General features: G+C 45.9%; 4 protein-coding genes across 5 annotated transcripts; all 4 read right to left on the bottom strand.

The window, feature by feature from the left end:
* Nucleotides 1-12,530: 12,530 nt before the first annotated feature.
* LOC121586176 (gastrula zinc finger protein XlCGF57.1) lies at nt 12,531-17,198 on the bottom strand. 2 transcript variants are annotated; one of them, XM_041902692.1, is made up of 4 exons: nt 17,121-17,198; nt 14,803-15,183; nt 14,616-14,691; nt 12,531-14,377 (listed from the first exon to the last, which is right to left on the bottom strand). In XM_041902692.1, the coding sequence occupies exons 2-4, from the start codon at nt 15,148-15,150 to the stop codon at nt 12,993-12,995; spliced, it is 1,809 nt and encodes a 602-aa protein (XP_041758626.1). In that variant the 5' UTR covers nt 15,151-15,183; nt 17,121-17,198; the 3' UTR covers nt 12,531-12,992. The 2 variants fall into 2 exon arrangements, with proteins under 2 accessions (XP_041758626.1, XP_041758627.1); XM_041902693.2 differs by lacking the exon at nt 17,121-17,198 and adding an exon at nt 16,672-16,807.
* Nucleotides 17,199-20,552: 3,354 nt separating this feature from the next.
* On the bottom strand, nt 20,553-26,498 carry LOC121586177 (gastrula zinc finger protein XlCGF57.1-like). The gene is made up of 4 exons (XM_041902695.2): nt 26,410-26,498; nt 25,612-25,904; nt 25,417-25,504; nt 20,553-22,183 (listed from the first exon to the last, which is right to left on the bottom strand). Exons 2-4 carry the CDS (start codon nt 25,855-25,857, stop codon nt 20,751-20,753), a joined length of 1,767 nt encoding a protein of 588 aa, XP_041758629.1. The 5' UTR covers nt 25,858-25,904; nt 26,410-26,498; the 3' UTR covers nt 20,553-20,750.
* Nucleotides 26,499-29,891: 3,393 nt separating this feature from the next.
* On the bottom strand, nt 29,892-31,437 carry LOC121585362 (gastrula zinc finger protein XlCGF57.1-like). The gene is made up of 2 exons (XM_041901734.1): nt 31,434-31,437; nt 29,892-31,336 (listed from the first exon to the last, which is right to left on the bottom strand). Exons 1-2 carry the CDS (start codon nt 31,435-31,437, stop codon nt 29,892-29,894), a joined length of 1,449 nt encoding a protein of 482 aa, XP_041757668.1.
* Nucleotides 31,438-38,486: 7,049 nt separating this feature from the next.
* LOC121585363 (multiple epidermal growth factor-like domains protein 8) lies at nt 38,487-66,271 on the bottom strand. The gene is made up of 43 exons (XM_045225986.1): nt 65,819-66,271; nt 64,528-64,708; nt 64,172-64,335; nt 63,711-63,920; nt 63,159-63,339; nt 62,642-62,730; nt 61,465-61,678; nt 55,773-55,956; nt 55,336-55,481; nt 55,068-55,235; nt 54,824-54,975; nt 54,249-54,350; nt 53,920-54,067; nt 53,626-53,789; nt 52,494-52,697; nt 52,166-52,369; nt 51,772-52,017; nt 51,539-51,657; nt 51,306-51,437; nt 50,916-51,113; nt 50,436-50,675; nt 50,075-50,259; nt 49,732-49,939; nt 49,321-49,564; nt 49,061-49,193; nt 48,649-48,899; nt 48,391-48,501; nt 48,189-48,307; nt 47,751-47,988; nt 47,399-47,570; nt 46,935-47,098; nt 46,625-46,760; nt 46,289-46,520; nt 45,988-46,114; nt 45,660-45,876; nt 45,322-45,536; nt 44,939-45,134; nt 44,586-44,754; nt 43,285-43,477; nt 41,411-41,581; nt 41,061-41,191; nt 40,686-40,818; nt 38,487-40,492 (listed from the first exon to the last, which is right to left on the bottom strand). Exons 1-43 carry the CDS (start codon nt 65,840-65,842, stop codon nt 38,993-38,995), a joined length of 8,715 nt encoding a protein of 2,904 aa, XP_045081921.1. The 5' UTR covers nt 65,843-66,271; the 3' UTR covers nt 38,487-38,992.
* Nucleotides 66,272-71,240: the final 4,969 nt, after the last annotated feature.

Here is a 71,240-nt window from a genome sequence, read left to right as displayed (position 1 = left end):
TGCCGCCCGATGAAGGGCAGGAGACCTGACCCCTCCCTGGCGGTTTATGTGAGCCACTGTGGTTCGGTTGTCTGACCAGACCAACACATCGCGACCCCGAAGGGTAGACGCGAAGTGGGTCAAGACCAGTCGCACCGTTTCCAACTCTAGGAGGTTGATGTGACGACCTGATTGAGGCCATGCACCTCCTATCGCTTGAGACTGACATGTCCCTCCCCATCCAGTCAGAGAGGCATCTGTAAACACTGGAATGTAGGATGACACCTTGCCCATCGGGACTCCGTGCGTGAGAACGCACGGGTTCCGCCAATAGTCCAGGTCTGCTCTTAGCGAGAGAGGAACCACCACCAACCGATGACGTTGACGCACTGGGTCTAGTCTTAGTTGGGCGAACCACCGCTGTGATCTGCGCATGTGCAGAAGCCCTAGCGGTACCACAGAGTGGGCTGCCGACATGAGACCCAAAAGTGACATGATCGATTCGGACGACACTTCCTCAGGGCTAGTAATAATGCTGCCCTTCGAGGGTCCGAAATTCGCGCCCTCATCATTACAGTGTCTAGCTGTAGCCCCAGGTAGACAATCTGATGACTGGGCCAGAGTGCGCTCTTTTTCCAATTCACAGCAAACCCCAGACGCGTGAGATGAATCACTGTCTGTGTTGTGTGTGTGAACGCCAGCTCTGCTGACGGGGCGAGAACCAGCAGGTCGTCTAGGTAGGCTAATATCCTTATCCCTTGACGACGCAGCGGTTCCAATGCCGCCTCCACACATTTGGAAAATGTTCGAGGTGCCAGGGCGTACCCAGACGGCATCCTCGTGAACTCGTACGCCACCCCTTGAAAGGCGAACCGCAGAAACTTTCTGTGGCGTGATTGTATCGGCACATGAAAGTACGCGTCCTTTAGGTCTATGCTTGTACAAAAATCTCCCTTCTGAACACATTCCAGTAGGCGTTTTGTTGTCAGCATTCGGAATGGCCGTTTGGTTATGCTCTCGTTGAGAGTGCGTAAATCCAAAATCGGCCTCACTCCCCCCGTCTTTTTGGGCACTAGGAAATAGGGCGAGTACAGCCCCTTGTTCCCTTGCTCTCGGGGCACTACTGTGACCGCCTCCTTCGCCAAAAGTTCCGTAATCTCTGACTTCAGAGCGGCCACTTTGTCTGGCGTTTTCATCACCGTCTCCACTACTCCCCTGAAAGGGGGTGGAGGCCGATGGAATTGGAGGGCATAACCCTTCTCTAATGTCTGTTCTAGCCAGCGTGAGAGGGTACAGCTTCGACGCCACTGCCAGCAATGCAGAGAAAGCGGGCGCGCACAAAGCTGTGGTGCGTCTAGTAGGAAAGACCTGTATTCCTCTATGGCCCTCGCCGCCGCTATTCCCCAGCACTGGGTTGGTGGAATAGCCCAAGGCGGGCCCCCCTTGAAAGGGAGAGGAAACATCAGCTCGTTCTGGGTGAATCGGGGGCCTTGATACGTTAGTTATAACCGTAACTCCAGTAATCTTGCCCTCCGTGAACGCAGCACGGGTCTGAACAGCGCTGGCTGAGGTACTGGCCTGAGACAGAGCGCTCTCTCCGGAAAGCGATTGCGTCATCATGTCATTGTCTGACTGAGACTGCTGCTTGCCATGAGACCCATCCATTGCAGTACTCAACAGAGTCTGAAAAGTGTGATCTCTGACTGGTACCACAAGATGGTGCCACAATACCTCCTCACTGGTCTCATGCGGCTGCTCAACAGCACACTCTTGTGTGGTGAGCTACACTCAGAGCCATGGGCATTGTTACGTTCTGAATACACTGGGGGCGTCCATACATTGGTTACACCTGTAACTCTAGTATTCTCGCCCTCCTTGAACGTCGCATGGGTCTGATCTGCGCTGGCTGAGGCATTAGCCTGCAGCAAGGCGTCATTCCCAGCTAGCGGCTGCGTCCTCATGTCACATTGGGACAGAGACTGCTGCCTGTTGTGTGAAACCTTTACTACAGAGCTCCTAGGAGTCTGTAGTAAAAAGTCCTTATCAGGTGAGCTAAGGCTGCGCCTTGCTACCTTTTTCCCTTTCCTCTCCTGTGTATGCTCAGTTACACACCTCTGGTGAGTCGAGCTACATACAGAGTGGTGAGAATCAATACGTTCTGTGAGAACAGGGGGCGCCGATACGTTGGTTACACCCGTAACTCTAGTATTCCGGCCCTCCTTGAACGTAGCACGGTTCTGAGCCGCCCTGACTAAGGCACTAGCCTGAGACAGGGCGCGTCCCCATATATAGGTCGCGTCATCATGCCATTCTCTGGCTGAGACTGCAGCCTGCTGTGTGAGACGCTCACTACAGCACTCCTAGAAGTCTGTGACGTGAGGTCTCTATGAGGTAACACAAAGGCGGCGCCTTGATACCCTTTTTTCTTCACCTCCTGTGTGTGCTCAGCTCTGCACTCCTGGTGGGCTGAGCCACACTCAGTGTGGTTATTATCAGCGCGTTCTGAGAGAAACGGGGTCGCTGATACGTTGGTTACGCCCGTAACCGTAGTAATCAGGCCCTCCGTGAACGTAGCACGGGTCTGAACTGTACTGACTGAGGCGTTAGCCTGAGACAGAGCGCCGTCCCGAATAGCGGTCGCGTCATCATGCCATTATCTGGCTGAGACTGCAGCCTGCTATGTGAGACACTCACTACAGCACTCCTAGGAGTCTGTAAAGTGAGGTCTTTAAGGTACACTTAATACCTTTTATATACCTGCCTTATGTGTGCGTTCAGCAACGCACCATGGTGGGCTGAGCTGCACTCATAGTGGTAAGAGAGAGAGCGAGAGTGAGGAAGGTCGAACGCTCTCGGATGTATTATGGAAAAGGGGCTCTTTTTTGACAGTGTCAAGTAGAGCCAACTCTTTATTACACACATCAACAAAAAACATTCTCCTCCATACACTCAACGGTAGAGTGGGGGGGGACAGTGGGCTCGGTCACAGCAGGCGCTGTGCCGTCTTCCGTTCTCTCCCCCTCGCCTGTCATAAACGGCGTCTCTTCTGGCCGCCCTTCGGGTGATGCCAGGATGACGCTTTAATGACCTCTCTCGCCGGCACCTCTGGCGCTGCAGGGGGGGGGCGAGGCCCGCTCCCTTGCTGCTGGAGAACGCCGTCTGACGCCAAGCTGTAGCGAGAGTAACGGCCGCCCTTCATCATATCCACTTCCGGGTTGGAGGGAATGGGGGCAGCTTAATCTCCCACTGTTTAGCAGCCCACTCAATGAGATCTGAAAATTCAGAGCACAGAGAGGCTGTGGCGTCATCATCCAGGGATGTAATGACCTCACAATTTCCTGAAGGAAAAGGGGTGTTAAACATCTGGGTCAGTGTAATGAATTGTTCCAATAGAATATTCATTTCTTCCCCAATAGCCCTGTCATCTCCTGAGTCAGCGCCTTCAGATGATGCCTCAGAGCTGAGACTAACATTGATAGCACATCCTCAAGAGGAATATCCTCCCTAAAAATGCCCAACGCTGCTTCCACTCCTTCAAAAAAGGAGGGCGCAGCTGGCGCATAGTGGGGGATTAATGAGGCCGTCCCTGGCATGCTGTGTCCCTCAACCCACGAAACATATGTCGGGGGGGGTGACAGCCGCCAAGGGGAACAGCGACATTGAGCTCTGAAAAGAGCTTTTGTTAAATACTTACCCTATGGGTAAGCTTGGTGTGCTCATTGTAGGAAGACGTTGATGGCTGGATATCAACGACGAGATCTTCCTGAGTCTTCTATGGCTTCTTCAATTCTAGTCCAGTCGCTGAAGATAATGGGAGGCAGATTGAGGGAACGGGGTTCCTTATATAGGGACACCTGTACTCCTATTGGCTGTAGGTGTGTGCATAATTTTGCTTCAGGCTGTTCTGCCCTAGGGCAGAGGGTAAACCACTAGGAGCAGAGCTCCCCTATGGGGCGGAGCTCCACGATATAGAACTGAACTAGCAGATAGCCGTGCCTCCATATTCTATGATAACACTCAATACATGTTTCTACATGCTGACACTGTCAGCCAGGAGACATGCCACAGAATATGCTCTTCATCCAAAGCGGACCTGATAGAGACCTGTCTATCGTCCTGCTTCTCTCTCCTCTATCTCATGATCTCACTTCAGCCACGCTGAGTACAGACTGAGCCAAAGAGTTAGAAGACATATCCAACAGATAGAAACGGATAAAAGGAGACGGTGTCGACCATGACGCCGCTCTACAAATATCCTCTACCTCTGTTCCTCTGAAGAGGGCAGTAGAGGCTGCAACTCCACGAGTGGAGTGCGCTCTAATACCCTGAGGCGGTTGTTGCCCCGCCGCCTCGTACGCCGTCTCAATGCCTTCACAAAGCCAATGAGACAATCGCTGTTTTGAAAGTGGTCTACCCAATGCAGCTGCACCGTGACACACAAACAGCTGAGGTGATGACCTAACCGCCGCTGTGCGCCTCACGTAACACTCCAGAGCGCGTACTGGGCACAAACAATGAAGCTTTTCCTCACTCCTCTCCCCATGGGGAGGGGGATGAAAAGCCCACAATTCCACGATCTGTGATCTATATGCACTGTTAATAACCTTCGGCACAAATGCCGGGTTAGGACGTAACACCGCTCTGCTCAGATCGCCATTAATGGCAAGGCAGTCGGGTCTCGTTGACAGTGCACACAAATCACTGACTCGTTTAGCGGTAGTCAAGGCGAGCAACAGCGCCGTCTTGATAGACAGCACCTTGAGGGGTATTTGATTCAATGGCTCGAACGGCGACTTACATAGCGCTTCGAGAACCAGTGCCAAATCCCATTTGGGCAGCGTAGCTCTAGGCCTTGGCCTAAGCCGTTGCGTTCCCAAAAGGAAACGTTTCACTAATGGGTGACTGAACACACTTTTCCCGTTAAACCCTTCATGACCAGCTGAAATTGCCACTACAAACACTCGAATGGTGGAGGGCGATTTCTGCTTATCAAACATAGACTGTAGGAATGAGAGCACACTCTCTACCTGACAACTCATGGGGTCTACGTCCTGTGTATTACACCATCGTGAGAAAACGTTCCATCTGCTGGTATATACCCTAGAAGTGGAACCGGCTCTTGCGCCCTGTATTGTTCTGATCACTGCATCAGACAACCCACGGCGCTTCAACCTGTCCCATTCAGGAACCAAGCCTTCAGTGGTTGGCCGATTACGGGCCATTGCCCTATCGAGCCTCCTGCCTGAGTCAACGCGTCTCGTCGATGTGGAATTGGCCAGGGTGGCGCAATCAACATCTGACTCCTTTCTGCAAACCACGGAGCCCCCGGGCGATCGGGCGCTATCAGTATCACTGACAGCTCCTCTGACCTCACCCTGGCTAACAGTGGGAGAATGCAAGACAGCGGAGGGAATGCATACAGGAGAACTTTCGGCCACGGGTAGTGCGCGAATGCGTCTCTTCCCAATGGCGGTTCGTCCTGGTTTCTCAGAGAGAACCATAGGGGACACTGCGCGTTCACACGTGACGCGAACAGGTCCACCTCGGCTCTCCCGAATTGTTCCCAAATCTGTAGAACAATGTCCGGGTGCAGACACCACTCGTCGTCTCGAGGACCCCCTCTTGACATGAGGTCTGCCCCTACGTTCAAGTAGCCCGGGATGTGAGCTGCTCTCAACGAGCGAAGGTGCTTGTGAGCCCACAGCCACAATTCCATTGCCGCCCGATGAAGGGCAGGAGACCTGACCCCTCCCTGGCGGTTTATGTGAGCCACTGTGGTTCGGTTGTCTGACCAGACCAACACATCGCGACCCCGAAGGGTAGACGCGAAGTGGGTCAAGACCAGTCGCACCGTTTCCAACTCTAGGAGGTTGATGTGACGACCTGATTGAGGCCATGCACCTCCTATCGCTTGAGACTGACATGTCCCTCCCCATCCAGTCAGAGAGGCATCTGTAAACACTGGAATGTAGGATGACACCTTGCCCATCGGGACTCCGTGCGTGAGAACGCACGGGTTCCGCCAATAGTCCAGGTCTGCTCTTAGCGAGAGAGGAACCACCACCAACCGATGACGTTGACGCACTGGGTCTAGTCTTAGTTGGGCGAACCACCGCTGTGCTCTGCGCATGTGCAGAAGCCCTAGCGGGACCACAGAGTGGGCTGCCGACATGAGACCCAAAAGTGACATGATCGATAGCGCCGTTACTGTGTGACTCGGACGACACTTCCTCAGGGCTAGTAACAATGTTGCCCTTCGAGGGTCCGAAATTCGCGCCCTCATCATTACAGTGTCTAGCTGTATTCCCAGGTAGACAATCTGATGACTGGGCCAGGGTGCGCTCTTTTTCCAATTCACAGCAAACCCCAGACGCGTGAGATGATTCACTGTCTGTGTCGTGTGTGTGAACGCCAGCTCTGCTGACGGGGCGAGAATCAGCAGGTCGTCTAGGTAGGCTAATAGCCTTATTCCTTGATGACGCAGCGGTTCCAATGCCGCCTCCACACATTTGGAAAACGTTCGAGGTGCCAGGGCGTACCCAAACGGCATCCTCGTGAACTCGTACGCCACCCCTTGAAAGGCGAACCGCAGAAACTTTCTGTGGCGCGATTGTATCGGCACATGAAAGTACGCGTCCCTTAGGTCTATGCTTGTACAAAAATCTCCCTTCTGAACACATTCCAGTAGGCGTTTTGTCGTTAGCATTCGGAAGGGCCGTTTGGTTATGCTCTCGTTGAGAATGCGTAAATCCAAAATCGGCCTCACTCCCCCCGTCCTTTTTGGCACTAGGAAATAGGGCGAGTATAGCCCCTTGTTCCTTTGCTCTCGGGGAACTACTGTGACCGCCTCCTTCGCCAAAAGTTCCGTAATCTCTGATCTCAGAGCGGCTACTTTGTCTGGCGTTTTCATCACCGTTTCCACCACTCCCCTGAACGGGGGTGGGGTCCGATGGAATTGGAGGGCATAACCCTTCTCTAGCGTCCGTTCTAGCCAGCGTGAGAGGGTACAGCTTCGACGCCACTGCCAGCAATGCAGAGAAAGCGGGTGCGCGCGAAGCTGTGGTGCGTCCAGTAGGAAGGACCTGTATTCCTCTATGGCCCTCGCCGCCGCTATTCCCCAGCACTGGGTTGGTGGAATAGCCCAAGGCGGGCCCCCCTTGAAAGGGAGAGGACACATCAGCTCGTTCTGGGTGAATCGGGGGCTTTGATACGTTGGTTACGACCGTAACTCCAGTAATCTTGCCCTCCGTGAACGCAGCACGGGTCTGAACTGCACTGTCTGAGGTACTGGCCTGAGACAGAGCGCTCTTCCCGAAAGCGATTGCGTCATCATGTCATTGTCTGACTGAGACTGCCGCTTAGCATGAGACTTATCCTTTACAGAACTCAGCAGAATCTGAAAGGTGTGATCTCTGACTGACACCACACGGTGGTGCCACAATGCCTCTTTACTGGTCTTAAGCGGCTGTTCAACGACACACTCAATGTGTGGTGAGCTGCGCTCAGAGCCATGGGCATTGACACGTTCAGAATAATTCGGAGGCTTCCATACCTTGGTGGTATCCCTGCTCTCCGTGAACGTCGCACGGGTCTGATCTGCGCTGACTGAGGCATCGGCCTGCAGTAAGGCGTCATTCCCGGCTAGCGGCTGCGCCTTCATGTCACATTGGGACAGAGGCAACTGCCTGCTATGTGAGACTTTTACTACAGAGCTCCTAGGAGTCTGTAGTAAGAGATCTTTATTAGGTGAGCTAAGGCTGCGCCTCGCTACCCTTACCCTTTTCCTCTCTTGAGCGCGCTCAGCTACACACTCTAAGTGGGTTGAGCTACACTCAAGATGGTGAGGGAGAGACATAGAACGTGAAGTGTTCTGTACCTTATGGAATAAATGTCCTTCTTTGACAATGTCAATGAGAACCAGCTCTTTATTCACACAATGTAAAAAACAACCCTCCACGCCCTGAACAGTGGGGTGGGGGGGAACAGTAGGCCCTTCTGCGTAACTCGCCGGGCCGTCCTCCGTTCTCTCCCCCTCGCCTCGTCAGAGGTGCTTGCGCTTCTGGGAGGCCTTCTGGTGCTGCCAGGCTGGCCTCGTGACGTCCTCCCTCGCCGGTGGGACCGTCGCTGCCACCGTCGCTGCTGGAGGGGCCGAGCCCGCTCTCCTGCTGTCTGTGGTGTGCGCCTGTCGCCTGGCCCGTCGCCTCCCTGTAGCTCTGCTGGGGGCGTTGGAGGTGGACGGGTTGGCTGGGGCTTTGCTGGTCCTCATTGCCAACGGCAAATGCTTCGCCAGGTGCCTCCTCTCCTCGTCCAGCTTGGCAATGCGTTCGGTCGCGTCCTTCACTGCGAGACCAAATAGGCCCTCGCTGGAGACGGGGGCGTTGAGCAAAGATGCCCTGTCGGTCTCCTTCATGGCTGTCATAGATAGCCAGAGGTGCCGTTCTGTGACCACCGAGGTGGCCATGGTCCTGCCCGCACATATGGCAACCGCCTGCGTCAGGTGAAGGATGGCTCCAGAAATTCTGGAGGCCTCCTCCACTTCCTCACTGGTCATCTCAGACCTGCCCGTTGTGAGACGGGACAGGGAGGCCGCGAGGAGGGCGATATTATTCGCCGCTGCTACGCTCTGGGCTCCCAGCGTAAAGGATTTCTCAGCCAACTGGGCTGTGAACCTGTCCTTCTGGGCTGGCAGAGTGGCCTTCTTGGAGGCTGCCCAGGGACTCGAACCCGGCACTAGGGATTGTCCCACTGGGATATCCGTCTCGGCGCCTTCCTTGTCATCCTCCGACTCCGCACTGTCCTCTGATGCCTCTGAAGCAGAGGCGAGTGTGGACATTACGTCATCCAGAGGGACGTCCTCCTTAAAAAACGCCCAACGCTGCTTCCTCTCCTTCATAGTAAGGAGGGCGCAGGAGGCGCAATTAGGAGGGTTGTCGAGACCATCCTCGGCGTGCTGCGGTCCCAAACACACGAAGCAAAGGTCGTGGGGGTCCGAGGTAGCCATGGTGGTACACCGACACAGGGCCCTTAAAAGGGCCTTTGGGGGTGGGAAAATCCCTGGTGTGCTCATGGCAGAAGACGTTGACGGCTGGCAGTCAACGGCGAAATTCTTCTTAGAGTCTTCGTTATGGCTTCTTCACTAGTCCAGTCGCTGAAGATAATGGGAGGCAGATTGAGGGAACAGGGTTCCTTATATAGGGACACCTGTACTCCTATTGGCTGTAGGTGTGTGCATAATTTTTGCTTCAGGCTGTTCTGCCCTAGGGCAGAGGGTAAACCACTAGGAGCATAGCTCCCCTATGGGGCGGAGCTCCACGATATAGAACGTGTGTTAACATTGCCAAAGCAAGGGAAGTAGATAGTAAACAAAAGTGAAATAAACAATAAATATTAACAGTAAACATTACACTCAGAAGTTTCAAAAGAATAACGACATTTCAAATGTCATATTATGTATATATACAGTGTTGTAACAATGTGCAAATAGCCAAAGTACAAATGGGAAAACAAACAAACATAAATATGGGTTGTATTTACAATGGTGTTTGTTCTTCACTGGTTGCCCTTTTCTTGTGGCAACAGGTCACAAATCTTGCAGCTGTGATGGCACACTGTGGTTTTTCACCCAGTAGATAAGGGAGTTTATCAAAATTGGGTTTGTTTTCGAATTCTTTGTGGATCGCTGTGATCTGAGGGAAATATGTGTCTCTAATATGGTCATACATTTGGCAGGAGGTTAGGAAGTGCAGCTCAGTTTCCACCTCATTTTGTGGGCAGTGTGCACATAGCCTGTCTTCTCTTGAGAGCCAGGTCTGCCTACGGCGGCCTTTCTCAATAGCAAGGCTATGCTCACTGAGTCTGTACATAGTCAAAGCTTTCCTTAAGTTTGGGTCAGTCACAGTGGTCAGGTATTCTGCCACTGTGTACTCTCTGTTTAGGGCCAAATAGCATTCTAGTTTGCTCTGTTTTTTTGTTTGTTCTTTCCAATGTGTCAAGTAATTCTCTTTTGTTTTCTCATGATTTGGTTGGGTCTAATTGTGTTGTTGTTGTTGTTGTTGTCCTGGGGCTGTGTGGGGTCTGTTTGTGTTTGTGAACATAGGCCCAGGACAAGCTTACTTAGGGACTCTTCTCCAAGTTCATCTCTCTGTAGGTGATGGCTTTGTTATGGAAGGTTTGGGAATCGCTTCCTTTTAAGTGGTTATAGAATTTAACGGCTCTTTTCTGGATTTTGATAATTAGCGGGTATTGGCCTAATTCTGCTCTGCATGCATTATTTGGTGTTTTACGTTGTACACGGAGGATGTTTTTGCAGAATTCTGCATGCAGAGTCTCAATTTGGTGTTTGTCCCATTTTGTGAATTCTTGGTTGGTGAGCGGACCCCAGACCTCAGAATTCTCTTCCTCTTTGTTAAACCTCGGTGGTCTCACGCCCGGGAGGCAGGCCGGTTCCAAATCGAATGCAGTCAACTTTCAGCAGGTGAAAAACACACCTACACGGGCAAGATTAATCAAACCCCCTCATTGAAAACGACACAAATTAACTATTTTGGGTTAGTTATAAATGGGCGCATTCGACATTGCAGGTCGAGACTGACTGATCTACATAGCACCTTGCACCATTAACCCTTTAACTGGCACACCAATAAATAAATACATATTTTATTGCAGTCTAATGCACTGATGGCACATTGTGTCAGCTTCTTCAACTACAAGACCTACAACCCACAGCCATACACTAACAATATTGCCCTAGGTCTGGGATTTCTGAGACTAGCGGGACGTTCTTATTTGGGAAAAAGACTGTCCTCTCTGTGACCCGGAAACCGATAAGTGATCGAGTGTCAATTAGGTGGTAGGAGAACTGAGGAGTGTCCTCGCCTCCTCACGCAGAGGAAGCTCAAGTTTATCCTACCTGAGTCCTTTGCTGAAGGGTTTCGAGTTCCGCCACACCCCCTTTGAATCAACTGTTGTTTACTCAGAGGAGAAAAGCAGGCACATATTTTAAAACGACATGCTACTTATCCTTTTATTTATAAAACTAAATTACTTTTTACTACTTTACACATTTAATTTGGGCTTGAAGGAGTCATTTCATACAAGCGCATTTGTTTCCACATTTCCTCTCCTCGCCTCCTCTCCTTGATTACCTTTGACATTTTTGAATAGGAGGCAAGGAGAGGACGGAAGAGTTAGCAAAGCCAATTCAAATCAAATTGTATTTGTCACATACATGTGTTTAGCAGATGTTATAGCGGGTGTAGCGAAATGCTTGTGCTTCTAGCTCCGACAGTGCAGTAATATCTAACAATTTCACAACATACACACAAAACTCACGTCACCCCGCTCCTCCGCACACTCCACTGGCTTCCAGTTGAAACTCGCATCTGCTACAAGACCATGGTGCTTGCCTACGGAGCTGTGAGGGGAACGGCACCTCCGTACCTTCAGGCTCTGATCAGTCCCTACACCCAAACGAGGGCATTGCGTTCATCCACCTCTGGCCTGCTGGCCCCCCTACCTCTGCGGAAGCACAGTTCCCGCTCAGCCCAGTCAAAACTGTTCACTGCTCTGGCACCCCAATGGTGGAACAAGCTCCCTCACAACGCCAGGACAGCGGAGTCACTCACCACCTTCCGGAGACACTTGAAACCCCACCTCTTTAAGGAATACCTGGGATAGGATAATGTAATCCTTCTACCCCCTTTACCCCCCCCCCCAAAAAAATAATAATAATAATAATACATATTGTAAAGTGGTTATCCCACTGGCTATAAGGTGAATGCACCAATTTGTAAGTCGCTCTGGATAAGAGCGTCTGCTAAGTGACGTAAATGTAAAAACTAGTAAGGAATGGGATTTAAGAATATATACATATATGGACAAGCAATGACAGAGCGGCATCGACTAAAATACAGTAGAATATTATAGAATGCAGTATATACATATGAGATGAGTAGTGCAAGATATGTAAACATTATTAAAGTGACCAGTGATTTCAACAGGCAGCAGCAACCTCTAATGTAATAGTGGAGGCGATTGAGAATCTCCCTAGGTCCTCATGTGACTGTCAAAATGTGGGAATGATAGTGTAGCCTAAAAACCCATTTATGCTTGATCTGGATTGTGGTTGGAGGCTTTGTATGGAGGGTGTGACACAATTGTGAAGCAGAGGCCAAATCAAGCTCCGTACGGCATCGCCGTGCACTTCTCAAATTTTGTAACAATGCTGAGGGCTCCGTATAGCTCCGCATTGACATGATTGGTTGACGGTAGGTGGGGGCAGGATGTCCTGTATAAACACAAACTCACTTCCTTGACAACTTCCTTCACAACAGCTATGCTCCGCGAAGCACAAAAACTATGTTTGCTCTGACTACTGCGGAGGCCACATCTCAGTAAATGCTATATGGCCACTGCAGATGGTGGATTGACCATGTAGAGCCTTTAAGAACTTGAATCAAGCCTCTTCAATAGCTTGCGTATTGTAATATGCAGAGACATGCTGCAATATCAAAACCAGCCAGTGCAGGCCAATGAATACTGGGAGACTGAAAGAAGAGCATACCCTTTTATTTACTGTCCTGATTCTCCCTAGGCAGGCAGGTTAACTCCCACACTAACAATGTTGCCCTTGGTCTGGGATTTCAGATACAAATAACCTAAGTTCTTGAATCAATCCTCTTCTATAGCTTGCGTATTGTAATATGAAACGTACGACATGCTGTAATATCAAAACCAGCCAGTGCAGGCCAATAGAATACTGGGAGACTGAAATGTATGTGATATGACTCTCTTATTTCAGCTCAAAGAAAGAACAACATACACAAAAAACACCAGAACCACACAACAGGTGTGCCATCTTTACAGACTATAGAGGCCTTTATTGTCATTACCATTTATTGGCATTACCAGTTCAGAGTCGGGCACAAAACCATATTCTGTACATCACTGTTCCCTTGTTAAATAACTACAACAAGAGTAAAATAGTTTATTTATATACAGTGTAATTTCATAATTCAGCGACATCTAGGCAGGTGACCGGAGAGGTGGTGGGTGCGAGCGAAGGTGCGATGGCAGCGGTGGCAGGAGTATGGTCTCTCCCCAGTGTGGGTCCTCATGTGAATTTTAAGGTGGTTGGCCAAGCGGAAGCTCTTGTCACACTCCTGGCAGGGATATGGCCGTGAGTTATTGTGGATCCTCATGTGTCTGGTCAGATCAGCAGAACAGATAAACCGTCGGTGGCATTCAGAACATTCAAATGGCCTCTCCCCAGTGTGGATGCGCTTGTGTTTGGTCAGATCTCCAGACTGAGTGAAGCTTTTACCGCACTCTGTACAGGTGTATGGTTTCTCACCTGTGTGAGTGCGCTGGTGGTTCTTCAGGTGTTCATGTCGGAAAAATGTCTTGTCACACACCGTGCAATGGAAAGGCCTCTCCCCAGTGTGTGTGCGCTGGTGGGTTTTCAACGCTGCACTGTTTATGAACTTCAGCCCACAAACCCCACAATGGTAGTTCCTTTCATTGTTGTGAATCTTCAGATGCAACTTCAGATAATTTCTGTAAGCAAAGTCTTTACCACACACAGTACATTTGAAAGGTCTCTCCCCTGAGTGTGTGCGCAGGTGAAGCTTCAGACAGTCCTTGTATGCAAACCGCTTGTCGCATTTGGAGCAGGAGAAGGACTTCTCGCCAGAGTGAATGGTCATGTGAACTCTGAGGCGCCCCATCCGGGCAAAATCCTTTCCACAATCCTGGCATTTGAATGGCTTGACCCCCGAGTGTATCATCATGTGTTTACGGTAACTGCTGTCTTCTGAGAAGCTCTTGCCACACTCCTTGCAGACGTAAGGCTTCTCGCCGGTGTGTGTGCGCATGTGAATGCGCAGATTCCGAGGACTAGAGCAGCTTTTGCCACACTCTGAGCATGGCATACCGATGTTCAGACAGACCGGGCCATCCTCAGGCTTAATGTCCTCAGGCTTGTGACACCGGTGAGGCCCCAGTCCCCAGCAATTCTTGAAGCTCTTTCCACAGTCAGCGCAACTGAGGTATCCATCAGTGAAAGCAACAGCCATTTTGTGCCAAACCTTGCAGTGAGTATGCAGTCTGGCTATGTACTGGAAGCTGCGGGCACAATACGGGCAGGGGTGGAGTTTCCTTAGCGGGGTAGAGGGGTGGGCCTGACGGGTGTGGATGTGTAGCTGCCGTGGGGTATGGAACATGCAGCTACAGTGGGGACAGCTGTGTGTGGGGGTGTACACGGTTTTACTCTTTGAGACGTGGGTCTTCAGCATGGCCAGGTACTGCTTTGGGTGTTTGGTCTTGATGTGATTCTCCAGGAAGTAACAGTCAGTGAAGGAGATGGTGCAGTGTGGACAAGGAAAGAACTGAGAAGTAGAGACTGAGGGAGAGGGACAGAGCAGTGGAAGGACGGTAGAAAGAGTGAGAAGAAAGAGATGGGAGGAGAGAGAGGGAACAGAACATTTCCTCATTCAACAATAAAACGCTTGAGTAAATATCTTTGCTAAATATCAATTTCAAAGTTTGCTAAATTAATGTTCAAGTGATGTTCAAGTAATCCCATCATCCATTTCAAATGCAGTGTTGAGGGTGGACTGGATGTATGAACTATGCCCTACCTCCATCTGTCTCATCTGGGTTTTCCTCCTTCACCAAACACACTTTAGTGTCTCGCAGAAGAGTCTTAACCACCACCTTATGGATTACAAAGATGAAGATACCACATTATGCATTAACCAAAAGTCTAAATACTATTGTCTAGTTACTAACTGTCACATGTTTGGAAAGACCACTAACTCTTCTTACATTAGACAATCTTGTTAGCATCACCATAGGACTCCTTGATATCTGGCTACACCGGGTCATAGGATTGGATGTATTTTTATGTTTGATATGCTTCTTCTGGAAGGAAGGATCAGAACGGTTATGTTCCTCGCCCATTCCCTGCCATTCAAAGTCTGTTGGTTCCTCTTTGATTAAGATGGAGCTGATACAAACCCCTTTAGTGATGTAGGGTGCTTGGCTAACGTCTAGTTCTTCTCTATTGCAGTCAACATCATCTGACTGTGTTCCACACTCTGTTTTGATGGGGTCTCGATGGTGTTTAGTCCTCTTGGTTTTGTTGTGTTGCTTTTTCCCAGGTTTGCTCTTCATCTTGTTGACTAGAGTGCTTCTTCATTTGAAATTCTGTGGGGAAAAGATTGATTGATCATCACCCTTAGAGAGCTATACCAGGCAGGGATCATACTAATAAACCATCCAACACTATAAGTAAGACCAATTATGAAGAATGAAGAAACCACAAGTCTGCATTAACAATCAATCTAACTGCATACGTTTCTAACAGTCATGCTGGAAACTCGTTAACCTACCAGCAATAGACCTAGCATTCATCATTATTTATTGCTAGTATCAACCCCGCCAGACATAAGCAGAGCCTCGTTGTAGGATTATATTACAGGCAGCAAACTCTACTTACTGTTGCAGCCAACTAACTAGCTAATGTCTTGAGCTGCTAGTATTAGTACTTTAGTATTTTATTAGGATCCCCATTAGCTACTGCTAAAGCAGCAGCTACTCTTACTGGGGTCCACACAAAATATGACATATTACATAACATTAATAGATCAGTACAGCACAAGGACAGAACTAGATATATTTTAAATTAGAATACACACTTTTATACATTTATGCCTTAGCATCCCATGCATAATGTGGTCATTATAACGGCAATACTGCAGCCATCAATTTCCCATATATTGCCATCCTTTGCTCTACCGTTAAAATTGCTTTGTCTAAAAGCCGATTTATGCTTGATCTGGGAATGTGGACGGAGGCTCCGTATGGATGGTGTGACGCAATTGCGGCTCCTATGGAGGCATGCAGAGGCCAAATTGAGCTCCATACCGCACCACCGTGCGTCTCCCAAATGTTGTAACAATGTGGAGGGCTCGGTATAGCTCCTCAGCATTGACATGATTGGGTGACGGTAGGTGGGGACGGGAGGTCCTGTATAAACACCAACTCACTTCCTTGACAACAGCTCTGCGCTGCAAAGCGCAAGAAGTATAAATGCCCTGACTTCTGCCGAGGCGTATCACCGTAAATGCTGCACGGCTAATGCCAACATCAGATTGACCATGTAGCGCCTTTAAACTGGTCCTGATATCCTAATCTCGCAGCATCCTTGAATCCTGATATAATAATCTCACAGCAGCAGTTGTTTTGTAAAAACCAGAGAGAATCTCAGAACATCAGGGGTGTAATCATTAGTCCAACCACGAGTTTCTATTGGACAAATTCAGATAGGTCCCTCCCCGTTTCGTTCAGTTTAAGAAACGTTTTGCAACAGAATCGGCGTAATGAATAACCCCATGAACCATCCTGTCCTTGTTTCTTCCGTTTGACGTCAATCCTATGTAATCATGTGATTCATAGATGCTACTGAATGCAAGTGCAACCAGATAGGAAGAGGTGAAGCGAGAGGGTTTACTCTGCCCAAAATCTGTCCACGTTCAGCAGATCATTAATAATGTGAGGGGTTTTTGTATGGGGTGGGGGCAATGAGTGTCGAATTTAATCAAGATACAAAGGAAATGCTATTTTAATACGTGAGGCTTATTTATATAATAGAGAAAAAGAAAAAAAGAAAGAAAAAAGTTTGGTAATGCTTACGCTAGGTTGTTACGAGTGTACTGATATAAGTGTGATGCACTGACATCCCGGCAACTTTGAGAAAAAACACTGTATCAGAGTTGTCCCTGTTGAAATTCAAAACGTCTACAGGCGGTGGACGTCAACAACCCTCATATAATATTTAAAGACAAGTAAAATAACGAGATGTATCCACCAATCTAAAGAAAATAATAGGGGGGGCCCGCCGTTCTGCTCTGTGGACAACGAATCCCCATTGTTAGGGTGGAGACACAAAGCATCTCGTCATTATATCCAGTATCTCTTCTGCAACACACGAAAACGAAAATGCAATAATCATATGGAGTTTCACTGAAGTCGTTAACGAGTAGTCTTGTCTTTGTTGATGAGAACAATACAGCAAAGGCTAACACATTATTTTAAATCTCGTAAATGCTCAACGATAGAAGGGCAAACACAGCCTCGCCTACCTTTGTCGACGCCAAAAAAACGCTGCACTTCCTGGTTTATGTCCTTACGGTGCCTACTGAACGTGGCCTTGACAAATCAGGTAATGGCTTCTCGATATGCAACGATTTGGAGGCGGTTTATTGGTGTGGATTCTTAAAGCAACATTCATCAAAATAAATGATACTGGAAATGTGTTGTATGTTTATGATAATACAAAATGTTATTTTATTGCAATAATAATAGACAGCATTAAGGCCTCTTCTGCTGTCAAAATGTGGGAACAATACTGTACAGCATTGGTTCCCAACCCTTTTCGGTTACTGTACCACCAACAAAATGTTGCTTTTCCCGGAGTACCCCTGAAGTACCCCCATCAAGTGCATTTTACCAGTAGGCCTATAGTCTCATGAGTTTTCTCAAGTACCCCCAGGGGTCCTAGGCTAGTACCCACAGTTGAGAACCAATGCTGTACAGGACAAAGTAATATCAACACCACTGCAGGCCAATGATGGTTCTTAGCCTATGGACTGGTAAAAATCAGTTAATGACAGGATGGGTGGTTCTCTGTTCAAGTGGTAACCCTGTTAACCCAACTTAATTTAATTGACATTACTCTGGGAGTGATGTGGGTTCATGGGGATTTACGTTAAAGGTAGACTCAGTGATATGACGTAGATGCACAAAGTAAACATAGTGGGTCAATTTCCGCAATAACTAAGTGCGTTGAAGTGCGAGGCTACATTTCTCTGCTGTTTTGGTCCCGGTGCTATCACGCTGTAATAGCATAAAGTGACTCATGCACATAGCATAGATCAGAGGAGCTATTGGAGGACGGAATCATTGTAATGGCTGGAATGGAATAAATGGGACAGTATAAAACACAAAAACACATGGAAACTACGTGTGACTCGGTTCCATTCCAGACATTACAATGAGCCCGTCCTCCTATAGCTCCTCCCACCAGCCTCCACTGGCGCAGATACTGTGTGAGAGCAAAGTCTTGCATCTCGCTCATCACAATATCTGTGGTGCTGCTCGTGGCAACGTCATTTCGCTGAGTCTACCTTTAAGCACAAAACACACAACAGACATGACATCTTTCACAGACTGTCACCTTTCTTGTCAGTCATCACCAGGAGTCTGCATACAAATCATCTTGTGTACATCATTTAAAAAGCGCTGAAATGAAGAAAAAAAATATGAAAAAAGTACAAAAACTTAGTTCATTAAACAATGTAACTATAATCTACTAATGATGTTCCAATGTATTCCATGATTATAACGTTGTAATTTCACTGTGGCGGAGTCATCTCTACGTGATACCTATGAATACAATGAGTTTCATTATAAAGGTGTTATATAAAAAATGGCAAATCATGATCATTTACAACATCTGAGCTGGAAAAGCAAGAGGGGCAGGGGTACGTTCTCTCCGCTGTGTGTGTCTTCATGTGGCATCAAACTTGTTCCTGTTCATAGAAGCTCTTCCCACATTCTAGGCTTCATAGGTTTGCTATTGCAATATTACAACCAGTGCAGGTCAATGATGGCTTATGGACTGAAACAAATGTGTTCCAACTGTTCAAGTGGTCTCTATGTAATTACTTTTAATTAATCTAATGTCATGTTTATAACAATACTAGGAGAGTGACCTTTCCATAAATGGTCCTCTTGTTCCAAATCAAGGAATACACTGCAAACACAAAGGAAAATAAACATCCAATCATCTTTTCGAAACATTATCACCTACTCATCACTAGGACAATCAGTCATCAAACAATCTTCTGTATATCACTGTTCCTTTTTTGTTTTGTTTTTGTTGAGAAAATAAAACAAGTTTTAAAAACAACTACAAGACAACAAAAACGTAACTAACAATCTAATGTACAGTACCAGTCAAAAGTTTGGACACAACTACTCAATCAAGGGGTTTTCTTTATTTTTTACTATTTACTACATTGTAGAATAATAGTGAAGACATCAAAACTATGAAATAACACATATGGAATCATGTAGTAACCAAAAAAAGTGTTAAAACAAATCAATATATATCTTAGATTCTTCAAAGTAGCCACCCTTCGCCTTGATGACAGATTTGCACACTCTTGGCATTCTCTCAACTAGCTTCACCTGGAATGCTTTTCCAACTGTCTTGAAGGAGTTCACACATATGCTGAGCACTTATTGGCTGCTTTTCCTTCACTCTGCAGTCCAACTCTTCCCAAACCATCTCAATTGGGTTGAGGTCGGGTGATTGTGGAGGTCATCTGATGCAGCACTCCATCACTCTCCTTCTTGGTCAAATAGCCCTTACACAGCCTGGAGGTGTGTTGGGTCATTGTCCTGTTGAAAAACAAATGATAGTCCCACTAAGCGCAAACCAGATGGGATGGCGTATTGCTGCAGAATGCTGTGGTAGCCATGCTGGTTAAATAAATCACAGTGTCACCAGCAAAGCACCCCCACACCATCACACCTCCTTCTCCATGCTTCACGGTGGGAACCACACATGCGGAGATCATCCATTCACCTACTCTGCGTCTCACAAAGACACGGCAGTTGGAACCAAAAATCTCAAATTTGGACTCATCAGACCAAAAGGACAGATTTCCACCGGTCTAATGTCCATTGCTCGTGTTTCTTGGCCCAAGCAAATATTTTCTTCTTATTTGTGTCCTTTAGTAGTGGTTTCTTTGCAGCAATTTGACCATGAAGGCCTGATTCACGCAGTCTCCTCTGATCAGTTGATGTTGAGATGTCTCTGTTACTTGAACTCTGTGAATAATTTATTTGGGCAGCAATTTCTGAGGCTGGTAACTCTAATGAACTTATCCTCTGCAGCAGAGGTAACTCCTTTTCTGTGGCCAGCCTCATGAGAGCCAGTTTCATCATTGCGCTTTATGGTTTTTCCACTGCACTTGAAGTTCTTGAAATTTTCCGGATTGACTGACCTTCATGCCTTAAAGTAATGATGGACTGTGGTTTCTCTTTGCTTATTTGAGCAGTTCTTGCCATTATATGGACTTTGTCTTTTACCAAATAGTGCTATCTTCTGTAAATCACCCCTACCTTGTCACAACACAACTAATTGGCTCAAATGCATTAAGGAAATAAATTTCACAAATTAACAAGGCACACCTGTTAATTTAAATGCATTCCAGGTGACTACCTCATGAAGCTAGTTGTGAGAATGCCAAGAGGGTGCAAAGCTGTCATCAAGGCAAAGGGTTGCTACTTTGAAGAATCTCAAATATTACATTTTAGTCATTTAACAGACGCTCTTATCCAGAGCGACTTACAGTTAGTGAGTGCATACATTTTTCCCCCAATATATTTTGATTTGTTAAACACTTTGTTGGTTACTACATGTTTCCATATGTGTTATTGCATAGTTGATGTCTTCACTATTATTCTACAATGTAGAAAATAGTTAAAAAAAAAAAAAAAAACTTTGAATGAGTTGGTGTCCAAACTTTTGACTGGTACTGTATGTGAACAAATTTGACTATTACTAAAGACATTGTGTTATCATAGGTAGATTCTGTGATATGGAGTTACTATACATAGTAGGGGTACATTGTTTGCATCTGTTGTCAAGCATCGATCACTGAAGGGAACGAATCCCCCTCCTATTCATTCATAGGTTTAACTCATTTACGTTTAGGACATCTAGGCAGGTGATTGGAGAGGTTGCTCTTGCGAGCAAAGTAAAAAAAGCAGTGGGGGCAAGAATACGGTTTCCCCTTGTGGATTTTCATGTGGACTTTAACGTGACTCTGTTCATAAAAGCTCTTCCCACACTCTTGGCAGGAGTATGGCTTTACATCACGGTGAGTGTGGGTCCTCATGTGCAGGGTCAGAGAACCTGAACAGATAAACCGGCTGTGGCATTCAGAACATTCAAATGGCCTTTCCCCAGTGTGGAAGCGCTTGTGTTTGGCCAGATCTCCAGACTGAGTGAAGCTTTTACCGCACTCGGTGCAGGTGTATGGTTTCTCACCTGTGTGAGTGAGATGATGGTTCTTCAGGTGTGAGAGTCTAAAAAACTTATTGTTGCACACTGTACAGTGGTAGGGCCTCTCCCCGGTGTGTGAGCGCATGTGTAACTTCAACAACCCAAGCCTTATGAACTTCCGCCCACAAACCCCACAATGGTAGTTTTTCTGGTTGTTGTGTATATTCAGGTGCGTTTTCAGATAACATTTGTCAGCAAAGTCTTTACCACACACAGTACATTTGAAAGGTCTCTCCCCTGAGTGTACGCGCAGGTGAAGCTCCAGACTACCCCTGTATGCATACCGCTTGTCACATTGGGAGCAGGAGAACTTTCTCTCACCAGAGTGAACAGTCATGTGATTCCTGAGAAGGTTTGCCTGGGCGAAAGCCTTCCCACAATCCTGGCATTTGAATTCTTTGACCCCCTTGTGTATCAGCAGGTGTTTGCCTAAACTGCTGCCATTCGAGAATCTTTTGCCGCACTCTTTGCATTCGTAAGGCTTCTCTCCGGTGTGGATGCGCATGTGAGTGTTCAGGCTCGTAGGAGTAGTGAGGATCTTGCCACATTCTGAGCAATGGAAGCCGACTTCCAGACAGATCACAGGTTTAGTGTCCTTAGGTTTAGAACCCTCTGGTTCGTGACACCGGTGAGGCCCCAGGCCCCAGCAATTCTCAAAGCTCTTCCCACAGTCAGCGCAACTGATGTGTCCATCGATGCGAACAACGGCCATTTTGTGCAAATTCTTGCAGTGCTTCAGCAAGGTGCCCAGGTACGGGAATCTTCGGGCACACTGCGGGCAGGGGTGGAGTTTCCCCGGAACCCTGCGGGGATGGGCAGGTTTCCGGGCAAGGGCAGAGGGGTGGGCCTTGCGGGTGTGGATGTCTAGCTGTCGTGGTGTATGGAACATGCAGCTACAGTGGGGACAGCTGTGTGTGGGGCCATACACTGTTTTACTCTTTGAGACTTGGCTTTTCAACATGGCCAGGTACTGCTTCTGGTGTTTGTTCTTGATGTGACTCTCCAGGAAGTAACAGTCAGTAAAGGAGATGGTGCAGTGTGGACAAGGGAAGAACTGAGGAGACAAAACTGAGGGAGGACAGAGATGGGTGGGTGGATGGAAGGGAAAGAAGAAAATGATAAGAGAGGAGAAAGGGAACAGACAATAAGAAATGTCATTTTCCTCATAAGAAAATAAGGAAGAAATCCTTGCTGACATTTAATTCACCTTCAGTAATTCTTCACCCATTTAACCCGGTTAGACCCAAGGACTTTTACATCACTTACAAAAATCCCTCTAGCTCTGGCTTAGAACGTTTTTCTTGACTTGTTTTTCTTCTACATAATCACTACATCTTAGAGATGACAGGACACAACAAATGCTACTAAGAGATACATCTGGGTAGTGCTGAGCGATTAACCGAAATGTTGGGTTATTTTTCATTTTTTAAACAACTAAATGACTGACGTCGGTTCAATTACCGTATTTTCCGCACTATAAGGCGCACTTAAAAGCCTTTAATTTTCTCAAAAAACGACAGTGCGCCTTATAATCCGGAGCGCCTTATATATGGATCAATTGGTTAATTGGTTGATCCATACTGGTTGTACACGGCGCTCAAGGTGCTCTGTCAAAATGTTTCAGTATGAAAAACCAATAAAAACAATTTAATAATAATGAAATGTTTCAGTACGACTGGTAAACTACAAAGCCGCACCACTTGCAGCATTACGGTAGCCAGTACACACCGGTATTGTGCTTACTCACAGTCCCACACCACTTGTGTGTGTATAAAGACCCCAAAATGGCACCTTTCAAGAGACACGCTTACGACGCAGAGTTCAAGCTCAAGGCTGTCGGTCATGCAGTAGAATATGGGAATAGAGCAGCAGCGAGAGAATTCAACATTAATGAATCAATGGTACAGAAGTGGAGGAAGCAAGAAGATGACCTGCGCCAAGTAAAGAAGACTAAACAGAGTTTCCGCGGGAACAAAGCGAGATGGCCACAGTTAGAGAACAAACTCGAACAGTGGGTTGTTGAACAGAGAGCAGCAAGTAGAAGCGTCTCTACAGTCACTATTCGAATGAAGGCAACAGCGCTAGCACGGGACATGACAATCGATGAATTTCGAGGCGGTCCTTCTTGGTGCTTTCGTTTTATGAAAATACGTAATCTCTCCATCCGCACACGAACTACCGTCTCGCAGCAACTGCCAAAAGATTACCAAGAAAAGCTGGTCACTTTCCGCGCATACTGCAAAAAGAAGATCACTGAAAAGAAGATCCGGCCAGAGCACATCACCAACATGGACGAGGTTCCACTCACCTTTGATATTCCCGTGAACCGCACTGTGGAGAAAACGGGGACCAGTACGGTGTCTGTACGCACCACAGGGAACGAGAAGTCATCCTTCACTGTAGTTCTCGCCTGCCAGCCAGAAACTTCCACCCATGATTATTTTCAAGAGGAAGACCTTGCCAAAAGAGAACTTTCCAGCCGGCGTCGTCATCAAAGCTAGCCCGAAGGGATGGATGGATGAGGAAAAGATGAGTGAGTGGCTGAGAGAAATTTACGTCAAGAGACCGGGTGGCTTTTTCCACACAGCTCCGTCCCTATTGATCTACGACTCAATGCGCGCCCATATCACCGATGCTGTCAAAAAACAAGTGAAGCAAACTAATTCGGAGCTTGCCGTCATTCCGGGTGGATTAACTAAAGAACTCCAGCCGCTAGATATTGGTGTCAACAGGGCGTTCAAAGCTAGACTGCGAGCTGCGTGGGAGCAGTGGATGACAGAAGGCGAACACACGTTCACCAAGACGGGGAGACAGCGCCGGGCGACTTACGCCACTATCTGCCAATGGATCGTGGATGCCTGGGCTGATATATCGGTCTCAACTGTGGTCAAAGCTTTCACGAAGGCAGGAATAATCTTTGAACTGCCAGGCAACAGCAGCGACACTGACTCGGATAATGACGAGAGGGAGCCGGGCAGGTTGGATGCCGTAGTCGCCCAACTGTTCAATTCGGACACTGAAGAAGAAGAATTCGAGGGATTCGTGGACGGGGAATGAACTGAAAAAGTGAGCTTTACGTGTTATATGTAACTGAACAATGTTGAGTTATGCACTAACGTTTGATTTAGTGGTATCAGACTGTTTCTTTTACTACGTGTTTACTGAATCAGGGAAAGGTTCCCCTCCACGTTTGGGAGAAGAGTGAGCAAGGCTGGGAGATATTGTTAATATGCACATTAACGTTTGAACAACATTACCATGGGAGTGAACGGAGTTGTCAGAACGCTTAATAAAGTTTGACTTTATCTGACTGTTTTGTTGACATTCCTTTTAGCACAGCTCCATCTAGTGGATGCATAATGCAACCCCAGTCAATTCGTTTGACTACAGTATCTTCTATTCTATGCGCCTTATAATCCGGTGCGCCCTATATATGAAAACAGTTCTAAAATAGGCCATTCATTGAAGGTGCGCCTTATAATCCGGTGCGCCTTATAGTGCGGAAAATACGGTATTTGAATTCCATTTGTTTTTATATGTGAGGTCAATGCACACATTGCGCAGTTTCTCTAGAGATTAATCAAACCAAGCCCGAACTGTGCAATGTAGTACGGAGTTCTAGTTTCAAAATAGTCTTCATCATTTGCAGAGAAAACGTTGTAATTAACTACAATGACCATAATCCATTGCGTGCCTACTTGTCTGGTCCGTTTCTTTTACGCCTGCTACGTAAAAAAGACAGAAGTATGCACGATCGAGAAGGATGGAGAGCAGTTGAAAATACATAATCTAAGTGATTGATAGCTGGTAATCAGCAGTCATAAAAGTATGCCTTATTTACTTTGAAGAACTACTAAAATAGCGATTTTGTCCGAAAATAGGCAGCAGCTCTATAGAGATGAAATGACTTGGAATGTAATAATAAAGTCATAATAATAAAGTGTAATAGACAAATATTTTATTAAAGTAATGTGAATAAATTATGGTTAATAAGTGATAAGCAGTAACGGGCATCAAGGGACTTTTATTCATTGTTATATTCTGTGTTCCAGCACTCATGGTGCATTTAATGTTTACTGCATTTAATGTTTTTTTTTTTTTTAAATAACCCAAACTGCAAACCATTAATTTTTAAATTATATAATTGAAACAGAACCAACCTCAAAAAGCACTAATCACTCAGCACTACATCTGGGTCACAGGAGATGAACTATGTAGTGTTAGACATGAGTTTAGGACTCTTCCAGGGTTAAACTGCAGTGCTGGGAGTAGACTGGAGTATGTTAAACACTATGCCCTACCTCCATTGTTGTCTTCATCCTTCCTGGCATCCGTCTCTTCCTTCACTAAACACACTTTAGTGTCTCTCAGAAGAGTCTTAACCACCACCTTATGGATTAGACAGATGAAGAAAACAGTATGCATTAACCAACAATCTAAATACTCTCGTCTAGTTACTAACTGTCACGTTTGGAAAGACTACCAACTCTTCTTACATTAGACAATCTTGTTAGCATCACTAGAGGACTCCATGATATCTGGCTACACAGGGTCGCTTGGTTGGATGTAGTTTGATGTTTCTTGACATGCTTCTTCAGCAAGGAAAGTTTGGAATGGTCACCCATTTCCTTCTGCTCAAATCTTGGTTCCATTTTTATTTGGATGGAGTTGAAAGTAACCCCACTCGTGTTGGACTGTTTAGGCCTCTTGGTTTTGTAGCTTTTTCCTGGTTTGTTCTCCATCTTGTTGACTTGAGTGCCTCAAGTCAACCTTAATCTTTCTTTGAATTCTGTGGGGAAAAGACCAAGCTGACTGGACTCAAGAGCTAGACCAGTCCATCACCCATCCAACACCAAATGTAACATTACGCTGCATTATCAAATAAATTCTTCAGAATGATGAAGAACCCATAAGCCTGCATGAACCAAACTACGAAATGCTGAAGCCTACTAAGAGCCAGACGCTCGGAACTAGCTAGCTAGTCTACTTATAAACAAACCACCAGCAATAGCAATGATCTATTCACACCCTATTATCATAATTGAACGTCTTGCGGGTCCCAACCATGCCATAAAGTGCCTTTTAGGGTATTTTATGGCACTAGCCTCTTCGCTAAGGCTGTAGCAAGCTATGACTGTACTAAATTGAGTACTGCTAGCGCTAGGTAGCTAGCTAATAATTATCTTTGTTGATGAGAAAATAGCATGCTAAAAAATCAAATCACCTTCGGCAATTTTAGGCTATAAACTGGCGAGCAAGAAAGCTAACGTTACACAACTTTTACCGCTTCTCACCCAACAATTACCAAATCCACCAGAAACCGTTTTTGTTTCTTGTTAATCTTCACGTATAAAACAGCATGCTGGATTTCGTACTGGCCGAGATTGTTAAATTCAGAAGACAATTTACTTTAGCGAGGACAACTGGCCAATCAGGTAATAGCCAAAGATGAAGAGGCTGTTGATTGGGTGTGCATTATTAAAGTAGTATTCCCGTGGAATCGTGTCCATAACAAATGGTAGTCAAAATGTAGTAATGATACTACCATATATATATATATATATATATATATATATATATATATATATATATCACACACACACAATATATACAGTGCATTCGGAAAGTATTCAATCCCCTTGACTTTATCCACATTTTGTTACATTACAGCCCTAATCGAAAATTGATTACATTGTTTTTCCCCCTCAATCTACACACAATACCCCATAATGACAAAGCGAAAACAGGTTTAGACATTTTTGCAAATTTATTACAAATAATAAACTGAAATATCACATTTACCTCAGTATTCAGACTCTTTGCTATGAGACTCAAAATTGATCTCAGGTGCATCCTGTTTCCATTGATCATCCTTGAGATGTTTCTACAAATTGATTGGAGTCCACCTGTGGTAAATTCAATTGATTGGACATGATTTGGAAAGGCACACACCTGTATATATAAGGTCACACAGTTGACAGTACACATCAGAGCAAAAACCAAGCCATGAGGTCCAAGGAATTGTCCGTAGAGCTCAGAGACAGGATTGTGTCAAGGCACAGATCAGGGGCAGGGTACCACAACATTTCTGCAGCATTGAAGGTCCCCAAGAACACACTGGCCTCCATTATTCTTAAATGGAAGAAGTTTGGAACCACCAAGACCCTTCCTAGAGCTGGCCGCCCCGGCCAAACTGAGCAATCGGGGGAGAAGGGCCTTGGTCAAGGAGGTGACCATGAACCCGATGGTCACTCTGACAGAGCTCCAGCGTTCCTCTGTGGAGATGGAAGAACCTTCCAGAAGGACAACCACTTCTGCAGCACTCCACCAAATCAGGCCTTTATGGTAGAGTGGCCAGATGGAAGTCACTCCTCAGTAAAAGGCACATGACAGCCTGCTTGGAGTTTGCCAAAAGGCACCTAAAGGACTCTGACCACAACAAGATTCTCTGGTCTGATGAAACCAAGATTTAACTCTTTGGCCTGAATGCCAAGCGTCACGTCAGGAGGAAACCAGGCACCGTTCATCACCTGGCCAATACCATCCCTACGTTGAAGCATGGTGGTTGCAGTGTCATGCTGTGGGGATGTTTTTCAGCGGAAGGGACTGGGAGACAAGTCAGGATCAAGGGAAAGATGAACGGAGCAAAGTACAGAGAGATCCTTGATGAAAACCTGCTCCAGAGCGCTCAGACTGGGGCGAAGGTTCACCTTCCAACAGGACTACGACCCTAAGCACACAGCCAAGACAACGCAGGACTGGCTTCGGGACAAGTCTCTGAATGTCCTTGAGTGGCCCAGCCAGAGCCCAGACTTGAACCATATCGAACATCTCTGGAGAGACCTAAAAATAGCTGTGCAGCGACGCTCCCCAACCAACCTGACAGAGCTTGAGGATCTGCAGAGAAGAATGGGAGAAACAGGTGTGCCAAGAAGACTTGAGGCTATAATCGCTGCCAACGGTGCTTCAACAAAGTACTGAGTAAAGGGTCTGAATACTTACGTGTACACACAGAGAAAGAATACTACATGCTTGTCAACCATGTTGAAATGTTTGGTTATGCAATAAAAATCACAACCAGTGCAGGCCAATGATGGTTTATGTACTGAAACAAATCATGTGTTCCAACTGTTCAAGTGGTCTCTGTAATTAACTTTAATTTAATGTCATGTTTATAACAATACAATACTATGGGAGTGACCTTTACATAAGTGCTCCTCTTGTTCCAAATCAAGGAATACACTACAAACACAAAGCAAAAAAAAACAGACGATCATCTTTCAGAATTTATCGCCTACTGATCACCAGGACAATCAGTCATCAAACCATCTTCTGTACATCACTGTTTATTTTTAAACAGAGCAAATAAAAAAACGATTCAAAACAAACTGGTGTTTAAAACCTTTTAGACATAAGGTCCCCTGTTTGGTTCGAAATTTTTCTGAGCCTGTGTGATGTAGGATGTGAAATCTTAAACCACTTGAAGCTGGGATGTCCCTCCTACCATTTCAATCGCTCTTCCAACTGTCCAACTCCTGTCTGAACCCTATATCACAGCACATGCCTGCAATCCTTACATCATAACGCAGCAGGAGAGTGCTTTCATCACAGTAGCACATTCAGAGATCGATTTATAGCCATTCATCTAAAATAATTAACAGATTTTAAACAAAAAAATGATTAATATGAGATGGAAAGCGAGTTCCTAACGAGTTCATGAAGCCAATCTAGAGCTCTGTGAGACGTTCACAGCGACGGGGGCAGATGTTTTGATCAAGAGAAACCTAAAAGAATATGCAGATTTTCTCTAAACAAAAAAACGAATGTAATTTACAGTTATAGAAGGTGAAATCTTATCGTTAGCCATTTTATAATTTCATTATGCTATATTTAGAAAGCATATGTCATTTCAAGCCTTATTCATACAATTTTGTTGAATAGGAAATACATAACATTTCATAATTGTATCATATTTGTACTGTGTACTTGAGCTTGTGTCCTCAAGTGACAACTCAGCAACTTAGAACTATTTTTTACCAGAAAGGTGAGATTTTAACCTTTCTTTGAATACGCAGCATTACTAGTTATTGTTTATGGCCCTCATGATAATTACTTTTGGGAATTATGTAGATTACATTTAACTGGTTAGCAAACAACCACAAAACAAAAGAACAATAAAAGTAACCACCTAATGTACAGTGAGCTGCAAAAGTATTGGGACAGTGAAGTTTTATTTTGTTCTTTTGGCTCTGTACCTCTAGCACTTTGGATTTTAAATGATTCAATGACTGAGGTTAAAGTGCAGACTGTCAAGCTTTAATTTGAGTTTTTTCATCCATATGAACTGTTTAGAAATTACACCACTTTTTGAACATAGTCCACCCATTTTAGGGGACCAAAAGTATTAAGACAAATTCACTTGTGTTTTAAAATGTGCTGTTCTTTCCAAACGGTTCACCAGCTATGTATGAAATTACCCTCAAAATAAACATGTCAATCTGCACTTTAACCTCATAGTCATTGTATCATTTAAAATCCAAAGTGCTGGAGTACAGAGCCAATACCTGTCACTGTCCCAATACTTTTGGAGCTCACTGTGTGACCCAACTGGAGGATTGCTAAAACATTGTGGCGTTACCATAAACAGGGGAGCAAAAATGTGTTAGCATTTGTTGTCACATCTATCACTGACTAAAGAGATCAGTCTCCCCTGCTATTAATTCATAAGAGTAACTGAGTTTCATAAAAGGTGTCATGTTCAAAATATACATCATGATCATTTAGGTTTACGACATCTAAGCAGGTGTTTGGAGAGGTTGGACTTGCGAGCAAAGCTGACAAAGCAGTGGGGGCAGGAATAACATTTCCCCTTGTGGATTTTCATGTGGACTTTAACGTGACTCTGTTCATAAAAGCTCTTCCCACACTCTTGGCAGGAGTATGGCTTTACATCACGGTGAGTGTGGGTCCTCATGTGCAGGGTCAGAGAACCTGAACAGATAAACCGGCTGTGGCATTCAGAACATTCAAATGGCCTTTCCCCAGTGTGGAAGCGCTTGTGTTTGGCCAGATCTCCAGACTGAGTGAAGCTTTTACCGCACTCTGTACAGGTGTATGGTTTCTCACCTGTGTGAGTGCGCTGGTGGTTCTTCAGGTGGTCGAGTCGGGAAAATTGCTTGTCACACACTGTGCAGTGGTAAGGCCTCTCCACGGTGTGTGAGCGCAGGTGTGTGTTCAGCACCCCAATCCTAATGAACTTCCACCCACAAACCCCACAATGGTAGTTTTTCTGGTTGCTGTGGATCTTCAGATGAGTTTTCAGATAACCTTTGTCAGCAAAGTCTTTACCACACACAGTACATTTGAAAGGTCTCTCCCCTGAGTGTGTGCGCAGGTGAAGCGCCAGACTCTCCCTGTATGCAAACTGCCTGTCACATTGGGAGCAGGAGTACTTCCTCTCACCAGAGTGAACAGTCTTGTGTTTTCTGAGGAGCGACTTCTGTTTGAAAGCCTTCCCGCAGTCGTGGCAATTGAATGGCTTGACCCCATTGTGTATTAACAAGTGATAACGGTAAGCGCTGGTACCTGAGAAGCGCTTGCCGCACTCCTTGCAGACATAAGGCTTCTCTCCGGTGTGGATGCGCATGTGAGTGTTCAGGCTCGTAGGAGTAGTGAGGATCTTGCCACACTCTAAGCATTGGAAGCCGACTTCCAGACAGATCACAGGCTTAGTGTCCTTAGGTTTAGAACCCTCTGGTTCGTGACACCGGTGAGGCCCCAGGCCCCAGCAATTCTCAAAGCTCTTCCCACAGTCCGCGCAACTAATGTGTCCATTGGTGAGAACAACGGCAATTTTGTGCAAACTCTTGCAGTGCTTCAGCAGGCTGCCCAGGTACTTGAATCTGCGGGAACACTGTGGGCAGGTGTGGAACTTCTGAACCCTGTGGGGACGGGCAGGTTTCCGGGGAGGGGCAGGTTTCTGGGAAAGGGCAGAGGGGTGGGCCTTGCGGGTGTGAATGTCTAGCTGTCGTGGTGTATGGAACATGCAGCTACAGTGGGGACAGCTGTGTGTGGGGCCGTACACGGTTTTACTCTTTGAGACTTGGCTTTTCAATATGGCCAGGTACTGCTTCTGGTGTTTGGTCTTGATGTGGTTCTCCAGGAAATAACAGTAAGTGAAGGAGATGGTGCAGTGTGGACAAGGAAAAAACTGAGAAGAACCTGAGAGTGAGAGAGAGAAGAGATGGGTATGATAAGAGGGGAGGAAGGGAAGAGACAATAATAGCAAATGTCATTTTCCTCATTCAATAGTCATTGCCCATATCAAATTAAAACCTTATTAACCTCTTAAGGATCCGACCCCTTTTTTCAATTTTCGCCTAAAATGACATACCCAAATCTAACTGCCTATAGCTCAAGACCTGAAGCAAGGATATACAAGTTTTGTTGTTGTGCACTCTCCTCAAACAATAGCATGGTATTTTCCCACTGTAATAGCTACTGTAAATTGGACAGTGCAGTTATATTAACAAGAATTTGAGCTTTCTGCCCATGTAAGACATGTCTATGTCCTGGAAAGTTTGCTGTTACTTACAACAGTCATGCTAATCACATTAGCGCACGTTAGCGCAACCGTCCCGTATACGGGACACCGATCCAATAGAGGTTAATATGAATGTTCCAGTAACCATCAATCATTTAAACTGCACTGTTGGGAGTAGACTGGAGTATGATAAACAGTATGTCCTACCTCCATTGTTGCATTCATCCCTCCTGGCATCCGTCTCCTCCTTCACCAAACACACTTTAATGTCTCTCAGAAGTGTCTTAACCACCACCTTGTGGATTAGAAAGAGACAGAAACTACAAGTATGCATTAACAATCTTAATGATCTTGCCACGATACTAGACACATTAGAAAACACTAATCCTACTTACATCAGCCAACCTGGTTAGCACTACCACAGGATCCTTGTGGAGTGGACTAGAATCTGAATGATGATTTGAACTGGTGCTCTTTGGAGAGGGCTTGGGTAAAGTCTGATTCATCTCTGCCGGTGGAGTCATCGCCTGACTGTGGGTCATGTTCTGTGTGTGTTATACCCAGGTTTCCATGGTGTTTAGTCCCCTTGTTTTTTTTGTGCATTGGTTTAGTTTGTGCATGTTGTTTGATCTTCATCTTGTTGACTAAAGTGCCTCTAATGTAAACACTTTCCTCCTTACTGGCATTCTGAGTGAAAAGAGAAGCAGATTTTCAGTGAGCATCAGCCTTACCAAGACAAGAGCTAGACTAGGTCAGGCACCATAAGGGAAACTCTTTTCATGGCACTTCGATACTTTAGTGACGTTTTCATAGCAGGTGAGGAGAACTTACACAGCAGGTTAGGATAATTAACATAGCAGGTTAGGAGACTGAAATTAAGGTTAGGAAAATGCGCTCCTTACCTGCTATGAAAACCACTTGGTATCGAAGTGCCATGAAAAGAGTGTGTCCCGGGACCATAACAGCCTATACACACACACAACACTGCAGAATTAGGCTGCTTTGCAAAGATGAAGAACACACAATTATGCATTATTAGCCAAAAGTCAAAACACTCAACTAACAAGGCTAGTAGTCTTATATTACCATAAAAATTTAATTAATGGGCAGCATTTATTTTCTTAAATCACTCTACACAATAGGCGCTTATTAGAGACAGGCTTCTATTTGAACCAGGCGTCTACACTGAACAAAAATATAAATGCAGAAAAGTGTTGGTCCTAGGTTTCATGAGATAAAACAATAGATCAAATTTTCCATATGCACAAAATGCTTATTTCTCTAAAAAAAAATTGCGCACATTTGTTTACATCCCTGTTAGTGCGCATTTCTCCTTTGCCTGACAGGTGTGGCACATCAAGAAGCTGATTAAACAGCATGATTACATTTACATTTTAGCCAAATAGCAGACGCTCTTATCCAGAGCGACTTAGTCGTGAGTGCATACATTTCATACTTTATTTCTTTGTTTTCTGCACAAACGGTCAGAAACTCTGGGAAGCTCATCTGCGTGCTTGTCGTCCTCACCAGGGTCTTGACCTGACTGCAGTTTGGCGTCGTAACCGACATCTGTGGGCAAATGCTCACCGTTGATGACCACAGGAGAAGTGTACTCTTCACGGATGAATCCCAGTTTCAATAGTACATGGAAGATGGCAGACAGCTTGTATGGCGTCTTGTGGGCGAGTGGTTTGCTGATGTCAACGTGCCCCATGGTGGCGGTGGGGTTATGGTATGGGCAGGCATAACCTAAGGACCACAAACACAATTGCACTTTATCGATGGCAATTTGAATGCACAGAGACACCGTGACGAGATCCTGAGGCCCATTGTCGTGCCATTCATCAGCCGCATTCACCTCATGACGCAAGGATCTGTACACAATTCCTGGAAGCTGAAAATGTCCCAGTTCTTCCATTGCCTGCATACTCACCAGACATGTCACCCATTGAGCATGTTTGGGATGCTCTGGATCGCTGTGTACGACAGCGTGTTCCAGTTCTCGCCAATATCCAGCAACTTCGCACAGCCATTGAAGAGGAGTGGGACAACATTCCACAGGCCACAATCAACAGCCTGATCAACTCTACACGAAGGAGATGTTTCATGCTGCAAATGGTGGTCACACCAGATAATGACTGGTTTTCTGAGCCATGCCCCTACATAAAAAAATAAAAAATGTATATGTTACCAACAGATCCATATCTGTATTCCAAGTAATGTGAAATTCCTAGATTAGGGCCCAATGAATGTATTTCAATTGACTGAATTCCTTATAACTCAGTAAAATCTGAAATTGTTGCATTTATTTTTGTTCAGTGTATTGTCTTAATGCACACAGCTTTGCATAGTTAATTGTTTATTCCAGCATTCACTTCCAACATTTTAATAAATTGTATCACTTACACTGTCACGTTTCTATCGTCCTAGTATGGCTAAATAGAAACAATATATTCCTTGACAATAATTATTCTCTTTCAATGTACAAATCAGCCGATTTCTAGGGATCTGTACTACCAGTTTTTTACTTGCGAAGAGGCCATTAAGTCATTACTGAATAATTGAAATGTAACAAATCAAACAAACCTCGTAAACAATACATGTTAACCACTTAAACAATTACATTTACCTTGCGTTTATTTGAAAAAGGCGTATATTTGCTGAAATGTGTGCCATTGACCGGCTATTAAAAGGGACAGGCAGCTATTTGAGACGACGTTAAATTGAAGTTACGGTAGACAAGCTGTCTAGAATCTCGCTAGTAGATGTGTGGTCTTTGTTGGTTTAAAACGGCGCGAGCTAGCTACAAAAACACATATCACGTGGCGTGATGTTGATGAAACTTGGATAAACCAAAATACAGAGCTTGCTACTATGGGGGATTTATTATTCTCATAATTGATGGGATGACTAACTTAGAAAGAATGCATTCTAGACTGGGCTGATGTAGGTTGTGTCACCTGGCAAGCTGTGATTGATGTGAAGAGCTGTTTTAGGGGTTAAGATAAGATCATAATTTGTGTCTCCAAATACTAGACTATACTGTTTCTTTGTGATCTGTGAACCATCCTTGGACGTAGGAATTGTGTCTAGGGGAGCTGGCTCTTCTCACCATGACAGGTTGTTATGATAAACGTATGCCTGGCAACAGGAATGCGCTAAGGGACTGGGACTAGCCTGTGCGCCAACGGATTGGCTGAGTAAGTCTAAACCACGCTCAGCGTCTACTCTGATTGGCCAGCAGAGAGGTGGGAACTCTCTCTCTGTCAGAGTATTTGAGGAAGAACCTGTAACAATTGATTTAGTTCTCTGAGTGCCCTGCGAGGTATATCAACGAGCCTGTATATACGAACATCATATTTACCATTGAAGGTTTTACATTAATTAAAATACTAGTATATCTTAGAAGTCGTGTTGACCTCTTTTGTTCCTAATACCAGATTTGAATTGACGCAACTTTGACACTACATTTGACGATGGTCACCCACCCAACGTGTAACTTTTTTATAAAGACATCAACGATGAGAGTAAACAATTGTTTTCTAAGCAAAACGTTCACGGACAGAAGGGAAAATAGCTTCACTTACCTTCTTCGATTCAAACCAAACACAGTAACCGGAAGACCGCTGTTTGCACTTTCTTTGCATAGGTGAAACATGACCAATCAGATAACGACCTCTCCTTCTTCTTCAATGAGGTTTAACGGCGGTTGGCATCCAATTTGTTGCATTACCGCCACCTACTAGACTGGAGTACAACTCCCTTATCTTATCTTTTCTTGAAAAATAAAATAAAACAAAGCATATAAATATCCTACCATCTAACACTACACTCACAACTTCAAAACTACTACTAATAATTAACCCCACCCTTCTCCACTATTTAAATATACTCACTCCTACCTCATGCCCTCAACCTGAAATGATGGGACATCACCACTTAACACTCCCTGTAACTCTTCTGCTGTCAAGTCTCGCACACCCAAATATCTCTCTGCAGCTGCCACCACAACCTCAATTTTCTTCGATTTGCGTTCCATCCCTGCAGTACAATTAATAACCATTGCTATAAAACGCTAAAACCCCAATCTTACTGAAACATATATAGCTTGCTTGCCTATCCCACTGTACTGGTATTTATCTCCTACTCTACTCTCCTACTCTCACCACATTGATGTCTCTTATTCCACTTAAAAGAAAACATGCACAAAACCACACAGGTGTGTCATCTTTCCTGGACTTTTAATATTGTAGCCTACTCATCACCAGGACAGAGAGTCGGGCATCTTCTGTACATCACCGTTCCCTTCTTTAAAAAAAACAAGAGCAAATGAAAAATACAATAAAATAAAAAAAGGTGTTAAATAACACGTAAACGAAGCAACAAACAAATACAAAACAAGACTATAACAATCTAACCAGTCTAATAATGCTTATGACCAGACTCAAGGGTAGCTAAAGATAGTGTTACAGTTTTCCTTAATTGGGTGAAAGGCAAATTCCTTCCGAAGACTGCAAAAAAATTAACACACCCTCCTTGAAAATAACACGTTTTTCATTCATGTTCTCTCTCACCAGGAAGATGCAGCTTTGCACATATTTTGTCCCTTTCCTTGTCTCCATTATAATCTGACAATTTCCATACCATTTTTTGTTCCACATGCTGAATTTTTTTTCTTGTTCCATTTGTCAGAAGACAAATCAAAAAAGAGAATTAAGTTCTAATCATAGCTCTCATTGGCTGATAACAATCATCCAATCCAGAGAGCCAAAAACAAAACCATACAAGTTCACATACAGTTCATATCAAATAACTGAAATAAAAGGCTTAGAAAATAAACAATACATACAGTGGGGGAAAAAAGTATTTAGTCAGCCACCAATTGTGCAAGTTCTCCCACTTAAAAAGATGAGAGAGGCCTGTACTTTTCATCATAGGTACACGTCAACTATGACAGACAAATTGAGATTTCCCCCCCCAGAAAATCACATTGTAGGATTTTTAATGAATTTATTTGCAAATTATGGTGGAAAATAAGTATTTGGTCACCTACAAACAAGCAAGATTTCTGGCTCTCACAGACCTGTAACTTCTTCTTTAAGAGGCTCCTATGTCCTCCATTCGTTACCTGTATTAATGGCACCTGTTTGAACTTGTTATCAGTATAAAAGACACCTGTCCACAACCTCAAACAGTCACACTCCACTATGGCCAAGACCAAAGAGCTGTCAAAGGACACCAGAAACAAAATTGTAGACCTGCACCAGGCTGGGAAGACTGAATCTGCAATAGGTAAGCAGCTTGGTTTGAATAAATCAACTGTGGGAGCAATTATTAGGAAATGGAAGACATACAAGACCACTGATAATCTCCCTCGATCTGGGGCTCCACGCAAGATCTCACCCCGTGGGGTCAAAATGATCACAAGAACGGTGAGCAAAAATCCCAGAACCACACGGGGGGACCTAGTGAATGACCTGCAGAGAGCTGGGACCAAAGTAACAAAGCCTACCATCAGTAACACACTACGCCGCCAGGGACTCAAATCCTGCAGTGCCAGACGTGTCCCCCTGCTTAAGCCAGTACATGTCCAGGCCCGTCTGAAGTTTGCTAGAGTGCATTTGGATGATCCAGAAGAGGATTGGGAGAATGTCATATGGTCATATGGTCTTGTTTGGAGGACAAAGAATGCTGAGTTGCATCCAAAGAACACCATACCTACTGTGAAGCATGGGGGTGGAAACATCATGCTTTGGGGCTGTTTTTCTGCAAAGGGACAAGGACGTCTGATCCGTGTAAAGGAAAGAATGAATGGGGCCATGTATCGTGAGATTTTGAGTGAAAACCTCCTTCCATCAGCAAGGGCATTGAAGATGAAACGTGGCTGGGTCTTTCAGCATGACAATGATCCCAAACACACCGCCCGGGCAACGAAGGAGTGGCTTCGTAAGAAGCATTTCAAGGTCCTGGAGTGGCCTAGCCAGTCTCCAGATCTTAACCCCATAGAAAATCTTTGGAGGGAGTTGAAAGTCTGTGTTGCCCAGCGACAGCCCCAAAACATCACTGCTCTAGAGATCTGCATGGAGGAATGGGCCAAAATACCAGCAACAGTGTGTGAAAACCTTGTGAAGACTTACAGAAAACGTTTGACCTGTGTCATTGCCAACAAAGGGTATATAACAAAGTATTGAGAAACTTTTGTTATTGACCAAATACTTATTTTCCACCATAATTTGCAAATAAATTCATTAAAAATCCTACAATTTTCTGGATTTTTTTCCCTCATTTTGTCTGTCATAGTTGACGTGTACCTATGATGAAAATTACAGGCCTCTCTCATCTTTTTAAGTGGGAGAACTTGCACAATTGGTGGCTGACTAAATACTTTTTTCCCCCACTGTAGTGTGTTATGTTATCCACTCAAAATGGCTACAGAGACAGAAGTCTGATAACAAACAAGTTAAATCCTTCATTTGTAACTAAATCAATTTAAACAGACATGAAATGTGTCAAATGTGTTGCTTTGCTTTATATGTGCTCCATAAGCCTCACAATAGGAAACTATACACAACAGGATTGTTAGGTGTAGGCCTGGGAGTTCACAAAGGCAGAAGAACCGAAGGCAGACGAGCAGAGAAACAAATACAACAGCAACCGATAAAGAACCATGTAACAGGTCATGTAAATGAACATGCACAAATATATACTTAGGGCTTTTAGTTAATAACCAGACACGTAGCTTAAAAGCCTGCCATATATTATGTTCACTCATCATTACCACCATGACATAAAAAACGTCTGACAAACTAGCATCACTTTTTCTTTTTCCCCCTATTCCGTCAATTTGATTTTGCACATTGAGGCAGACTGAGCCTTGTCTCCTGTTTTTAATGGCAATATTTGATTGTCACTTTTTGGGGTATAAAGCACATGCTGGTTCCAACCCCAGTAGTTATCATCCCTACTTTTATTGGTAATTCCAAAAACGACAGTGCAACAAAAGTCTCTATGTGTCTGGTTGTCGACTGCACTCATACGTCGATAGTGGACGAAGACAGGATGCAACTGAATCGTTGAGCTGATATAACGTGTAGTTGTAGTGCATTCTAGAGACAGCTGGCTTGGTCACGTGTAGCGTTTGAAATATAGTGATACATAACTGAATAAAATACACTCAATATTGAAACAGTGTATATACAGGCACGATCATATCAACTTCAACGGGCTCTTATATAACTTCCTCCTTTATGGCCTTTTTCATGTAACTCCCTATCTCTCTTCTAACCCCTTAACATCTTACTACCACATACCCCTCTCTATCTTTCCCCCCTTCTCTACATAGCCATGGTGGTGAGGTGCTGATGCCCTAGCAGGCCTTTGCGCACCCCTCCCGCTCCGGGGTGTCCCCCTCCATTGCCGTGACCACAGTACTCCTGGAGGTTCTGCCGTAGAGTGACCAGGGCGGACCCCAGGCAGGCGCGGTTAGGGGCCAGGATGCCCCCCGGCAGCTGGATGAGGACGGTGGCCACCCCGGCCATGCCGTCGTCCGTGGGCTCCAGGGTGATGGGCCCCACTTTGAAGGTGGAGTAGGAGAAGCCCAAGAGCTGGGACAGGAAGGGGTCGGAGCGGCAGAAGTGCTGGTACCCACTGTGGGAGGACGGGTGGTGGTGGTGCGAGGCTGTGGTGTTGGCGGTGGTGGGGACATAGTGGTGGGTGTTGAGGTAATGCAGGGGCAGGTGCTGCCCACTGTTGCCCCCTCCGCCCAAGGTAAGGTGGTGGTGGTGGATGGTGGGGCCGGAGCCTGGCTCGTGTTTGTAGGAGACGGCTCCAGCTCTCCCCCTCTGGCCAACTACAATGCCCCCCAGCTTGCCTGTGCGTGCATGGGCCAGGGACACGGCACTGCCCCCCACCCCTCCGCCCCCTGTGGAGGGCAGGTAGATGAGCTGGGGCTCCTCTGGCTCCAAATAGACAGTGAGCTTGGCGAAGGGCCTGGACGCCATCTTGGTCATTTCCTGGATATGACGCCTCTGCTCTCGGCGGAAGTCCATGAACTGCTTAATCTTCCAGAGGAGGACACAGACGGAGAGGAAGAGGAAGAAGCAGGAGAAGAAAACAGAGAAGAAGACGAACAGGTCGATGTGGGCCTGGTCCTGGCGGAGGAAGAGCAGGCCCTGGGACTCGCCCTGTCTCTCGTTGGTGCCTACCCCGCGCAGGGCGATGTAGAAGCGGCTGGACTTCAGGGAATGGACCTCATGGGGGAAGGTGATGACCACGCGGTCACGGACACCTCGAACGATCAGCACCGTCTGGGGCTTCCACACCGTGATGTAAGAGATCAGCCCCTCCGTCCTGGCCTCCCGTACCTCCCTCTCTGCCCCCTGGGGCTTGGCGTGGAGCTGCAGGGGGGTGTTGAGGAGCATGGGCCCACCCAGACTGGATGAGGAGTTGGCATACACCTTCATAGGTGATGGATGCGTCTCCTTATCCCCCCCGCTCACCCCACCTCGGGCCGCTGACTCGTCCTCGATCTTGATGGCGTGGATGCCTGTGTGGCGGTCCACTTCTACAATAAAGGTGTCGTGGGAGTTGGACACGTACACCTCCACCTCCCCGAAGGTCACGTCGATGGTGACCCGGATGTCCACGTTGGTGAACTTTGGCTGGGCAGCGAAGAAGACGGTGCGTCCCTTGGGCAGATTGCGGATGGTGGGGTCGTGGAAGCAGTTTGTCTGGGAGGTGGGGTCGAAGCAGCACTCATTGTCCACGTTGAACTGCCGGTAGCACTGGCGCCCGTTTACCGGTGTGCCGTTGAAGGAGTCTTTGCACTTGGCGCACTGCGAGGAGGATTCCAGAGAGGGAGAAGAAACAAGAAATACAAGTGCATTTAAGTACTGTGCTTATTGCCCGTATATGGATGTGGTCTTTACAACCAGGAAATTCAAGGTATCCTTATTCAGTTCTCCCTCTGCTGTATCAGTATACCTGCTTGTAAACTGAGCCTAGTGACTGCACCAGTCCTATCCATACCTGTGTTCTGTAGCAGTCCTTCCTGTCGCTCTGCGGGCTGCTGAGGCAGGAAGAGGTCTCTGTGTTGTTCTGACAGGGGCAGCCTGTGCCGTCATGTTCATTACACGTGTCAGCATGGCCGTTACACTGACACCTGCAGGTGGGAGGAACAAATAGCATTTCAGCTTTCTGTGGGATTCAGCCCTCCAAAGTGATTTTTACAGAATCACCCCTTCATCAAGAACACTCTTCTGAAGTGCACAGTCTGGAAAACTCAAGAATCAGATGGGTGTGAACACCACAATATTGCTCCATGTCCCTTTCATCAATTTCATCCTTTAATTACAAGTGAATTAGATGTGGCTAGAGGTTAATTTGAAAGGAATCACTACTCACTTGTCACACTTCCCCTGCAGTAGGAAGTAGCCGCTAAGGCAGCTCTCACACTTGTCCCCCACGCTGTTGTTCTGGCAGCTCACACAAACCGCTGCGTCCTCTGTAGGACCCTCCGACACCCACTGAACAATCTGATAAAGGGAAGGAGAGGGAGTTCAACAAAAGAAATGCAGTTAAATGACATCCAAGATGGTATTCCTGTTCCTACACAGTGAGTTTCTAGCTAGCACATAAATCCTGATATGACCACAAAAGATGCTGTTGATCAGATCCAAAGTAATCCATTAATAAACTCAAAGCAAGATAGAGAGAACATATAAATGAACAAAAACAGACAGTGAGCCACTTACGCTGTCTTGGTCCAGAGGGTGGTCTTGGGGGTGGTCTACCGCCCTCTTGTGTTCGTCCCGGGACAGACACACAGCGCTGTTCCCCCTGCAGAACTCCCGACAGGGGCGGCACGTCCCCCCACCCACCGCCGACCCCACATACAGGGGCTTACACTTCTCACAGTGATCACCCTGGAACAGGAGAGAGAGGCACAAACCGCAATCATCAGTATATGATGCACTGAGTGAACAGAGAATCTGACCTGGGATCAGCACCAGTGTGTCACTAGTGTTTTGGCACTCAAGAAACACATTGGGCTGTGACATGCATAATCTTACAGTTGATGTGCTGAAATACTGTGTGTGTGTGTATACAGTACATTCAAGGGTTTTTCTTTATTTTTACTATTTTCTACGTTGTAGAATAATATTGAAGACATCAAAACTATGAAATAACACATATGGAATCATGTAGTAACCAAAAAAGTATTAAACAAATCAAAATATATTTTATATTTCAGATTCTTCAAAGTAGCCACCCTTTGCCTTGATGACAGCTTTGCACACTCTTGGCATTCTCTCAACCAGCTTCACCTGGAACACTTTTCCAACAGTCTTGAAGGAGTTCCCACATATGCTGAGCACTTGTTGGCTGCTTTTCCTTCACGCTGCGGTCCAACTCATCCAAAATCATCTCAATTGGGTTGAGGTCGGGTGATTGTGGAGGCCAGGTTATCTGACGCAGCACTCCATCACTCTCCTTTTTGGTCAAATAGCCCTTATACAGCCTGGACGTGTGTTGGGTCATTGTCCTGTTGAAAAACAAATGATAGTCCCACTAAGCCCAAACCAGATGGGATGGCGTATCGCTGCATAATGCTGTGGTAGCCATGCTGGTTAAGTGTGCCTTGAATTCTAAATAAATCACAGACAGTTTCACCAGCAAAGCACCCCCACACCACCTCCTCCATGCTTCACAGTGGGAACCACACATGCAGAGATATCCGTTCACCAACTTGGAACCAAAAATCTCATCAGACCAAAGGACAGATTTCCACCGGTCTAATGTCCTTTGCTCGTGTTTCTTGGCCCAAGCAAGTATCTTCTTCTTATTGGTGTCCTTTAGCAGTGGTTTCTTTGAAGCAATTAGACCATGAAGGCATGATTCACACAGTCTCATCTGAACAGTTGATTTTGAGATGTGTCTGTTACTTGAACTCTGTAAAGCATTTATTTGGGCTGCAATTTCTGAGGCTGGTAACTCTAATGAACTTATCCTCTGCAGCAGAGGTAACTCTGGGACTTTCTTTCCTGTGGCCAGTTTCATCATAGCGCTTGATGGTTTTTGCGACTGCACTTGAAGAAACTTTCAAAGTTCTTGAAATTTTCCGGATTGACTGACCTTCATGTCTTAAAGTAATGATGGACTGTCGTTTCTCTTTGCTTATTTGAGCTGTTCTTGCCATAATATGGACTTGGTCTTTTACCAAATAGGGCTATCTTCTGTATACCCACCCCTACCTTGTCACAACACAACTGATTGGCTCAAACGCATTAAGGAAAGAAATTCCACAAATTAACTTTTAACCAAGGCACACCTGTTAATTAACATGAAGTTGGTTGAGAGAATGCCAAGAGTGTGCAAAGCTGTCATCAAGGCAAAGGGTGGCTACTTTGAAGAATCTCAAATATATAATATATTTTGATTTGTTTAACACTTTTTTTGTTACTACATGATTCTATATGTGTTATTTCATAGTTTTGATGTCTTCACTATTATTCTACAATGTAGAAAATCTTAAAAATAAAGAAAAACCCTGGAATGAGTAGGTGTGTCCAAACTTTTGACTGGTACGTTGTGTGTGTGTGTGTGTGTGTGTGTGTGCCCCACTCACCATGGTGTTGTTTCTACACTCCAGACACTTGTCAGGCTCAGACACTCCTTTGCAGTTGCTGTGTTTGTTACAGCGACACTGAGACGAGCAGTTGTCCCCCACGAAGCCAAAGTGACACTGACACACTCCCGGGGACACACACGTCCCGTTGACACAACCCTGAGCACACACCGGCTCACACTGGCCTGACACACTGCAGGGAGGGAGTACAGAGAAAGAGGAGAAACTTAAACGGATACTATGTATGCATGTATGTATACCTGCTGAATATGTAGCCCTGTTTGTTCTCAAGTTTCAAGTTTTAATGTCACATGCACAAGTACAGTGAAATGCCTTTCTAGCAAACTCAAAACCCAACAATGCAATAATCAATGAATTACTAGAATAAAACACACAAGAAATAAGAGGAAATATGAAATACACAATAAAGTAAGGATACTATATACAGGAAATATTTAAAAAGTTAGTTCCAATTCCATATTTACATGTGCAGGGATACTGGAGTGATGGAGGTGGATATGTAAAGGGATAGGGGGACTAGGCAACAGGATATAAGATAAACAGAGTAGCAGCAGCTTGTATGTGAGTGGGTGTGCGTGTGTGTAGTCAGTATAAATGCATGTGCATATTATGTGTGAGTGAGCAGATGATGGAGTGAGTGTTTGTGTGTGTGTTGGAGTGACCGTGTGTGAGTATGTAGGGCCCTATGAGTGTGCATAGAGACAGTGCAAATATTGAAATAAAAGGTCAATAAAGATACAAGGGAAACTCAGTTTGTGTAGCTATTTTGTTAGCTATTTATCAGTCGTATTGTTTGGGGATAGAAGCTGTTCAAGAGCCTGTTGGTGTCAGACTTGATGCACCGGTACCTCTTGCCATACGGCAGCAGAGAGAATAGTCTATGGCTTGGGTGGTTGGGGTTTTTGACAATTTTTCGGGCCTTCTTTTCCCACCGCCTGATTTAGATGTGCTGGATGGCAAGGAGCTCGGCCCCAATGATGTACTGGGCTGTCTGCACAACCCTCTGTAGCGCCATGCGATCGAGGGCGGTGCTATTGCCATACCAAGCAGTGATGCAGCCAGTCAATATGCTCTCAATGGTACAGCTGTAGAACCTTTTCAGGATACTATGTATGTATACATACTGAATATGTAGCCCTGTTTGCAGGACAGGTGGTATTACTGATGATTGTGATGATGATGTCATGATGATGAGGTTGTGTGTGTGTATAGCTGCTGAGGTATCCAAGTGCTACTTCTTCTGCCATTAATGATGATGATTGTGACGTGTTCCTTCCTACCGGCTGAGAACGTAGCCCTGCTTGCAGGTACAGTGGTATCCCTGGGTCAGGTCATGGCAGTCCTGGGTGCTGTTACAGTGGTGGTGGCCGTTGGCACACTCATCTTCCTCTGGGCAGTGGAGGAATGACCAGCTGCTGTTCCTCTGGGGACACACTCCCTCACTCACACCTAACACAGTAGAGTAGAGAATATAACCCTAAATGTTGGACAATAAAGTTATATTCTATAAAGCTTTGTTATATTTTAATCATAATACACACACACACACACACATACACATACTGGATGAGGATCTATTATTCTAGCCTATAAAACAATATTCAAAAGGTCTATTCAATTCTGTTCCCCTCACCGTCGAGGCCTCCCTGCTGGCAGCGTCCAGCCCCATTGCCCCCGCGGGCAGCACACCAGCCACACTGGGGCCATGCGATGCACTGGGAGCACTGGGTGAGCTGGGCGCACTGTGGGGAGCAGGAGTCCCCACCAGACAGCAGACGACCACACTGACCCGCCTCACAGCGCAGAGGCATGAAGGATGGACTCACACACTGGAGGAGAGGAGCGGGGGAAGGGAGGGCAGACATATATTCTCATTCATTTGTTTTTGAAGCTACAATGCAGAAATATATTTTCAGGAAAAAATAAGACACAGATATGCCCCTACCCCGCCAGCCACCCACACACCCACCCACCCCACCACCCACACGAGACACACTCAGTCTGTCTCTGTCTTACCTGCTGCAGTGCCATGCTCCACACACAGTGCTGCCAGCCCCCATCTGAGCCCCGGGAGCCCAGGCAGAGGCTGCAGGTGCTGAGGTGGTAACAGGGGGGCGGGCAGGGTAGAGGGGGGGAGGACTCCACCTGCATGGGGGACACGTTGAGCAGGGCGTAGCTGAAGCACGTCCAGTCGTAGGTGGGGTTTACACTCAGGATGCGCCTGGTCTCCCCTGAAGGAACCGCAACACAAGATGTAAGAGAGTGGTTCTCAGTTATTCAGCCACAACTTAGTCTAGTGGTCAAGCTAAGACTTCTGTCGCTAGCAATAGAAGGTGAATGGAGGTGTCCCTCACCAGTGCGTTTGAACTGGCGTGTCCACATGCACTTCCCTGAGGCGGTGCACTTGGGGCAGTCGGAGGCCTCACAGCTGGTCTCAGTACAGTTGCTGGACAGGAAGATCTCTCTCTGGTTGATCCTGCAGTCGTGTTCTGAGGTGCAGCTGACAGTACTGCTGATGCATGCTCCCTCTGGACAGTTTGTACACCACTTACACTGCAGAGCAGACTGGGACTGACAGAGAGGGGGAGGTTAGCAGTGTGTCTGTGTGTGTGTGTGTGTGTGTGTGTGTGGGGGGGGGGGGTACTGTCTGGGCTGGTGTTTGTGTGCGGAAATGTGTATTACCTGTGAGGGGCTAGAGAAGGTCCTGGGGTGGCGTGCCAGACACTCGCTGCAGGTCTTCAGTCTTCGACACTGGTCTGGTAGACGAGGGGTGGGGGAGCAGGGAGACTGACCAATTGAACAGCCCAGTCTGAGAGAGAGGGACAAAACACCATAGAGAGGGGGAGAGAAGGGATAGTTTGTCAATAATAAATATGATTACACAAAGTAACAACCCCAAGAAACACCTCCAAAATAAAAGAAAGACACAGTCAACAACTTGGAAACGACAGATAAGTCATTTCCATAACAACCATAGCTGTACCTCTCAGCGGTATCAGAGGAGGCGCAGGTGCCCCTGCACCAGACACAGCTGCCTGTGGTGGTGTTGCAGGCCTCGGGCGTGGGCAGCAGGGCACAGGGGTCAGAGGGAAGGGTAAGGGTGAGAAGACGCCCCAGGGTGACCCCGTTGAACCCCCCAGAGAGGAACAGCCGCCCACCCCAGCCCGCCATGGCCAGAGACACTGAACGGTTAACTGGCTCGCCCACCGCCGAGTCTGAGAGATAGGGAGAAACTTTAGAATCATCTCCATATCATCATCAAACTGAGCATATATGCAGTGTTTTGGCCAGCCCCATGTAGTGTAAGTCAGACAGTTACCTGGCTGTATCCAGGTGTTACAGTTGATCTGGTACAGAGACACTGTGTTGCTGTAGTCCTCCTCTCCTGTCCTCCCTCCCACGATCACCATGGTGTCTTTTATCAGGGCTGCAGCGTGGAAGAAACGAGACAGGGGCTGGGGAGAGAGAAAAGAGACAGAGCGTTAATATAAGAAAAATAAATGTTCCGATATAATGACGATGTCATCAATTAAGGCCAGCCTGGGACCATGTAAAAACGATTGAAATACCGGTAAGCTAGTTGTGAAAGAAGCATGTTCTCGTGGTAGAGCTGCTGTAGTAGTACCTACCTTATTCCCCTGTGAGGGGACCAGTAGGGACCAGGTGAGGTTGGGATAGTAGAGACTGTAGAGCTCTCCTGAGGGCTCCACTGTCTCCACGTGGAAGCGGTAGCCTCCAAACACGTACACGGCGTCCGTCTGCTCGTGGTACACAGCAGAATGGCCATACAGACCTGAAGAGAGGACAGGACACACAGGAGTCAGTCAGGAGGCAACATGGGAGGGTTAAGGGTTAATCAACAGACTGGTAAATTATGCAACATCATAAGGGACAGGAGTTTGCGGTTCATGTTGTCAGAAATGACACTTTGCTCCAACCAGAATGGATGCACCTCAATCTTTATATTCTATGCATATTTAGTGGGACAGAGGTTCCGCGAAAGGTGAGTAGGGACTTTCCAGAATTGCAGGTACAAAGTGAGTTAATGCCAATACGTTGCTAATGAGTGCAGGTGGAGATAGGTCCTTCTGACCTGTAGGAGGCGTGCCGGTGTGGGAGGCAACGGTCCAGTTGCCAGAGTGGATGTTGAACTCCAGCAGGTGGTGGTTGAAGCCGTTCTCTGGAGAATAACCTCCGATGAGCAGCATAGAGGAGTCCCGACGCACCGTTAGAGTATGACCTGCCACCGGTGGCAGCACTGAGCTCTGTGGGGGGAGAGGACACAGACTAATTGGTTACATAGAACAAGTCTATAGTAAATTGAATCGTGGGGTGTAGGCTGACCGTTAACTACCAATATTTTATGTTTAGTGTTTTGTTGTTCATATATTTTCCCAAGTAAAGCAAGATGGTGGATTGCTAAAACCAAACAAACCAACTCTGACCTTGTGCTGTCTCCACACCAGACTGCTGAGGTTGAGGCTCCACGTATCCAGGGCGACGCCCTTCTGCGTGACACCGCCCACCACCAGCATGAGGTTGTGAGTGGCTCCCTGGGCGCCGGAGAGAGGCTGGTGACTGGCCAGAAGGGCAGAGGCATGGTGGTAGCGTGGGCTGGGGGTGGAGCCTTCCTCCACTGAGCTGGTCAGCATCTGAGTCCAGCGCCGCTCCAACACAGAGTACCTGAACCCACCAACCAACACAGAGAGAGGACATGAACCCACCAATCAACACAGAGAGGAAAGAGAGAGAGACATACAGACAAACTAACTGATATGAGTTACTGGTAATTTCAGACAATTATAAAAAGAAATCGCTGTCTCATAAAAGGCATCTTTAAATGAACGCTACTAAAAACAACACCATTAAAGTCATCCCCCCACCTGTAGACGTTTCCCAGAATGCCCTCTGAGAGAGAGAGGCCTCCATACATCCAGAGGTTCCCCTGGGGCCCAGACACTAGAGAATGGCCCATCCGGTGGAGGAACCTGTGGGCCTGATTCTGTGGAGGGAGGGGGAAGTGACACTGTGACACTGTGGTGGGAGTGTTTTTATATATGTGTGTGTGTGTGTCCTGGTTCTTACCGCTGTGAGCTGTGTGTACAGTAGGGTTTCCCAAACTAGGCTACTGGAGTCCAGAGGAGTGGAGCAGTCCGAGCCGCCCCAACCGTCTGCACACACACACACTCCCAGAGACTAAAACACACACACACAGAGAGACAGAGAGAGTTAACATTAGAGACACACATGAGACTCCAATATATAGGACCAGGATAAGCAAAGAGGAAAACATAAAAACACCAACAAAAACAACAATTTGCATTCACACAGTCTTGCACTCACCAAGTTGCAGGAGCCTCGGACCTCTGCTAGCCCACAGTCCTCGGGACAGAGGGGCCTGTCGCAGTACGGCCCCCCGTACCCCTGAGGACACTGGCACAGCCCCCCGCTGCACTGCGCCCCTCCCTGGCACACCGGTGACCCATCCTCGCCTGCCTCAGAACCCTCTCGACAGCGTCGCACCCAGAAGGAGGCGTTGAAACCCTGAGGGTTGTCGGACGAGACGTTGGCCTCAAAGTAGACAGAGATCACACCTGGGAGAGAGAGAGAGAACAGAGGAATCAGAGAGGGAATCTTTCAATACTACTCATGATATTTACAGTCAGAAAATAAGTAGGAGAAAAACTTTATTTTAAAACATTTTAAAAAATGACCAGAAGTTTTAATAAACAAACAAACAAATCGCTAGGGTAACCTGAAGTGGCCTCCACAGTGATTGGCTGAGTCCGGGTCGTCCCACAGAACGCTCCAATCAGGTTGTGGTCTGAGTGCACCACCCCATTGCTCAAGAAACGAGGCAGGCCGTCAAACACGTAAACGTAGGAGCTCTGTATGTGAGAGACAGAAAGGACATCTCAGGCCATGGGAACACTAGTGGCTCTGTTCACTACAGCACAATAAACATCAGTCTGTGTTGTAGGAGTTAGTGTGTGTGTGTGTGTGGTCAGTACTCACAGTGCACTGTGTGTGAGAGTCTGGGTGCAGGGTGAGAGCCACAGGAGGGCACAGCTCGCCCGGCACACAGGGGGCCAGGTTCTCAGAGACAGACAGGACCCACAGACAGTGGGAGAGTCCCCCCTTCCCCCCAACGCCCCCTCGCCACCCCAGGGAGGACGAGATGGGGAGCTCAGAGAGGGGTGACTGGTGGGACAGGATCACAGAGCGCCCCTGACACTGACGGAAACAGGTGCCATTATTCCTGAGGGAGAGAGTGAGAGTTGGATAAGTGATATGCATTAAGTGAGAGAAATTCAATCATTCAGATTCAACTAGTTGCTGATGCGCACAGTACACATACTGTTCTATAAAACAGATCCTGCAAAAAATAAATCCATCCATCCAGAGCCCATTGTCTGTCCCCCTCACCTGGGGTCTCCGTAGTATCCGGGCAGGCAGGATTCACAGTGTGGTCCCTGGGTGTGGTGTGTGCAGAAGCATTGGCCTGTCTGATTGTGGCAGTAGCCCTGGAGGGGGTCTCCATGGCCGTTGCACTGGCAGGGCACACAGCCCCCGCCCAGTGCAGAACCAAAACTCCCTGGTCGACAGTGCTCACACTGGGGACCCGTTGTCCAATCTAAGGAGAACGGAGAACGGAGAGAGCATGAACTAATGAGAAAAAATTATGTCTTATGAAATGAATAAAATATGTTGTTTTTCTGGTCATCTTGGTGTGTTGCTGTAACTGGTTGATATTGTATGTCTGTCTCACCCTGGCAGTGATCACAGATGCCTGGGGCGGTGATACAGGTGCTGTGGAAGTTACAGCCACAGTCCACGTCACACTCCACCCCGCTCAGCACCAGGGTGGCTGGGTCAGATGTCCAGCCCAGGGAACACTCACACTCGAACCGCGGGCTGCCACTGCACTGGCCCTCACGACACTCATTATAACAACTGGAGCAGAGAGAGAGAGGTCAGCTTTAGGAGAATGGAGTTATCCAGAGAACCAGATATTATAAAAGCTAGTAGACAGAACAAGGGCTTGTCATGATAGGGAGGATGAGAGAGATGGAGGAAAAGAAAGAGTGACAGGGAGTGAAACAGAGAGAGAGAGAGAGAGAGAGGCTCACGTCTGGTTGCAGTGCAGGGTGCCGTCCCCGGTGTAGCCCCTCTCACAGTGGCACTCGTAGGAGGTGGGGGTGTTGACGCAGGTGGCGAAGGGGTGGCAGCTGTGGAGGCCCAGCCTGCACTCCTCCACATCGGGACAGGTGGGGTAGGACCAGACTGCATCCCTCTCCCCCTCCTCCAGGTGCTCCAGCTCCAGCTCCATCTCCATGGGCCGCAGGGGGGCCAAGGTCTGGGGCTCAGGACTAGAGGGGGAGGAGGAATAACAAGGTTCAGTATTATCTCCTAATGCAGAGAGGTGGTCTGGTATTGACATGGTAACTCCACAGGCAGGTCCATTGGACTTAGGCATTACTTACACTTGACCTGCTCAGTTAATTATTTTTTTTCATCACCACAGCCCGTTTTGTGGGCTTGTCCTCAGTTGAAGTCAAACCTGGGTAAGTAAGCATTTTGAAGTGTGGGTGGTTTGCTGGTCATTATACCTGGTAGCCCGTACTTCAGCCACAGCCACACTGCAGTTATACACAGAGGGGTCGTCCATCCCTGCCCAGTCTCCTCTTAGACACCTGCCGATGGTGGGGTTGTTGTAGTCTCCACACCAGCCACACTGGAACGTCTGGAGACAGTCTGTACAGGTGACCAGAGCTGAGCACTGCTTACACTGGGGCACTGAGTGGACACTGGAGAGGGGGAGAGAGGGATGGAGACAGGGAATGGAGGGAGAGGGAGGAAGACAGAGAAGGTTATTGCACGTTGTTGGTACATAATAGATTGCAAAGAGAAAAGGGAAATACGATTAAATCTCCATTCTAAACGGTTCCAAGTTTCGTTGTTGACTACAGGAGTTCAGCTCATTGGTTCTAATGGTTTACCTGTCATACCAGTCCCTGCACTCTCCGTAGGGGTACTTGGTGAGGTAGGCCGCGAAGTAGAAGCAGGCCTGGGCCGACTCACACCACGCACACTGACTGGAGTTAGACAAACACTCCCCACACGTCCTCCTCCTGTTACCGGGGGAGAGAGAGAGTGTGAGAGAGTTGCATAGTGTATGAGTAATTGCCCCAAGCAACATTATATTACGATCAGCCCGACAGTGGGTACTCACTGGTTGCAGACTTTAGGGCACCCCCCTGGGTCGCGAATGGATCCTTCCAGTCTCCCCCGTCGGCTGCATTGGTAGTCACCCTTCTTGCTGGAGTTTATCTGCCACTCACAGTAGGGGTCCTGTCGGCCAAAGATCATAAAGGTCAAAGGTCTACTAGATCTATAAGTGGAGTAATAAAAATATAAAATGTTTTATGAAGCTAATGGCAGTGAGGTGTTTTGTATGTTTATTACCTGAGTGCAGGCGGAGCAATCCCTGTACTCCTCACAGAGGGTGCATTGCGGTGGGGCCAGCAGCAGGTGGCACTCCCCTTCCCCCTGGTCCTCCGGGCAGGGCTCCAGGTCAGGCAGTGCACGGAACAGACAGCGGCCCAGAGACGGACACCAGCCACAGGACTGGTCTGACAGACACGCCAAGCATGACTGGTACCCCGAGCAAGAGCCAGAACGGTACGGCTCCAAGAACAGGAAGGAAATCTCCTACAGAGAGAAAGAAAGGAGGAAAAAAGGGATAGAGAGACAGTGGGAGAAACAAACTTCTTCAGTATTGATGTTAAGGGTATTGAGCCTTAGTATTACAGTATAAACCTTTTGTTTATAACATCTGTAATTGTCAGCTGGTACTCACACTTCCGCCGGGCAGGGTGGTTCTATTCCAGGTCAGGGCCATCTCACTGGTCTGTCCAGAGCCTGAGTTGTTGAGGTATCCCTCGGCCTGGACCAGGTATCGGTTCCCTCGGGTCAGGTTGGGAAACAGACGACCCATGTCAGGACGGGACAGCAGCTTCGTCTCCTTCTCCTGGTGAGCTGCCCAGCGACCTACCACCTCCTTCTGAGGGTAGGAGGAGGAGGGAGGGAGAGAGTTCAGTAAAAACAAATGACTGTCTGGCTCTACTCGTATCTCTCAAAAACGTGTAATGTAAGCACCCATCTTCCTCTCTCTCTCCCTCTCTCACCAGTTGCAGGGAATTGGGTCCAGCAGCCATGCGGGCCTCAAAGTGTAGCCTCTGTATCCGGGCCCACATGGAGACTGTCTCGGTGGGAGGGGGTGCAGGTGGAGGCGCACCCCACAGGGGGTGGATGAAGCCCCGGAACTGCAGGGTGACGTCCATCTCTGTGGTGGGGCTGAGGATGATGGAGGTGCTGCGCAGTATGGACACCTGAAGGGGTGGAGGTTCAAGGGGGATGGAGGTGTTCCAACCGACATTAGGAGTGGCACGTCTCACAGCAAGGTACAGAAGTCAAATGTAAAGGCAGAGAAAGCTAAGAAAATCCTCAAACATTGAGGTGGAAACATTATGCTTTGGGGGTGTTTTTCTGCTAAGGGGACAGGACAACTTTACCGCATCAAAGGGACGATGGACGGGGCCATGTACCTTCAAATCTTGGGTGAGAACCTCCTTCCCTCAGCCAGGGCACTGAAAATGGGTCGTGGATGGGTATTCCAGCATGACAATGACCCAAAACACACAGCCAAGGCAACAAAGGAGTGGCTCAAGAAGAAGCACATTAAGGTCCTGGAGTGGCCTAGCCAGTCTCCAGACCTTAATCCCATAGAAAATCTGTGGAGGGAGCTGAAGGTTCGAGTTGCCAAACGCCAGCCTCGAAACCTTAATGACTTGGAGAAGATCTGCAAAGAGGAGTGGGACAGAATCCCTCCTGAGATGTGTGCAAACCTGGTGGCCAACTACAAGAAACGTCTGACCTCTGTGATTGGCAACAAGGGTTTTGCCACCAAGTACTAAGTAATGTTTTGCAGAGGGGTTAAATACTTCTTTCCCTCATTAAAATGCAAATCAATTTATATAATTTTTGACATGCGTTTTTCTGGATTTTTTTGTTGTTATTCTGTCTCTCACTGTTCAAATAAACCTACCATTAAAATTATAGACTGATCATTTCTTTGTCAGTGGGCAAACGTACAAAATCAGCAGGGGATCAAATACTTTTTTCCCTCACTGTATGTACAGTAAGTTTTTAAAGGACCAAAGAGTCTGCTTTGTGTTTAACTTTTTGCTATGGAAAATCAGTTATCGTAGTATCGCGATGTTGGTATCGTGACAACCCTACTTCGCGGGGCCTCTGTACCTTGTCAGGCTGGGAGTCATTGCGGGGGTGCTGGAAGGTGAGCAGGTGCAGTCCCGGGACATAGTTCTCAGTGCGACAGGAAAGGATTGAGGTGAGGAAACGGGTACGCTCCCCCCACCAGCCGTACGCCCCTGAGATCTGGTCCACACGGCAAGCACTTTGATCTGCAATACCGAGAGGGAGGGAGAGCTCAGTATTTTTGTTTCTCATGTGGTCCCTCATGTCTTCTATCTCCCATGCATTTCAGCTTTTTATATTTTTATTTCCTCTCCTCCCTCCCTCTGTGCATCTCACCTGACACAGGTAGGCAGGACTCGTTCTGGACACACCAGCCGAAGTCACCGGGGGCGCGGGGCAGGGAACCTGGAGCCCCACTGAACACCAGGCAGGACTGGCAGTCAGAAAGGAAGCGGGCCAGGCCCAGGCACCCTGTGCTGCCACACTGGAGAGAGACAGTTAAACACTGTTTTTATACAACAGGGAACTCAGGTTAAACATTGTTTTTATCCATGGTCATGTTAGGTTCTTAGGAGAAGGTGAATAGGGAGGACAGATGGATGAGGTTTGGGTTGAAGATGGAGAAAAAGGGATGGAAAAAGTAGGGTGTTGGATAGGTGTGTTACCGGGTTGGTGGGTTGGTACTCCCGACAGCGGCCCTCACACCAGCTGCATTCTGGGTTCTTCAGACACACGCTCTCGTCTGGTGCCTCGGCACACACAGCGTCCTGACACACACAGAAACACACAGTCAGACAAAGATACACACACCACAGCAGGGTTCTCCAACGCTGTTCCTGGAGAGCTACCGTCCTGTAGGTTTTCGCTCTAACCCTAATCTAGGGCACCTGATACTAATAATTAGCTGGTTGATAAGATAAATCAGGTTAGTTACAACTGGGGTTGGAGCGAAAACCTACAGGAGGGTAGCGCTCCAGGAACAGGGTTGGAGAGATCTGCACCACACTATACTGTGAACTAACCAAAAATTGTGCACAAGAAATAAACTGTTTACAAATCCTGCATTCAACCCCCAAAAAACTGTATCACTGAAAAACATTGTGCTTCAGGAGATGAGAGCATTGCAGTTTCAACCATCCACCTCTCCCCCTTTCAATATACCTCTGTCCACCATGCAATAATATTCCTTAATAAACTCTCCATCCCTCCCTCCTTCTCTCCTCCTTACTTCTTGACTCACCCGGTCTCCTGGGTCGCTACTCACGAAAAGAGGAACTTTGTACGCCACCAGGTCTCCACGGGCAATACCACTGTAACCCCCGGCAACCAGCAGCACCCTGCCCTCCATCACAGCAGCTACATGGGAGTACCGCCCTCTCACAGCCTCTCCTCCTGAAGGGAAAGAGAGAGAGATGATTCAACATAAAGCAACATGAATATGTCTGTATGAGCAAGTGAGAATGTGTGCGTGTGTAGGGACTCACTGTGCTGGAGGCTCTCCCCAGCAGACACCCACTGGTGACAGCCCAGGTGGTAGAAGAAGATTCCCTCATCATAACACTTCTCCTCCTGGTAGTGGATGTGCACATTCCCCCTGAGAGGGGGGAGAGATGGAATAGGGAGAATAGGAGCGATATTAGACGGTAAAGGGGCTGGACAGCAAACAATTGTATGAATCCATTCAAGAGGTCTCCATCCCTATCCTTTATTCTCTGTGATGACCATCTCCATCTCTATCATCTGTCCCCTCACCATAGACCACCATGTAGTTGCCGATGACGGTGGCTGAGTGGAAGGCTCTCTCCCTGGGGCCTGTGGCTGGGAAACGGGAGCGGAACGAGGTCCAGAACCTCCGGTCCACGTGGAATACATCCGTGGAGTTCACACGTACACTGAACCTGAGGGGGAGAGAGAGGCAGGAAGGAAGCAGATGATTTGAGAGACTATAGAAACACTCTCAAACATTAACACACAGACACATGCTGAGACACAAACAGATACCAAACAGTATTGGGAATCACATGGACACTGAACCTTGGAGAAGCCAAGAACCTAGCGAGAACCTGTTCTTCCATGACCAAATAGCACCAAACACACACACACACACGACTCAATGTGTACTCTCAGTGTGTACTTTAACTTGGAAAATAAACACAAGACAGTCCCACAATCCCCTCCTCCAACTGTACCTGGCGGTGGTAGGCCTGTGGCCCCCGTAGACCAGCAGGGCCCGGGACGGGGGGTGGAACACCATGGAGTGACCTGCTGTGGCGGGGGGCTTCCCACCGGTGGGCTGCACCACTTCCCACACCCCAGACCCCCGCAGACCAAACCGATACAGTGATGACGAGAACATGTCCTCTTCCGTACGACCTGCAGATGGGAGAGGAGAAAAACTTTGTTCCTACTATATGTATAGAACAGATTACAAGAGTACTTATTCAAAACGGATAGGCGGCATCTTGGAATAGATACAGTGAAGTATTGAGAGAGTGACATATTTTTTGTTGTTGTTTTGGTGCTGTACTCCAGCACTTTGGATTTGAAATGATACAATGGACTATGAGGTTAAAGTGCAGACTATCAGCTTTAATATGAGGGTATTTTAATCCATATCGGGTGAACCGTTTAGAAAGAACAGCACTTTTTGCACATAATTCCCTTACATGTGTATTAAAGTAGTCAAAAAGTTTAGTATCTGGTCCCATATTCCTAGTACACAATGATTACATCAAGCTTGTGACTCTACAAACGTGTTGGATGCATTTGCTGTTTGTTTTGGTTGTGTTTCAGATTAGTGTGCCCAATATAAATGAATGTTAAATAATGTAGTGTCATTTTAGAGTCACTTTTATTGTAAATAAGAACATAATGTTTCTAAAAACTTCTACATTAACATGGATGCTACCATGATTACTGCTAGTCCTGAATGAATCGTGAATAAAGTGGTATTTTATTAGGATCCCCATTAGTTGTTGCAAAAGCAGCATCTACTCTTCCTGGCGTCCACACAAAACATGACATACAGTGTATTCGGAAAGTATTCAAACCCCTTGACTTTTTCTACATTTTGTTACGTTACAGCCTTATTCTAAAATGTATTACATTGTTTTCCCCCCTCATCAATCTACACACAATACCAAAGCAAAAACTGTTTTTTAGAAATGTTTGCAAATGTATAAAAAAAAAAAAAAACTGAAATATTACATTTACATAAGTATTCAGACCTTTTACTCAGTACTTTGTTGAAGCACCTTTGGCAGCGATTACAGCCTCGAGTCTTCTTGGTATGACGCTACAAGCTTGGCACACCTGTATTTGGGGAGTTTCTCCCAATCTTCTCTGCAGATCTTCTCAAGCTCTGTCAGGTTGGATGGGGAGCATTGCTGCACAGCTATTTTCAGGTCTTTCCAAAGATGTTCGATCTGGTTCAAGTCCGGGCTCTGGCTGGGCCTCAAAGACATTCAGAGACTTGTCCCGAAGCCACTCCTGTGTTGTCTTGGCTGTGTGCTTAGGGTCATTGTCCTGTTGGAAGGTGAACCTTCGCCCCAGTCTGAGGTCCTGAGTGCTCTGGCGCAGGTTTTCATCAAGGATCTCTCTGTACTTTGCTCCGTTTAATCTTTCCTGCCTAGTCTCCCAGTCCCTGCCACTGAAAAACATCCCCACAGCATGCTGCTGCCACCACCATGCTTCAACGTAGGGATGGTGGCAGGTTTCCTCCAGACGTGACGCTTGGCATTCAGGCCAAAGAGTTCAATCTTGGTTTCATCAGACCAGAGAATCTTGTTTCGCATGGTCTGAGAGTCCTTTAGGTGCCTTTTGGCAAACTCCAAGCGGGCTGTCATGTTCCTTCTTAAGTTGTAGAAACACCTCAAGGATGATCAATGTAAACAGGATCCACCTGAGCTCAATTTCGAGTCTCATAGCAAAGGGTCTGAATACTTACAGTGCCAGTCAAAAGTTGGGACACACCTACTCATTCAAGGGTTTTTCTTTATTTTTTTTTACATTGTAGAATAATAGTGAAGACATCAGAACTATGAAATAACACATATGGAATCATGTAGTAACAAAAAAAGTGTTAAACAAATCAAAATATATTTGAGATTCTTCAAAGTATCCACCCTTTGCCTTGATGACAGCTTTGCACACTCTTGGCATTTTCTCAACCAAGTTCATGTTAATTAACAGGTGTGCCTTGTTAAAAGTTAATTTGTGGAATTTCTTTCCTTAATGCGTTTGAGCCAATCAGTTGTGTTGTGACAAGGTAGGGGTGGGTATACAGAAGATAGCCCTATTTGGTAAAAGACCAAGTCCATATTATGGCAAGAACAGCTCAAATAAGCAAAGAGAAATGACAGTCCATCATTACTTTAAGACATGAAGGTCAGTCAATACGGAACATTTCAAGAACTTTGAAAGTTTCTTCAAGTGCAGTCGCAAAAACCATCAAGCGCTATGATGAAACTCGCTCTCATAAGGACCGTCACAGGAAAGAAAGACCCAGAGTTACCTATGCTGCAGAGGATAAGTTCATTAGAGATACCAGCATCAGAAATTGCAGCCCAAATAAATGCTTCACAGAGTTCAAGTAACAGACACATCTCAACATCAACTGTTCAGAGGGGACTGTGTGAATCCGGCCTTCATGGTCGAATTGCTGCAAAGAAACCACCACTAAAGGACACCAATAAGAACAATAAATTTGCTTGGGCCAAGAAACACGAGCAATGGACATTAGACCGGTGGAAATCTGTCCTTTGGTCTGACGAGTCCAAATTTAAGATTTTTAGTTCCAACAGCCGTGTCTTTGTGAGACGCAGAGTAGGTGAACGGATGATCTCCGCATGTGTGGTTCCCACCGTGAAGCATGGAGGAGGTGGTGTGATGGCGTGGGGGTGGTTTGTTGGTGACACTGTGGGTGATTTATTTAGAAATCAAGGCACACTTAACCAGCATGGCTACCACAGCATTCTGCAGCAATACGCCATCCCATCTGGTTTGCGCTTAGTGGGATTATCATTTGTTTTTCAACAGGACAATGATCCAACACACCTCCAGGCTGTGTAAGGGCTATTTGACCAAGAAGGAGAGTGATGCAGTGCTGCATCAGATGACCTCCACAATCACCTGACCTCAACCCAGTTGAGATGGTTTGGGATGAATTGGACCGCAGAGTGAAGGAAAAGCAGCCAACAATTGCTCAGCATATGTGGGAACTCCTTCAAGACTGTTGGAAAAGCATTCCAGGTGAAGCTGGTTGAGAGAATGCCAAGAGTGTGCAAAGCTGTCATCAAGGCAAAGGGTGGCTACTTTGAAGAATCTCAAATATATTTTGATTTGTTTAACACTTTTTTGATTACTACATGATTCCATATGTATTATTTCATAGTTTTGATGTCTTCACTATTATTCTACAATGTCTAAAATAGTAAAAATTAAGATAAACCCTTGAATGAGTAGGTGTGTCCAAACTTTTGACTGGTCCTGTATGTAAACGGTCTCCCGAGTGGTGCAGCGGTCTAAGCACTGCATCTCAGTGCTAGAGGCGTCACTACAGACCCTGGTTCGATTCCAGGCTGTATCACAATACGGCCGTGATTGGCCCGGCACAATTGGCCCAGCGTCGGGGTAGGCCAAACCCGGACAAGAACAGCTCAAGGACAGAACTAGATAGATTTAAAAACAGCACACATAGCCTACATATCAATACATACACACAAAATATCAAGGTCAAATAGGGGAGAGGTGTTGCTTTGTCTGTTTTTGAAACCAGGTTTGCTGTTTATTTGCCAATATGAGATGGAAGGGAGTTCCATGCAATAATGTCTCTATATAATACTGTACGCTTTCTTGAATTTGTTCTGGATTTGGGGACTGTGAAAAGACCCCTGGTGGCATGTCTAGTGGGGTAAGTGTCAGAGCTGTGTGTAGGTTGACAACAAAAACAATTTGAAATTTTCAACACATTCATGTTTCTTATAAAAAATATTAAGTGATGCAGTCAGTCTCTCCTCAACTCTTAGCCAAGAAAGACTGCCATGCATAGTATTTATATTAGCCCTCTGATTACAATGAAGAGCAAGATGTGGCACTCTGTTCTGGGCCAGCTGCAGCTTAACTACAGTGAGGGAAAAAAGTATTTGATCCCCTGCTGATTTTGTACGTTTGCCCACTGACAAAGACATGATCAGTCTATAATTGTAATGGTAGGTTTATTTGAACAGTGAGAAAATAAATATTTGAAAAATCCAGAAAAATGCATGACAAAAATGTTATAAATTGATTTGCATTTTAATGAGGGAAATAAGTATTTGACCCCCTCTCAATCAGAAAGATTTCTGGCTCCCAGGTGTCTTTTATACAGGTAACGAGCTGAGATTAGGAGCACACTCTCAGCTTGTTACCTGTATAAAAGACACCTGTCCACAGAAGCAATCAATCAGATTCCAAATGCTCCACCATGGCCAAGACCAAAGAGCTCTCCAAGGATGTCAGGAACAAGATTGTAGACCTACACAAGGCTGGAATGGGCTACAAGACCATCGCCAAGCAGCTTGGTGAGAAGGTGACAACAGTTGGTGGGATTATTCACAAATGGAAGAAACACAAAATAACTGTCAATCTCCCACGGCCTGGGGCTCCATGCAAGATCTCACCTCGTGGAGTTGCAATGATCATGAGAACAGTGAGGAATCAGCCCAGAACTACACAGGAGGATCTTGTCAATGATCTCAAGGCAGCTGGGACCATAGTCACCAAGAAAACAATTGGTAACACACTACGCCGTGAAGGACTGAAATCCTGCAGCGCCCGCAAGGTCCCCCTGCTCAAGAAAGCACATATACATGCCCGTCTGAAGTTTGCCAATGAACATCTGAATGATTCAGAGGAGAACTGGGTGAAAGTGTTGTGGTCAGATGAGACCAAAATTGAGCTCTTTGGCATCAACTCAACTCGCCATGTTTGGAGGAGGAGGAATGCTGCCTATGACCCCAAGAACACCATCCCCACCGTCAAACATGGAGGTGGAAACATTATGCTTTGGGGGTGTTTTTCTGCTAAGGGGACAGGACAACTTCACCGCATCAAAGGGACGATGGACGGGGCCATGTACCGTCAAATCTTGGGTGAGAACCTCCTTCCCTCAGCCAGGGCATTGAAAATGGGTCGTGGATGGGTATTCCAGCATGACAATGACCCAAAACACACGGCCAAGGCAACAAAGGAGTGGCTCAAGAAAAAGCACATTAAGGTCCTGGAGTGGCCTAGCCAGTCTCCAGACCTTAATCCCATAGAAAATCTGTGGAGGGAGCTGAAGTTTTGAGTTGCCAAACGTCAGCCTCAAAACTTTTGTTGTTGTTATTCTGTCTCGCACTGTTCAAATAAACCTACCATTAAAATTAAAGACTGATCATGTCTTTGTCAGTGGGCAAACGTACAAAATCAGCAGGCGATCAAATACTTTTTTCCCTCACTGTAGGTCTTTCTTTGCAGCACTTGACTGGACAATAATCAAGACAAGAAAAAACTAGAGCCTGCAGGACTTGCTTTTTGGAATCTAAAATCTAACAGTACAGCGTAAGACTGAGAAAGTTACAGACGCACAAATATCATACCCCCAAGACTTGCTAACCTCTTACCATTACAATAATAGGGGAGGTTAGCACTTATGCCTCTAACTTTCTCACTCATCATTATTCACGATTCATTCAGGATTATCCGTAATCATGGTAGCATCCACATTAATGGAGAAGTGTTTAGAAACATACTCTGCAAGAAGTTTTCACTGCATATACACACACCTGTAAAGTCATGTTTGCAGTAAAAAAATATTCTACAAATTCAGGTAACAACATTGCATTTCAATTACTTATTTACCTCCAAATATGTAGAGATAGTTGTCCACTACAGCTGCTGCATGGTTGGCCACTCTCGGTGCCCCGTGCGAATGGGATTGGCCGAGCTGCTGCCAGTCATCCTGGATTGGGCGGTACATCCAGACGTCGCTGGCTAAAGCGGCTCCCGCGAGCTCTCCTCCGAAGATCACCATGTTCCCCTTCCACTCGACTGCCGTGTGGGAGTGACGAGCCGCCTGACAGAGGGAGGGGGGAAAGAAAGAAGGGAGAGAGGAAGAGGGGGGTGATAAGAAGAGAGATGACAGTTGGGATGGGGTGGGCAGGAGGAAGAAAGGGAAGGATGAGAGGAAGTGGGAACAAGAAGAAAGGAGGGGTGAGAGTGAGACAGTAAGATAGGGAGAGATGTAGAAAGGGGTTCACAGGAGAGGGAGGGAAAGAGAGATGTTTAGGAGCATTGGTTTAGTCCAGTGAGTCCCACCGCATCGCCGGCGTGTTTTTAACTAACCCCTATTAGTCTGTGTGAATAATGGGGGCGAAGCTAGAGTGGTGTTTGTGAGACAATGGCGGATCCCGAAGGGGCCCTGGGCCGGGTCTTTTATACAAAAATGTCTGTAGAGTCCAAACGGTTTGAGCTACAAACTATTAAAAGCTGAGACTCACACGAACATGCACATGTAACATATTTTGGTCTATGAGACTCACAAGATACACAAGAGTCGTTAGAAGGTAAGGGGTTCTTCTACATAGAAGATCATAGGAAATCCCAGGACATCGTGTCTATAATACTGTAATAAGCTCACATAGTTGCTGTCACAAACACCAAACAGTTGTCACTGACTAGTTGGATATTAATTTCCCAATGAGCAAACCATTTCTGTACTTCCAGCATTCATATAAATTCATTTTTATCAGGTTTTTGCTTTGGCAGACCTTATTTTTTAAATTGACATTTGCCAATAAAACTCATGAATGCAACTGTTTATGTCAAATTGTTTTGTGTTCTACTTGTAGCCCTGGTTGTCTTGAAAATATTGTGAGGCTAAATATAAGGGCTGGACATGTAGTTAAATGAAAGTCAGATAAATGAAAATCCGAATTTTGCTGGGATCTTGAATAGAATATCAAAGCATAAGATAAACACAGGAAAGAATAACTAAAATAGAACAGTCTGACATTTCTGGCATGCGGCAGGCACTTACTGGGGAGTGTCCATAAGATCTGTTCTCCCACTGGTTCAAGCTGAAGTTGTATTTAACCAGGTCCCCCAGAGCTCGGTTCAAGTCAAACCCTGAAATATCAAACAGCACCAACCATACAGAACCAGTTAACCAATTACATCATGACATGCATTGAAAGCCACAATGATTACTATGCAGAGCCAGTTGTCCAACAGCAATAAGGTCAAGGTCTTCTGTGAAGCCGTGTACTGCTACTCGCCTCATCTAAACTGGGTTAATGTTAACCAAGCCAAACAATACTCCTGAGTGGGTCGGTACCGGGTCCAGTTAGACAATGAATCAGCACATAAAGTGAAAACAAATCAACCCTAACATCCTGACTAACAACACCCTCCTAACTAACAACACCTGAATTAGAATAGTATACAGTATTGGTATACCTTGGGCATGTAAAATATTTGTACAATGGGATCCACCACTATATATATATATATATTTATTTTTTTTAAACACAGTTGTTCAGTGTTCTATCCCTCACCTCCAAACAGGTACATGGCTCCAGTGGAGGACAGGTAGACCCCAGCAGAGCCGGTCCGGGGGGGAGTGTAGGGGTAGCCCCCGCTCACCTGCCACCACTGCCCCGCCCCACTGTCATCACGGAGACCCAACTGACAGCTCTGGCCCAGGAAGTCCGAGCTGCAGAGACAACGCTCTCCTCTCTGAGAGAGGAAGAGAAAGAAGGAGAAAGAAAGAAAGTGTGAGAGAAATCAGCAATCAATGATATTACAATATGTAAAGGAAAGGAGGGTCATTCAACCCCTATTTATGTTGCTGCTGTGCTGGTTTCCCCTTCTGTGTTTGAACTCAAATGTATACCCTGCTTAATAATTAAACTCCTTAGGTAGCCTTGTACATAGGTTCCCTCAGCTAGCTGTCTCCAGCATCTGTTGGCTGTCCACTTTCCATCATCGCCTAACTCATCCCAACCTTTGTTTTATTGCACTGTAATAAACCAACATCTTGTCTGTATGTTGTCTAAAGCCTGCACAGTTTCCAATGTGGATAATAAATTATCCCTTCCTCTTCTTACCTTGTCACAGGTGCCATGCAGGATGCAGGCCTGGGGACACAGAGGGGTGGTACAGTCGGCTCCTCCCCAGCCCAGGTGGCACTGGCACAGGGATGAGGCAGTGTCACAGCGCCCGTGACCTCCGCAGGCTCCAGGGCACACAGAGAACGAGTAGGTGGCATTGAAGCCCAGGAGGTTGTAGTTGGCATCGCTGAAGAGGTGGAGCAGCATCTGGAGGGAGGAGAAGAGAGAAAGGATGTGAAGGGGGCAATGACAACTTCGAGTCAGAAACCTCTAGCTGTCACTCTGAATTATGTGTGCTGAAATCAAATTGAGGCCATAGAAACCCGTCAATCCATCCATCCATCCATTTACTGCTGGTATGAAAAGTTTCCCCACTCAAATCCCCAGCAGTCGGAGGTTGATATCTGACATCTCAGAACATGTCTAGTTCCACCTTCCATAGATAATGATGTGGTTACCTTGCCAGACTTGGCTTCTATGGGCTGCGGCAGGGTGGTGCCACTCAGACTGGCCAGTAGAGGGCTCTGGTAGGAGTCTCCATCGTAGACGAACAGGTAATCGTAGGTGCATTCTGTCTCCATGAAGGTGAAGTTCAGGACGATACGGTAATTGCTGCTGGGGGCTTGGAGAGAATACAGGAAATAAATGTCAGTCTGATAATTTAGAGTTTACTTAATTTGCTCTACACAGGAATTTCCTTGGCATATCTTGAGATCCATGTATTCACATTAAACTGACATTCAACCATGACAACTAATCTATCAACACACACTGTCATCACAGCACTCAGTTTTCCCACCAGTGTCTCACTCACCTTTGATGAGCCACTCGCAGTTCCCGTTTACAGAGTAGTTCCCTGGCCCGTCTGTGACGTACCCTGGGGGGCCCCTCAGCACCTGTCTGTGGCCCTTACAGTCTCCTGCCCAACACCCAGGGGCCACCAGCAGCAAGCCCAGCAGGGGGACATGGAGGAGGGAGGCCATCCTCTCCCCCACCTGGAATAGGTGGAGAAGGGTGAAGAAGATGGGGTTGTCTGATTACCTTGCTCACAAGCCGGGAACCTAGAAACGGTTCAAACAAGCAATGCAACTTCAGTGAGATGGACTACATTGCTAAAAATATTTTACAAAGAGGTTACATTTCAACATAGGATGAAAGATGCTCTAGTTTTGCCTATATGTCACATCAGTGTTGCATTCTGGTTACAGCACCATATGTACAGAGTCAAAAATCTAAAACTCTGCAAGATAGGCATTAGGCAATAACTTGCAATCAAAAATCTGCCAAATACATATTGCAGTCACATACAGCAGTAACCAAACAGGCTAAAAAAAGCTGTGCTGGCAGGTAGAGAAGAGATTATTTCATTTATGTCCATGGCACAGTGACAACTTGAGGAATGTGCTTTTCATATGAGACTAGTGTTACTAAGGATCCAATTATTTATGTCTCTAAGAAAGGTACATTAATTATTCACATTTTGTAAAGTGACAACAGTCAGAGCCAGAGGTTATGTAGTAATCTGACAACGTGTCACCCCCACACTGTAGAAGATTCGGGTTCTGTCAATATGACAAAAACTCATTGATTTGAATTTCAAACATATTCAAATAGTTACTAGTTACACTTTAATAAATTTTCTAGATAGATATTCATAGCTAATCATCATCGCAGTTATTCTGTCTATGGGTGCTGCTCTGTTCCTAGTTTACTAATCAGCAAAAATCTCAACTGAATCACGTTTAGCAGATCATTTTAACGAATAAGAAAACGCATATATAGCTAAATGCCAGGAAACGGTGAGCGAGCAGCTAGCTAGTAGCTATCAAAACAATTCTAACTATCCGCAGACAATCGCTAACTAACTAGCTAACGTTAACTCTTTTTGCTATGGCTAGCTAACTTGCCATTAACAGAACAGCTAAATACAAACTTTGCACGTTGCTAGTAGCTAGTTAGTTATAACCAGTTAGCCAGCAAGCGAGTATTGAACGTTAGCTAGCGTAGCGGATTTGCTGTTATTTTGAAAGCGACACCAGTCACCACACTAGCAGAGCCTAGAACCGTTACGTTAGCTTACCTTCCCATGCATTTGTGATACTCACCAGATCCCGTGTCTCCGTCCCCATGATATTTTACATTGTCAGTGAGTTATGAGCGACACAATGCAAAACTGCTTGTGAGGTAGCTAAGGTTAGCTAGAAGTGGCTACCAAAGAGGGTCGTCGGAATCCAGCACTGGAATCCAGTCCCAGGCGTCCGGAATCACGGGAGGACACGGACCACCCTCCGTAGGGACTCGCGCTTACTGGTTGGCTGCTAGCCAGTTAGCGAGCAAGCTAACTTTACTCCTGATACAAAAGCGCAGTCGTTGGCCATCTATTCAAAGATGGTTAGCTAAATCATAATAATAATGAAATATATCTGTCGCAGCTTCAGACACATCTTCATAATTTAGCCATACATTACGCTCTTACGCCTTAGCACATTGCCTGACGCCATGTAATGTTTGTTGTTTTTGTATATGGCAGCCTCTCACACGAAAGGCTCCTCTTCTTCTTCTTTCAAGTTTTATGGCACACTACACCTATTGGTGTATTGCCGCCACCTACTGTACGGGGTATTGAAACAAAAACAAAAAATATTCCATTGTACGCGCTGCTTCTTCTTCTTCTTCTTTAAGGTTTTATGGCAGACTCCACCTTTTGGTGTCTTGCCGCCACCTACTGTACGGGGCATTGAAACAAAACATATTCCATTGCGGGAAGGGGGGGCCGACGTCATACAAAATAAAAAAACAAAAAAATAAAAAACATCCCACTCCTTCAGTCACAGATTTCCTCTCTGTTTGCGCTGTTCAGTTGATAACCAATGCAATAAACGCTACCAAGTCCACTTTCTTAACATGCAACATGTCAGTATCCCTCTGTTGACAAGGAATATTATCTGGTGTCTCTACTCCTACCACAATTACTTCTTCAATTTCACTCCATTCTTCCACTCTTCTCACCGCCTCTGTATAGGAGACATGCTGGACAGCCCTTACTCTTGCCTCCTCCGTCTCCTTCACCCTAACAGGACACTTCAGAAATGTAGGTGCATGTTCACCACCACAATTGCAGCATTTGGGCTCAGCTGGCATATGATACCCCTCCCGTCTACATACACATGACACATGACCAAATAATTTGTATTTATTACACAGCATGGGTTTGGGCACGAAGGCTCTCACAGGGAATCTCATAAAACCCAAATGCACGTGAGAAGGGAGAGACTCTTCATCAAAAAACAGTAGAACGGATGGAGTGCGCTCCATCCACCATGCGGGTCAGTCAGTACGCACCAACCACTTGATCCAATTATTCCCATATACTCTTTGCTTTAACTTCTAGCGCCATCCCATAGATAACACCCTTGATAGGCGCCATGCTTCGAAGATCCACACACGACACATTCCAATCCACTATATTATTGAGTCGCAGAGCATGCTCCTTCTGTTCCATTATATCAGTGGAGGCTGCTGAGGGGAGGACGGCTCATGATAATGTCTGGAATGGAGTCAATAGAATGGCATCCACCACATACGACACCTTCTGCACTACTCTGACCCTGGCCACCTCAACCTCAAAAGGCTCCTCATCTATCCATCACAAAAATTGTAATATATATATATATATATATATATATATATATATATATATATATATATATATATATATATATATATATATATTTAACGTTCAAAAATTGACCAAATAAATTGGAAACCGCAGCATTGCCCTCCCTAATAGCATTCTGAGAGAAACACCTGAGAAAGTATGAATATTGATAAATAGAAACGGTGTAATGCAAAGTGTGGTAGTTTTGATTTCTAATCAGATGTAGTGTCTACCAGTTAAACCTTATTTACCATAGCTATAGCTGCTGTGCATCACCCAACAAGTGCATTGGTGGTGAATCAGGTGTATGTAGGCTTTAAACACTCAATCCATTTATTCATCATTTTACAAAATCAGTATCAGTACATACAACTTATTCCAACATAGATTACTGGTTAAACAAACATTGAATAGTGTCTGAACATCCCCCAGAGGCAAAGCTTGACTGATTCAACAGTTGTATTGTTTAAAAAAAACAATTAAACATAAAAAGACAAACTCTAGTTTCCCATAGTATGTTAAAAAAATTAAATAATGAATGAATAATATAAATACAATCAATTTGATTGAGAGCAAAACACTGAAAGACAATGAAAAGTAAGAAATTATCATAATGCATTATTTCATGTCATATGATCAAATTGTCACTTAATGTTTAAAAGAAAAACCTACATCAAGTCACTATAATAACATACAACACTGTCAAGAACATATGCAATCATGTGCCTTACTAGATTTATTTTACATTAGACGAACAAATAAAGCATCATATAGAATAGGCTTGTACAAAGACTAAGACAATTTGGCATAGACTAATTAGTAAATTAATGGTACCCGAACTACCCGCACTGACTCCATCTTGCACTGACCCTACGCACACTCCCTAGACTAATATATATATATATATATATAGTGGGTTAAAAAAGTATTTAGTCAGCCACCAATTGTGCAAGTTCTCCCACTTAAAAAGATGAGAGAGGCCTGTAATTTTCATCATAGGTACACGTCAACTATGACAGACAAATTGAGAATTTGTTTCCCAGAAAATCACATTGTAGGATTTTTTATGAATTTATTTGCAAATTATGGTGGAAAATAAGTATTTGGTCATCTACAAACAAGCAAGATTTCTGGCTCTCACAGACCTGTACCTTCTTCTTTAAGAGGCTCCTATGTCCTCCACTCGTTACCTGTATTAATGGCACCTGTTTGAACTTGTTATCAGTATAAAAGACACCTGTCCACAACCTCAAACAGTCACACTCCAAACTCCACTATGGCCAAGACCAAAGAGCTGTCAAAGGACACCAGAAACAAAATTGTAGACCTGCACCAGGCTGGGAAGACTGAATCTGCAATAGGTAAGCAGCTTGGTTTGAAGAAATCAACTGTGGGAGCAATTATTAGGAAATGGAAGACATACAAGACCACTGATAATCTCCCTCGATCTGGGGCTCCACGCAAGATCTCACCCCGTGGGGTCAAAATGATCACAAGAACGGTGAGAAAAAATCCCAGAACCACACGGGGGACCTAGTGAATGACCTGCAGAGAGCTGGGACCAAAGTAACAAAGCCTACCATCAGTAACACACTACGCCACCAGGGACTCAAATCCTGCAGTGCCAGACGTGTCCCCCTGCTTAAGCCAGTACATGTCCAGGCCCGTCTGAAGTTTGCTAGAGTGCATTTGGATGATCCAGAAGAGGATTGGGAGAATGTCATATGGTCAGATGAAACCAAAATAGAACTTTTTGGTAAAAACTCAACTCGTCGTGTTTGGAGGACAAAGAATGCTGAGTTGCATCCAAACACCACCATACCTACTGTGAAGCATGGGGGTGGAAACATCATGCTTTGGGGCTGTTTTTCTGCAAAGGGACCAGGACGACTGATCCGTGTAAAGGAAAGAATGAATGGGGCCATGTATCGTGAGATTTTGAGTGAAAACCTCCTTCCATCAGCAAGGGCATTGAAGATGAAACGTGGCTGGGTCTTTTAGCATGACAATGATCCCAAACACACCGCCCGGGCCACGAAGGAGTGGCTTCGTAAGAAGCATTTCAAGGTCCTGGAGTGGCCTAGCCAGTTAATTTGCAAATAAATTCATTAAAAATCCTCCAATGTGATTTTCCGGATTTCTTTTCCTCATTTTGTCTGTCATAGTTGACGTGTACCTATGATGAAAATTACAGGCTTCTCTCATCTTTTTAAGTGGGAGAACTTGCACAATTGGTGGCTGACTAAATACTTTTTTCCCCCACTGTATATATATATATATATATATATATATATATATATATATATATATATATATATATATATATATATATATATATATATATCATATACATATACATACACAGTGCATTCGGAAAGTGCCCTTGACTTTTCCCACATTTTGTTACATTACAGCCTTATACTAAAATTGATTAAACAAATGTTTTCCCTCATCAATCAACACACAATACCCCATCAGGACAAATCGAAAACAGTTTTTTCTTAATTTTAGGAAATGTATTCAAAATAAAAAACAGAAATACCTTATTTACATCAGTATTCAGACCCTTTGCTATGAGACTCGAAATTGAGTTCAGGTGTATCCTGTTTCCATTGATCATCCTTGAGACGTTTCTACAACTTGATTGGAGTCCACCTGTGGTAAATTCAATTGATTGGACATGATTTCGAAAGGCACACACCTGTCTATATAAGGTCCCACAGTTGACAGTGCATGTCAAAGCAAAATCCAAGTCATGAGGTCGAAGGAATTGTCCGTAGAGCTCTGAGACAGGATTGTGTTGAGGCTCAGATCTGGGGAACGGTACCCAAACATTTCTGCAGCATTGAAGGTCCCCAAGAACACAGTGGGCTCCATCATTCTTAAACGTAAGAAGTTTGGAACCACCAAGACTCTTCCTAGAGCTGGCTGCCCAGCCAAACTGAGCAATCGGGGGAGAAGGGCATTGGTCAGGGAGGTGACCAAGAACCCGATGGTCACTCTAACAGAGCTCCAGAGTTCCTCTATGGAGATGGGAGAACCTTCCAGAAGGACAACCATCTCTGCAGCACTCCACCAATCAGGCCTTTATGGTAGAGTGTCCAGACGGAAGCCACTCCTCAGTAAAAGGCACATGACAGCCCGCTAGGAGTTTGTCAAAAGGCACCTAAAGGGCTCTCAGACCATGAGAAACAAGTTTCTCTGGTCTGATGAAACCAAGATTGAACTCTGCCAAGCATCACGTCTGGAGGAAACCTGGCAGCATCCCTACAGTGAAGCATGATGGTGGCAGAATCATGCTGTGGGGATGTTTTTCAGCGGCAGGAACTGGGAGATTAGTTAGGATCGATATAAATGTGCTAGCAGTTTTTTATTTGTAATACATTTGCAAAAATGTCTACAAACCCGTTTTTGCTTTGTCATTGTCGGGTATTGTGTGTAGATTGATGGGGGGGGGGATTTAAAAAAAATCAATTTTAGAATAATGCTGTAACGTAACAAAATGTGGAAAAAGGTCAAGGGGTCTGAATACTTTCCGAATACACTGTACAGGTGCAGCTCAATAAATTAGAATATTGTGGAAAAGTTCAATATTGTAGACTCAAGGTGTCACACTCTAAATCAGCTAACTAACTCAAAACACCTGCAACGGTTTCCTGAGCCTTTAAATGGTCTCTCAGTCCAGTTCAGTAGGCTTCACAATCATGGGGAAGACTGCTGACTTGACAGTTGTGCAGAAGACAGTCATCAACACCCTCCACAAGGAGGGAAAGCCTCAAAAGATCATTGCTAAAGAAGCTGGCTGTTCACAGAGTGCTGTATCCAAGCATATTTATGGGAGGTCGAGTGGAAGGAAGAAGTGTGGTAGG

This window comes from Coregonus clupeaformis, chromosome 17, assembly GCF_020615455.1.
Source record: "Coregonus clupeaformis isolate EN_2021a chromosome 17, ASM2061545v1, whole genome shotgun sequence".
NCBI lineage: Eukaryota > Metazoa > Chordata > Actinopteri > Salmoniformes > Salmonidae > Coregonus > Coregonus clupeaformis.
Note: the sequence above shows the minus strand (reverse complement) of the source record. Positions and strands in the feature narration are given on the sequence as shown.

Coding starts and splice junctions, on each gene's coding strand:
- LOC121586176 (XM_041902692.1), bottom strand. CDS start 15,150: ATGAAGAGCAAACCTGGGAAAAAGCAACACAACAAAACCAAGAGGACT. Junction 14,692..14,802: donor TGCTAACAAGATTGTCTAAT/GTAAGAAGAGTT, acceptor GTAATCCATAAG/GTGGTGGTTAAGACTCTTCT. Junction 14,378..14,615: donor CCCAGATGAGACAGATGGAG/GTAGGGCATAGT, acceptor CCTCTCCCTCAG/TCTCTACTTCTCAGTTCTTT.
- LOC121586177 (XM_041902695.2), bottom strand. CDS start 25,857: ATGGAGAACAAACCAGGAAAAAGCTACAAAACCAAGAGGCCTAAACAG. Junction 25,505..25,611: donor TGCTAACAAGATTGTCTAAT/GTAAGAAGAGTT, acceptor CTAATCCATAAG/GTGGTGGTTAAGACTCTTCT. Junction 22,184..25,416: donor GGATGAAGACAACAATGGAG/GTAGGGCATAGT, acceptor GTCCTCCCTCAG/TTTTGTCTCCTCAGTTCTTC.
- LOC121585363 (XM_045225986.1), bottom strand. CDS start 65,842: ATGGGGACGGAGACACGGGATCTG. Junction 55,482..55,772: donor CACAGGCCTACCACCGCCAG/GTACAGTTGGAG, acceptor TCTCCCCCTCAG/GTTCAGTGTACGTGTGAACT. Junction 47,099..47,398: donor CACCGGCACGCCTCCTACAG/GTCAGAAGGACC, acceptor TCCTCTCTTCAG/GTCTGTATGGCCATTCTGCT.